Source organism: Bufo gargarizans, chromosome 4 (assembly GCF_014858855.1).
Source record: "Bufo gargarizans isolate SCDJY-AF-19 chromosome 4, ASM1485885v1, whole genome shotgun sequence".
Taxonomy (NCBI): Eukaryota; Metazoa; Chordata; class Amphibia; order Anura; family Bufonidae; genus Bufo; species Bufo gargarizans.
The window spans coordinates 498821226-498893314 of NC_058083.1; positions in this window are offsets into that span (position 1 = coordinate 498821226).

Genomic DNA, 72089 nt, shown 5'->3' on the forward strand with positions numbered 1-72089 from the left:
CCGACTGAGCAGCAGATCGTCGGGAAGGAAGCGTTTCTTCCCGACAGTCAGATGCTTGTTCAGTGAAGAAGACCGCAGCATTTACATGCAGAGATCTCCTTCACGGTATGAGGACGAGGGATCTTCATACTGAATCGTGGTTTCTGAACAGCAGATCATCTCATTTGCTCATCAGGTGATCGGCCACACATTTACAAATGGTCGTTCCCGGTAATCTGAGTGATTCTCGGGCCGCATTACTGCACCTTTAGACTCAGCTTAGGAAGGCGGGAGTACTGGCTCTCCTTAAAGGGACACTGTCACCTGGATTTTACTTACTGAGCTAATAACATCACCACATTAGTCTCTACGATTTACATTTAAATATACTAGTATTACTGCCCTGTGTCTTTTATTTGGTCTATAAAATCGGTTTTATTAATATGTAAAGTACCTCAATAAGGAGCCCAAGGGGACATCCCTCCAGCAGTTGGAGCCCAGCCGCTCCCAATACTTCGGAGCCCAGCACCGCCCTACTGCTAATTTATTTACTGCTTAGCGCCAGGAGGCATTGGCGTCACAGAACTCATTGCGCATGCGCCAGCTGCACAAACTGGCGCTCCACAAACATTATGTGGATCCAAAACTGTGGCTCCAATGTGGTGGTCCAGCCTGCCACAGCAACCGCTGCATCACCCGATTTCAGGCAGTCAAGGCTCTGAAGGGAGCTGTCTGTCCTTCCCGTCATCTACCGGACCTGATGCTTCTGCTCCTCGCCCGAAGCGATTGCCAAGAGACAACAGTATTATTGCACTCATCCAACGGTGCAGAAGCTGAATGAGCTCCTGGCCAAGTTGCTGGTGCTGCAGTCCCTCCCGTTCCAAGTGGCGGACTCTGCACCTTTCAGAGAACTGATGGCTTGTGCCGAGCCGAGGTGGAGAGTCCCAAGCCGTAATTTCTTTGCCAAAAAGGCAACACCAGCCCTGCACACGTATGTACAACAGAAGGTGGGTCAGTCCTTGAGCCTGTCGGTGTCTGCAAAAGTGCACGGCAGCACAGACGTGTGGAGCTGTAACTACAGTCAAGGAAAATATATGTCCTTTACGGCTCACTGGGTAAATGTTGTTCCTGCCCAGCCAAACCCGTAACTTGGCCAGGTTACGCCGTTTCCGCCTCCACATTCTCACGGCGTTGGTCCTGCGACAATATCCGCCTCTGCCTCCTCATCCTCCACTGTGTCCTCAGCCTCCACTGCAGGGACAATTCACAGTGCTCTTCCAGCATACCACATGTTCAGAGCACGGTGGTGTCATGCTGTTCTACACCTGGGCAAACAGAGTCACACAGGGGAGGAACTGCTCCGTGTCCTTCATCAAGAAATCGAATCCTGGCTTTCTCCGCGACAACTCAAAATCGGAACCATGGTGACTGACAAGAGGAAGAACATTGTGTCGGCGTTGTGTCAAGGAGGGCTGAGCCATGCGCCCTGCGCATGTGTTCAAGCTGGTTGTCAAGCGGTTCCTGAAGTCTTCCACCCATCTGCAAGACATCCTAAAAATGGCCAGGAAACTTTTCAAGCACTTCAGCCACTTGTACACCGCCAAGCACACCCTCTTTGAGCTGCAGAAGGCAGAATGGCGTCCCCCAACATAGGTTCATATGCAACATTTCCACCCATTGGAATTCCACCCTCCATATTTTGGACAGACTATACCAGCAGTCCCCAACTGCCGGACCATTGTTTGCCAGGGCCGCGGCAATCAGGGCCATCTTTAAAGCGGTACTAATGAAGCGCTTCCATTATGGAAGCGCTTCATTAGTACCGGAGGACCAGGAAGCGGTGAAGGGTGCTGATGGCTAACATGGGGGGCTAATGGCTGGCATGGGGGGGCTGATGGCTGGCATGGGTGGCTGATGGCTGGCTGACATGGGGGCTGATGGCTGATATGGGGGCTGATAGATGGCTAAAGGTTGGGGGTTGATCTGAGGCATTGGGGGTCTGATCTAAAGTCTGATTGACATTGGGGTCTGATTAGGGCTGTCAGCAGAGGTCTGATTAACATTGGGGGTCTGATTGCTGGTCTGACCTGAGGTGTAATGGATTTTTTGTTTCTTATTGTTATCCTCTAAAACTTGTAGGGCGAAAAATACGATACAGTGCAGCAGAGACCAGTGCAGCAGAGACCCTAGTCAGTTTATATAGTCGTTATATAGGGCTATATATTTTAATCTGCACCTTGTGTTTTGTTATGCGTGTGAATCAGTCAACGTCGAATAGCACCCCTAAGCCCCGCCCCAGACCCCCCCTTCCCCCAACCCGGTTCTGGGAAAATTGTCTTGCATCAAACTGGTCCTTGGTGCAAAAAAGGTTGGGGACCACTAGACTATACAAACAGAGAAAGGCCATAAACGATTTCTTGATGATCCAAGCAGACAGGAGTACTCCCCTGTGTAACTTCGATGTCAGCCAGTGGCAGCTCATACGTGACACCTGCCGTTTGCTCAGGTCAGTCGCCAGGACTATGGGATGAACAACATCATTCCACTGCTTCATATCCTGGAACAAATGCTGGTAAATCTGGCTGGTCAGGGGACTGGAGACTGTGGCGCCTACATCTCAAGGCCACATGAGCTCTGTGGGGGCTGAACTGGAGGAGGAGGAGGACATTGAAACACAAGCAAAAAGGGTGGTTTTTCTACACAGGTGACAGGAGAGGAGGAGCAGGAGCATCCGGAGCAGCAAGAGGGAGATGAGGAAGCCGAGGCCAATGACCCAGGCACACCACGGCAGTATGCAGTGGAGATGGAGGCAGGGAGTCCCTCCATGTCACTTGGTCAAATGGTCTGCTGCATGCTCACTTGCTTGGGTAGTGACAGCCGAATTGTCACCATTCGGCAGAGGGATGACTTCTGGCTCTCCACCTTGTTGGACCCTCGCTATCAATCCAAATTGGGGGCCTTTTTTTACACCCGCTGAGAGGGAGGACAAACTGAACTACTATAGAGACATCCTATGTAGTCAGTTGGTCGCTGCCTATCTGCGTCATCGTCCATCTGTAATGACCCAGAGTGGGCATTACCACCTCCTTTGTATCCCCACTATCTTGGTTGGTACATCTTGCGTCATTTATAATATTTAATGTCATTTCCTGTAATGTGTGTATTCTTATTTCCTTTTAACCTCTTAGGGACATATGACGTACCAGTACGGCATGATGTCCCGGTACTTTAGGACACATGACGCACCTGTATGTCCTGTGTAGTTACGATTACCTCCGCCCGGAGGGCTGTGATCGGAACAAGGTGCCTCCTCAAATCATTGAGCAGGCACCCGGGGACAATGCGCGGGGGGTTCTGTGACCCCCCCATGGCGGCGATCGCCACAAACCGCAGGTCAATTCAGACCTGCGGTTTGCAGCTTTTACAGGTTGAGGCGGGCGGCGGTGCCATCAGGTCCCCGTGGGGCTGTAGGAGGGACCTGATGGCATGAAAGGCAGCACAATGCCTTCCTGAGGCATCAGCGCTGTCTTCCTGTGACGAGCCTGTGAGATCCAGCCCCCTGGATCTCACAGGTCGGAAGCTGTATGAGTAATACACACTGTATTACTCATACAGCTAATGCATTCCAATACAGAAGTATTGGAATGCATTGTAAAGGGGATTAGACCCCCAAAATTTGAAGTCCCAAAGTGGGACAAAAAATAAAGTAAAGAGAAAAGTTGAAAAAATAAAGTTTTCCCCCCAAAAAATTAAGTTTCAAGTAAAAATAAACAAAAACGTAATTTCCCCAGATAAAGTAAAATAAATTGGTAAAACTTAGGAAAAAAATTTGATATAAAAAGATATAGACATATTAGGTATCGCCGCGTCCGTATCGACCGGGTCTATAAACTTATCACATGATTTAACCCCTCAGATGAACACGGTAAAAAATAAAAAATTTAAACTGTGCTAAACAAACCATTTTTTTTCACCTTACATCACAAAAAGTACAACAGCAAGCGATCAAAAAGGCGTATGCCCACCAAAAAAGTACTAATCTAACCGCCACCTCATCACGCAAAAATGAGCCCCCACAATAGCCCAAAAAATAAAAAAACTATGGCTCAGAATATGGAGACACTAAAACATCATTTTTTTTGTTTTAAAAAAGCTGTTATTGTGTAAAACTTAAGTAAATTAAAAAAAGGATAGATATTAGGTATCGCCGTGTCCGTAATAACCTGCTCTATAAAAATATCACATGACCTAACCCCTCAAGTGAATACCGTAAAAAAAAGTCCAAAAAAAGCAATTTTTTGTCACCTTACATTACAAAAACTGTAATAGCAAGCGATCAAGAAGTCATATGCACCCCAAAATAGTGCCAATCAAACCATCATCTCATCCTGCAAAAATCATACCCTACCCAAGATAATCGCCTAAAATCTGAAAAAACTATGGCTCTCAGACTATGGAAACACTAAAACATGTTTTTTTTGTTTCAAAAATGAAATCATTGTGTAAAACTTACATAAATAAAAAAAATGTGTACATATTAGGTATCGCCGCGTCCATAATAACCTGCTCTATAAACATATCACATGACCTTACCCCTCAAGTGAATACCATAAAAAAAGTGTAAAAAAAGCTATTTTTTGTCACCTTACATTACAAAAAGTGTAATAGCAAGCGATCAAAAAGTCATACGCACCCCAAAATAGTGCCAATCAAACAGTCATCTCATCCCGCAAAAACCATACCCTACCTAAGATAATCGCGAAAAACTATGGCTCTCAGACTATGGAGACACTAAATCATAATTTTTTTTGTTTCAAAAATCAAATCATTGTGTGAAACTTAAATAAATAAAACAATTGTATACATATTAGGTATCGCCGTGTCCGTGACAACCTGGTCTATAAAAATACCACATGATCTAACCTGTCAGATGAATGTTGTAAATAACAAAAAATAAAAATGGTGCCAAAACATCTATTTCTTGTTACCTTGCCTCACAAAAAGTGTAATATAGAGCAACCAAAAATCATATGTACCCTAAAATAGTACCAACAAAACTGCCACCCTATCCAGTTTCTAAAATAGGGTAACTTTTTTGGAGTTTCTACTCTAGGGGTGCATCAGGGGGTGTAGCTTTGTAACTGGAAAAAAATTATTAAAATGGAAAATCTGCCAAAAATGTGAAATTTTGAAATTGTATCTCTATTTTCCATTTAGGACTCATGCACACGACCGTTGTTTAGGTCCGCATCCGAGCCTCCGTAACTTCAATGGGGCCGCAAAAGATGTGGACAGCACTCCGTTGTTCGTTTTGCGGACAAGACTAGTCATTTCTACAATGGGCCGTCCGTTCCGTTCCGCAAATTGCGGAAGGCACACGGGCAGCTTTCGTTTTTTGCTGATCCGCGGTGTGCGGACTGCAAAAAACAGCACGGTCATGTGCATGAGGCCTAATTCTTGTGGAACACCTAAAGGGTTAACAAAGTTTATAAAATAATTTTTGACTACCTTGAGGGGTGTAGTTTCTAAAATGGGGCCACTTTTTTGGAGTCTCTACTCTAGGGGTGCATCAGGGGGGCTTCAAATGGGACATGGTGTCAAAAAACCAGTCCAGCAAAATCTGCCTTTCAAAAACTGTATAGCATTCCTTTCCTTCTGCGCCCTGCCGTGTGCCCGTACAGCAGTTTAACGACCACATATGGGGTGTTTCTGTAAACTACAGAATCAGAGCCATAAATGTTGAGTTTTGTTTGGCTGTTAACCCTTGCTTTGTAACTGGAAAAAAATTATTAAAATGGAAAATCTGCCAAAAGAGTGAAATTTTGAAATTGTATCTCTATTTTCCATTAATTCTTGTGGAACACCTAAAGGGTTAACACAGTTTGCAAAATCAGTTTTGAATACCTTGAGGGGTGTAGTTTCTAGAATGAGGTCATTTTTGGGTGGTTTCTATTATGTAAGCCTCACAAAGTGACTTCAGACCTGAACTGGTCCTTAAAAAGTGGGTTTTTGAAAATTTCTGTAAAAAATTTCAAGATTCTGCTTCTAAACTTCTAAGCCTTATAACATCCCCAAAAAATAAAATGTCACTCCCAAAATGATCCAAACATGAAGTAGACATATGGGGAATGTAAAGTAATAACTATTTTTGTAGGTATTACTATGTATTATAGAAGTAGAGAAATTCAAACTTGGAAATTTGATTTTTTTTTACTCCATTTCACCAGTGTCTTGAAGTACAATATGTGACGAAAAAACTATCTCAGAATGGCCTGGATAAGTCAAAGCGTTTTAAAGTTATCACCACATAAAGTGACACTGGTCAGATTTGCAAAAAATGGCCTGGTCCTTAAGGTGAAATATGGCCGTGTCCTTAAGGGGTTAAACTACTGTTTATACTGTATGTAGTGTGCCTGGTTTACCAGCAGGTGGCTGTAATCCGTGCTCTGCTGTGCCCAGAGGCCCTGCCTCTGAAGTATTCATGGTTGCTTGTCCCCTCCTGGGCTTGCATTGCCTTCATCCAAGCTGAAGGCTTGAGCTTGAGGTACTCAAAGCCAGAAAGAAGTTCCTAGGATTAAAGTAAGAGTCAGACTACAGACCACTAAACTAAGTTCCAGCAGAAGAGGATAAGTTCCTATTTACTCCAGCTAGCATAGCAGAGCTGAGATTGTTGCAGAGAAGCATTTGCCTGCCATTTAAGCCAATACCTGCTGATGACCAAGATAAAGTTTAGAAACTGTTTGGTCTACCGTTATATGCCAAGTAAAGCTGTGTTCAACGTTACTAAGTCTGGACTCAATTATTCCTTCATCATCCAAATTCAACTACCCTTTTTGCACTGCTTAGGACTACATTCTCCTCTGGGATCCAAGGATATCCAGGTAGGAGCACCATGACACGTGTATACAATATCTACAGAGACATTGTAGGCCACTCTACACCACCCTGGCAATCCTACCCTGGGTACCAACACTACCATCTACAAAGAGGTTTGTTGACTTTGCTACAAAGCGTCTGGCACAAAACGATGCGCGCCGTCTCCCAAAGAGTTATTTCGCCATTTTTGCATGCTATGGCGCAGCATCTTCTTCATGCCCTGAAGAAACATCCCCTCTGGAAGATCGAAAACTTAGCTCTGCCTACAGGGAACCACTTTACAGTATGGAAAGGATAAACTCCACCTCTGAAGTCCCACCTTCATTTCCTGTCTGTGCTCGCACCAGCGAAGACAAAAATCGCATCCTCGCCAACCGAACTGGGCAGAAATGTGCTGTGGTGACAAAACACCTGAGTCGCTACAAAGAGCTCCGGAGATCTGAATGTCCCAACTGATCCGGAAAGTAAGTCCAGGGCCCCGAGCATTCCCTTCGCCTGCTTCCACGGCAGAGGCGGCTGGAGTAACCACTCCGTTGCTCAGCAAGGGTGTTGCCTGGGACAGCCTTAACCCCATGGTGCCCCGAGGTGTTACGGCCTATGCGACCCTGTGCAGATTACAGAAAGGCCGGTGGAGGACTGGGTCGTAGGACTGCTAAATCGACCCCGACTGAACGACCCAAAACTGGAGAGAAGAGTGGGAACCATGGTCTGGTTTTCTGTGGAGCGCTCCTCTGGATTTATTCGGTATGACGAGACTGGAACGGATACTTTGTCAACCGACGGTCAGGCGAGGCATAGCCTCTACCAGGGAGACCAGGTGGAGTTTACGCCTATGGAGTCTATGAAAGGCCCCTTTGCCATCAGGGCGAACTTGCTCCAGAGGCCTATGATCCCAGCCTCTGCCTCGGATGTATGGGAGGAGGATCCCTCTGCTGTGGGGAATGTTGGAACCTTGCAAAAGATAGCGGGAGGAATGTTCCGCTACTGGGAGCGTCCACAACCGGAGCCGGAGCCCCTCATTCCTGGCTTACCGCCACCACCAACATGCCAGGTGGGTTACGTTTCCACATTAGTCAGCTCCTTCAAGCCCAAGACAGTTTACCAGCTCCCCTGGAAGAGGACTGCAGAGGATTGTTTGCCAGCGCCTCTACAACCTGAAATATTAGATCCCTTCCAAATGGCTGGAGAAGTGGGTGACAACAGCTGTGCGGAGCACTACCACCCGGTCACTTCGCAGTGAAACCACTGGACTATAGGTGGACACAACGTGTGACTACCTGACAGAAAATGACAATAAATCCACATCTTTGCACAGATTTGGCCTTTTAAAGGCATGTGGTCCTAAAATTTGGATCAGCTGAAAAACAGCCTGTTTCAGTTTAATCGTTATTTTCAATTAATTGAATGCTCAAAAAATGTTTTGTCTCACTCTCATTTCTTCTTGTTGCATGTTGAAGCTCTACTTGGAACCTTGTTAAGATCCAACAATGTAAAATAAGATTTTTTGCCATTTTTCAAGTGGTCTTAAACTTTTGATCAGGACTGTATGTCTTATAAAATTATGTAGCACTTTATCTACATTTTGGTACACTGAGAGCATATATATATATATATATATATATAAATATATATATATATACAGACGTGGACAAAATTGTTGGTACCCTTTGGTCAATGAAAGAAAAAGTCACAATGGTCACAGAAATAACTTTAATCTGACAAAAGTAATAATAAATTAAAATTCTATAAATGTTAACCAATGAAAGTCAGACATTGTTTTTCAACCATGCTTCAACAGAATTATGTAAAAAAATAAACTCATGAAACAGGCATGGACAAAAATGATGGTACCCCTAGAAAACACAGAACATAATGTGACCAAAGGGACATGTTAATTCAAGGTGTGTCCACTAATTAGCATCACAGGTGTCTACAACCTTGTAATCAGCCATTGGGCCTATATATATGGCTCCAGGTAATCACTGTGTTGTTTGGTGATATGGTGTGTACCACACTCGACATGGACCAGAGGAAGCAAAGGAAAGAGCTGTCTCAAGAGATCAGAAAGAAAATTATAGACAAGCATGTTAAAGGTAAAGGCTATAAGACCATCTCCAAGCAACTAGATGTTCCTGTGAGTACAGTTGCACATATTATTCATAAGTTTAAGATCCATGGGACTGTAGCCAACCTCCCTGGACGTGGCCGCAGGAGGAAAATTGATGACAAATCTAAGAGACGGATAATCCGAATGGTAACAAAAGAGCCTAGAAAGACTTCTAAAGAGATTCAAGGTGAACTTCATGCTCAAGGAACATCAGTGTCAGATCGCACCATCCGTCGTTGTTTGAGCCAAAGTGGACTACATGGGAGACGACCAAGGAGGACACCATTGTTGAAAACGAATCATAAAAAAGCAAGACTGGAATATGCCAAACTACATGTTGACAAGCCACAAAGCTTCTGGGAGAATGTCCTGTGGACAGATGAGACAAAAATCGAAGTTTTTGCCAAGGCACATCAGCTGTATGTTCACAGACGAAAAAATGAAGCATATCAAGAAAAGAACACTGTCCCTACTGTGAAACATGGAGGAGGCTCTGTTATGTTCTGGGGCTGCTTTGCTGCGTCTGGCACAGGGTGTCTTGAATCTGTGCAGGGTACAATGAAATCTCAAGACTATCAAGGAATTCTAGAGAGAAATGTACTAGCCAGTGTCAGAAAGCTTGGTCTCAGTCGCAGGTCATGGGTCTTGCAACAGGACAATGACCCAAAACACACCGCTAAAAACACCCAAGAATGGCTAAGAGGAAAAAATTGGACTATTCTAAAGTGGCCTTCTATGAGCCCTGACCTCAATCCTATTGAGCATCTTTGGAAGGAGCTGAAACATGCAGTCTGGAAAAGGCACCCTTCAAACCGGACACAACTGGAGCAGTTTGCTCATGAGGAGTGGGCCAAAATACCTGCTGAGAGGTGCAGATGTCTCATTGACAGTTACAGGAAGCGTTTGATTGCAGTGATTGCCTCAAAAGGTTGCGCAACAAAATATTAAGTTAGGGGTACCATCATTTTTGTCCATGCCTGTTTCATGAGTTTATTTTTTTACATAATTCTGTTGAAGCATGGTTGAAAAACAATGTCTGACTTTCATTGGTTAACATTTATAGAATTTTAATTTATTATTACTTTTGTCAGATTAAAGTTATTTCTGTGACCATTGTGACTTTTTCTTTCATTGACCAAAGGGTACCAACAATTTTGTCCACGTCTGTATATAATAATTTTTTTGGGTATTTATTTGGAAAATACCCTAAGCCCAAGCCGAAGGCGGCTTGTCTCTTAAGTGCCAGGGAATGTAATGACCCAGAATTGGCATTAACACCTCCTTTGTACCCCCACTATCTTAATTGGTGCATCTTGCATCATTTATGATATTAAATGTCATTGCCTGCAACGTGTGTATTCATATTTCCTTTTAAACTACTGTTTATATGTAGTGTGCCTGGTTTACCAGCAGGTGGCGGCAATCTGTGCAGAGCTATGTTAGATAGAATGGAACCCTTCTTCCATTCTATTCCCCTCCATCTACAAAGGGGACTCCATGTCCTCGTTGCTTAACTGCAACTGGCGTCACGATTACTTGCTCTATATAAGGGACATAGAAACCTCCTAAGGGGCAAGGAATACCGCAGACGCCTTGACAGTGGGCCCGTTGCACATTCTCTCACAGGTCTGACCGGAGGGGCCCTCTGCACTCTCATTCCACTGCTATGGCTGCTGTGGCAGAGTGTGGGGGGAGGGGGGGTAGGAGCAGTACCAGCTCCATCAGCAGCAGCTTAAGTCTAGAGCCAATGATGAGCAGCTTTCTTAACCCACATAGTGAAGAAACTATTCACCAGCAGCAGCAGCTAGACGTAGAGCAGGACCTGAACCAGCAGGTGGTGGCATACTTGGACAGCACCCTGCCATCCGACATTGAAGATCCGCTGGACTACTGGGCAGCCAAACTGGATTTGTGGCTTCAACTGGCCAAGTTTGCCCTGGAAAGGCTGTCCTGCCCGGCCAGTAGTGTGGCATCACAGTGGGTGTTTAGTGCAGCAGGGGCCATAGTTACCCCAAGGAGAACTCGCCTGTCCACCCAAAATGTGGAGAGACTGACCTTTGGAAAAAGGAATCAGGTGTGGATCAGCCAGGATTTCCACCCACCAATGCCTGATGCATCAGATTAGATCATCCATGCTGACTCACCTAAACCTTGAAAAAAGAGACCGGTTTCTTGTGGCTACCTGCCTCAGCTACTATTTTGATGCTGCCACCCGCCTGATGCCACACATCTGATGCCAAGTGCTCCTGCTTACACCCTCCATCGTCAGTGGGTACTGTTATTGACACCCACCTCCCCTCCATTGTCACCGGGTCATTCTGTGGTCTCCTGATGCTGTTGCTACCTCACCACTCAAGTCTCCTCATGCTGCTGCCACCTCCACACTCTGTCATTGTGCCACTCTGTGGTCTCCTCATGCTTCTGCTGCTGCCACCTCCACACTATGTCATCTTGCCACTCTGTGGCCTCCTCATGCTACTGCTGCCACCTCCACACTATGTCACCTTGCCAGTCTGTGGCCTCTTTATGCTGCTGCTAACTCAACACTATGTCACCTTGCCAGTCTGTGGCCTCCTCATGCTTTTGCTGCTGTCACCTCCATACTAGGTCACCTTGCCAGTCTGTGGCCTCCTCATGCTGCTGCTACCACCTCCACACTATGTCATTATTCCACTCTGTGGTCTCCTCATGCTGCTGCCACCTCCACACTATGTCACCTTGCCACTCTGTGCCCTTCTCATGCTGCTGCTGCCACCTCCACACTATGTCACCTTGCCAGTCTGTGGCCTCCTTATGCTGCTGCTAACTCAACACTATGTCACCTTGCCAGTCTGTGGCCTCCTCATGCTGCTGCTGCTACCACCTCTGCACTATGTCACCTTGCCAGTCTGTGGCCTCCTCATGCTGTTGCTACCACCTCCGCGCTTTGTCACCTTGCCACTCTGTGGCCTCCTCATGCTGCTGCTAACTTAAAGAGGACCTTTCACCTAAAAAAAAAAATTAAACTAAGACCATAGCTTAACTTACATGCCCCCATGAAGTCTTGATCGTTTTTTCTTTTTTCAAACTGTGCACCCGTTTGTCCGCTATGCCCTCCGGAATAATTCCCGCCGTCTATGCTAATGAGCCAGCCTCAAATGGGCTGGCTTTAAAAGTTCTCCCGGTCGTGCCTTCCATCTTCTCCCTGGCACGGAGCGCATCCAATCAGCTCGCTCCGCTCTTAGCCAGGGAGAAGACGCTCCAGTTCTCGCGAGACTTCAGAGAACTGGAGCGATTTCGTCTATCCGGCTAAGAGCGGAGCGCGCTGATTGGATGCGCTCCGTGCCAGGGAGAAGATGGAAGGCACGACCGGGAGAACTTTTAAAGCCAGCCCATTTGAGGCTGGCTCATTAGCATAGACGGCGGGAATTATTCCGGAGGGCATAGCGGACAAACGGGGGCACAGTTTGAAAAAAGAAAAAACGATCAAGACTTCATGGGGGCATGTAAGTTAAGCTATGGTCTTAGTTAAATTTTTTTTTTTAGGTGAAAGGTCCTCTTTAACTATGTCACTGGGCTACTCTGTGGCCTCCTCATGCTGCTGCCACCTCAACACCATGTTAATGGGCTACTCTGTGGTCTGCTCATGCTGTTGCTGCTACCACCTCCACACTATGTCACTGGGCCACTAAATGGTTTTCTCATGCTGCTAATACCTCAACACTATGTCATTGGGACACTCTGTGGACTTCTCAAGCTGTTCTCCCACCCTCCCCACTCCATAGCTGGGCCACTATTCTGCCTTTTTGGCCAGGTTGATATCATCATTTATTTGACCCTTCTTCTGATCTGTCAGGAGGAAGGAAAAATTTGACGCACAACAGATCCTGTCTGTGTAGAAGCTGTAAGGCCTGTATGGTCCCATCAGAATTGGCTTATGATTTGGTTGCCAAAAGCAGGAGTTGTACAAAACACAAAAGACATGCAAATATTCCATTCACGTGTCATCTCTGTTTTGAATCCACTCCTGTTTTTTTTTTTCTGCTTTAGCAATACTGATAGATTACTGACCAAATGCTGACCGAGTGAAGGCGGATGCTCAATAGACAGGATTCGTTTTTTGGGGGGTTATTGTTCTGATGGATCAGAGGAAGCAGTCAACACTAACTTACTGCTGACACCCTCTCTTCTCTGTCATGGGGGGCTCGACTTGTATAAGCATTTAATAGAACAGGTTCTGTAGACATCTATTTGGAATCAACTGACGATGGTGTAAAAGCAGTGCGCTCTTTCACGCTATAGTAGGATCTTGGGCCTCTGCACGGTTCTTTATACCTGGCGCTAACATCGACCTGTGAGTTATTTGGTCAGTTTTGGCCCTGTAACTGCCCAAATAAGTGAAGTGTGCAGTGATTCTAAGAGCGACGCCTGTTATGTGCGTGTCATACTGAGTCACAGTATTGTTTCACTATTACAGCAGACTCCCTATGCATGTTACTGCAAGGCTCAGTGTTCTACACCACTATACAGGCTCTCTGCAGCCAGGAAATAGCTGTTTTTTTAACGCGATTTGCCACAAACAAATTTGGATCGAATTGAATCTTTTCTGAAAATTCGGTGAACCGTCCGAATCAAATTTTTTAGAAATTCGCTTATCTCTAGTCTCCATGTCAGAAGAACACCTTAACTGTAGGGCTGTGTGAAAATAAAAAAGTGGTTTATGGTGCTGGTCTTTTTTTGGGCTTGTAAAATATATATATCTGTTTTTTGCAAGTTTTTTTTTGGGTGGCCTTTTTTAGTTATCCAATTTTTTTTCAGACTTTTTTTTCCTATAGAGAAATCCATGGGAAAACACCTGTAAAAAAAATTACATACCCAAAGCATGCTGTGATTCGAAAAAAAAATGCCAAGGGAAAAAAATGCTTTTTAAGTATATTTTTTCCAGGGCCATTTTAAGTTCCCAGTCTGCCCCTGCCGGTCATCATACAGCAAAGTGCGTGCAAATGCAGCTTTCACTTCCTCCAATGAGCAGGCAGTTACCGGGAATTAACCGCAATAGCCTGTTTGGTCGGCCTGTGCAATGGGTCCTTTATTCCTGACACATAGACAATCATATGACATTAGACTTTTTTCTTTCTCGAGGAGAGAAATACTATCAGTGTATCACAGGTGATGAGCTGTAGCTTCCTGTTCCTCAACGCTACAAGGTCACTGCGGGATGTGCTTAGCTATAAAAGCAAGAACATCTGTAAAAACAGGATGTTCACATCTCATACCAAAAACATAGGTATCTCCAGGTGAAATGCCCTCAGATGGTTAGCTGAAAACAAAATACAGGCATTCTACCACCACATCCATGGAGTGTCAAAAAAGTGCTTCATAGGCAGGATTGCTTGTGCCGTACAGAAAATGCAGTAAAATCTGAAGCACTCACCTGGTGTTTTGCAAGAAGGCGCAACACTTGTCAGTGCTTGTCAGAGATAATTATACTGGACTTTAGTTGCAAATCTTGCCCGGAAGACATTGCAGGAACCGGTGCCGAATGATTATTCAGAGAGGAAAGTCACAAAGGAGTCATCAGATACTTTTTTCTTGCATTTGATGACTCCTTTGGGACAATGCTGATAAAGATACCCTTTCCAAAATCATAGCATTTTCTACTATATATGTATTTAAAATTCTGCATACTTAGTTTTCTTACATCCGGCGGTTGATCCCTATATACAGTAGAATGGAATAGCTCATGTGTCAGTCCTGTGTAATGTATCTATGGCCTAACTGAAACATGGCATCAGTAACGTGACACCCTACACATTATATAACCCCTGACATTCAATAAGCAACAGTGTTACATGACATTCATGTGCTGAGTCAGAGCAAAGGACACATCCATGTAATAACTACCGTATTTTTCCCCCCCAAAATAGGGGGGAAATGGGGGTATGTCTTATAGTCCGAATGCTAATGACCGCTTCCATTTTTTTGTCTTTGAGGACAGGCTCTTGAAGAGCTGCAAGCAGTATCAGCCAACATAATCCGACCTGCCCAAAGATGCATAGACGTGAACGGGGACCACTTTCAGCATCTTTTGTGGGTAAAAAACAATCCAATTGCTCATTCATCTTGTCATACTATCGTTGGAGGCAGACTACTTTTTCGTGGGCCACCTTTTATAATGACCAAATGATCATGCCCTTGGGAGAAAACATAGTGGGTTACTTGGACCACCAGAGGATGGTCTACCCTCCATCTATAAAGAATGTCTACACGTCCACTTTTAATTGCATTTGGAATGTTTGTTGTTATCATTAAACACACAGGACATATTATAAGGTCTGATAAATTATTTGAGAATCACCCACAAGAAACAGACCCTACAGGCAAGTGATTGGCTTTAAAGGGAACCTGTCATCAACCTTTAACAGACCTCACTGAGGGCAGCATAAATTAGTGACAGAAATGCTGATTTCAGCGGTGTGTCACTCATGAGTTAAAAGTAAGTGGTTGCTGAGAACCAGCATCATAATTATTGCAGCCCGGGCCTTGAAAAGAGTCAGATCTACCTGAGAAGAGTCCTGGTTATTCATAATCTCCTTCTCTCCTGACCACCTGCTGATGGATGGCAGTTCTCTCCTAGAGAGAAAGGGAGAAAACTAGGTAGAAGACTGTCAGTCATCAGCAGGTGGGCAGGGAGAGCAGGAATTCCTGAATAACCATGACTCTTCTCAGGTGGCCGTGACTCTTCTCCAGGCCTAGTCTGCAATGATTGTGATGTTGGTTCTCGGCAACCACTTACTTTCAACTTATAAATGACAGACCGCTGAAATCATCTCACCTGTCTCTACTTTATTCTGCCGTTAGTATGGGCAGCATAAAGTTGATGACAGGTTCCCTTTAAAGTTACCTCCATATTTGGTTGTCTTCTGCAGGACCTTTGGTGCCCATTATTATGTTGGGGCTTGGACCCTTTAGAGGATCTTCTAGTAGACCAGTCTCACCTTGAACAGCCATTTTGCCTGAGCTACTGATCTGAAAGATTTGCTTTAAAACATGTTCTTCCACTCACATGATTAGTTGTTGACTTTTTTTTATTTTAAGTGAATGCTAATTTTTTAATGATGAAAGTTGAGATGTCACCCTCAATAGATAAATTGTGTCTTATACAATTTTGAATTTGGAACCCGTCAACAGTAATGGCTCAAGCTAGTCTTTCCATCTCTTGGGACAAATACTCAGTGTGGTGTCCTAGGCCTGTTTCTGCAACAAGCACCGGCCGGGGCACATTCTCCACCAGCATCTCTCTAGCTTCCTCTCTGTGTTGAAGATTGATCATATCAATATACCTTTTTGGGACCCCAAAACACTGTCCAATATCTTTATATTGATGCCTCACCATCAAGGAGGTTTGCAGTGTAGTAATGAGTGCTTCATATAATTCACATTCATATATTTGCAAGAGCTAAGTTTTTCTGTTCTAATCCTCTGTAAAGGGGTTATTCAGACATATTTTTAAACAACTTTAAATATTGGAAAATGATAAAAGAAGTTATACTCATCTAACCGTTCACCTCTTCCTTTCCTATGCTTTCTGGTCCCCCACCAATCTCTGTACTTTCTGCTCCAGTAATGATGTCCTGACACCAACATGTTGCTGCAGTAGTCAGTTACTGACCACAGTTAAAGGTTACCGCTGCGACTAGTGATTGGCTGTGGTACCATGTTGGAAAGTCAGTGCAGGAGTTGGAAGTACACAGATCAGCTGAAGACCAGGAAGCATCGGAAACAGGAGTGGTGGCAGATCGGTAAACAATGTTTACAAGGCTGAACAACCCATTAAAGTTCCTTGAAGGAGTTGCTTCACTTCAGCAAATGGCATTTATAATGTAGACAAAGTTAATACAAGGCACTTACTAATGTATTGTGATTGTCCATATTGTCTCCTTTCCATCATATTATACACTGCTTGTATCCAGGGGTTATGACTACCCTGCAATCCTGTAGTGGTGGTCGTGCTTGCACATTATAGGAAAAGGCACTGGCCCCTCTAGTGGCTGAGACCATGGGAGTGCACATAGGCAGATATGCGCCGTAGCCCATCGTATCTGCCATAACCCCTGGAAACGAGAAGTGTATATTGTTATGGAAAAATGAATATTGTGAGTATTAGTAAGTGCCTTGTATTAACTTTCTGTACATGATAAATGGCATTAGCTGAAGTGAGACAACCCCTTTAAGACCTTTTTTTTTCTAAAGCTGTTTATATTTCTTTCAAAAGTCATTTCATAAGAATCATTCATGGGGGGGGTGGTCGCATGGATTTTCAAGTGTTACACACTCAGGTATTCGGTAAACATGTCTCCTCTCATCCCTAGATTTAACAATTGCTCATCTATCCACAAATCAAAGTTCAGACGGTGCCAGCGTATGTCACATCATGTGTTGGAATCTCTATGCTCATAATTACATGTGATAAAGGCAAACATAACCAATGACATATTGAGTCTATAATTATTTTTTAAAAAAATCCCATTCCCATCTTGGATTTGCCTTACAGCAGTTCCTTGTGAAAGATGAAAACTGTTCAGTTGCCATATTGCTGACATAACTCATTCCAGACACAGTAAACATAAGGCCTAGTACTTTATTAAAAGCCTTTACAACATATCAGTAATTACGGCCCAGTCAGAACTTGGAAGCCATGTCATTATTAAGACACTAATTTAGGCATGTGCTGTCTTACCAAACATATTCTCTAAAAAACAGGCCTTGTCAGTAATAAGTAGAGCATACATGACTAATAATGATGCAGATCAGTATTATAATGATTCATAATATACTATCATATGCTGGAACATCACGTATTCTATGCGTCTGTTCTTCTACAGTCTACTGGAACTAATGTAGACCTGACTCCGGTGGAGCGACCAAAGCTTCAGCAAGGCTGACCATCTACTGGCAACAGTGGTCAGTCATAGATCACTATTACCTGACAAACAATAACTAGTCCAGTCAGGGGCAGCCTGGCCATAGACCCGACAGGGAAATTTCCCGGTGGGCTGATGCCCAGGGGGGCGCCCAAGCCTTAATCACAGCCACCTGCTTGGTACATAACGATCTGATGCCCTCAGGAATAATTAAGGCTAGGACCATTAGGTACTTATGCACTTGGCCAGCAGCCACAGGTGCCCTCTTGTGGTGTTTGGTTCTTGAGGGGCAGAATCCTGTGCTGAACCATAGTATTTCTGACTCTTATACTCCTGTTATCCCTGCCTACTTGTGTTAGTCCACCTTCAGTCAATTTGAACCTGCCTACAACATGGAGCCACGTTTTGTTTTTCTTCCAGGGCCACTTAATGCTCCCAGTCCACCCCTGAGTCCAGTAAAAATGTAATGGAGGCACTGTAACTGTGACAAAAAGACTGCAGCTTTAATGAAGACTGTATAGGGCATGCAGAGGTTGTAGTTTCACTTTAGTCTTCAAGCTCTCTGGAGCCCAAAAGTAGATCATGACCCTTTAAAAGAACTTGCAATACGACTAAAGATATTTGCCAAACCAAGAGCATAGTCCAAAATAAAAAGGGGACTCATCTTGGGTTGGTTAATGTCCTTAGTGATGTTGCAAAGTCTAGACACATGAACATGTTCTTTACAGATGGAGGGCTCAAGGAACTTAAAATGGGAAATAAAAATTACTTTAGGCCCTAAAAAGAGGTTTCTTTTGTCCCCACTCAACATAGAATATATTGGTGAAGACTACTTAACCATACATTCCAATGGAAAATAAATCTCTTAGATATCAATGTTGATGCACTGTTTCTATGGAAGAATATAGCCTCATGGAGGCACCACATGGTCTGGCACTCATTATTTTTCATTAAAAGTGATAATATCATAAGTCTGATGTTGTTCATGTCCATGTTTGGGATCTGTTGTGTATTAGGCATTCCTTAACTGAAGGCATCTCTTATTAAACACTCTTCTGGAGGCCTTTGACCTGCAGTAGACTCACCAGGAGATGGTTGCCTGGCTCATAATCCACTAGATTTGCCCTTCTAATTTATTAACTGTGTAATTAAGGGACCCCCACAGCTTTTCTTCTTTTTGTTTTAAGTGGGATCTGTTTTTTGTTAAATCTAATTTGATCGTCTACTTAGAGACTGAGATGTCTCTACTGCCTTCTACATGGCTGACTGACCAGAGGAGTGAGAAATGTATAATTCATTTAAATGGCTCCTTCTGCAATGTTTGTAGTCATATTGCTCATAGCCTGAACTTGTTACCTTGTCGATTGTGAAATTTTAATGAATCAAGACATCATTATTATTCAATATGGATTCACACTTTTCTTTTGAGTGTTAACTTAACAATGGTGACATTGTGATGTGTTACATATGTAGACATTATCATTGTAATCCATGCAAAACCGATGCTGCACAGCTGAGCAATGTAGTAAAAATACTACTACCTTGTGCAATACTTGCAATCTCAACATTTTTCCATACTTTAGTGCTGAGACTGTCAAACATTATGTGTCATGAAGGCAGACTGATCACTACATGCATATCGAGAGATAAACCATTTTCCGGATTCAGGAGAAAAAGTTATAAGATGCCCGTACATGTTGTTACCTGGCATCTAGTCCAGCACCACATATTTATAATGCCTACCGGTGCCTCCCATGCTCATTAAAGAGCAATTATTAACAGATTACACAATGAGTAAGTTAGATCACCTTATGGTGTCCCCATACAAAATGGTAAAGTCGGCTGAGTCCACAAATTTAGGCAGGACCCCATGTGTATGGAGGTATGCCATCTCCCCCCAACGGAAGATCCCAGGAGAAAGGGACCTGTTGAATTTCAATGCCTAATCCATTTGTTCTTAAGGAGCATCTTTTAGCAGGATCAACTCTATTGAACCCGGCATACTGCCTGGAAGGGGTTATTCTGCTGATTAAAATGATAGTTGTCTTGTGAAAATCAGTTGTGGCTTTCCAGAGGTAAAAATACTTTTATTCTTTATGCAGCTGAGGGCTTTGGTGCATCGAGAGGTGTGGCCAATACTAGGAAGGTGAGGTGCACTGAGTGGCTTGGCCACACCCCTCGGTGCACTGAAGCCCTCATTTGCATTAAGAATTAAAGTCTGTTTTTTCTGGAATGCCACAACTGATTTTCACAAGAGAGGTATCATTTTCATCTGCAGGATTAACCCTACCAGTCAGTATCTCTAATTTAGTAGGGTTTATTTTGCTGACACGTGCTCTTTAAGGTTGATAAGCTGCTGCCAAAGGTGTCCCCATTGAGAACACAAGCATAAATGAAAGGGTTGGGATTGGCCAACATCTATCCAAAGTTTTTGGCCAACTTTAGGAAGATCTCCCCTGTCTCAACTGGATTGAGGACCCATCCAGGCAAAGATTTGAATTCCAGACTTTGTAGATTGCAGTCATTAAAATTCACTGATCAAAAATGAAAACTAGGGTTGGAGGCTCTACTTTTCTAATTACACTATGCAATGGTTCAGGATAAAGTGCAAGGTGACCACTTTGATTTGTATTAGTGCAGCTATCCCCCACTAGTACTTATTCAACCTTAAGATCTGTCCGGTTTGGACCATCCATCCCTGTCCAAATCAGAAAACAATAATTTCACTTGGTTTTTGGGACAGCTTTACACAAAGAACCTAAATAATGGTCTGGACAATGGACTTTGGAGACCATTTGCATCTTCATAACTCCAGCAGTTAAAGAGCCACAGATTCTGAAGCTCGGCTCCGGGTTCACATTAAATTTGCAATGTCTATGTGCTGAATGTCACTGTGGGTCTGGCACAGCAATAAACATCCACGATTATAATTCTCTCGTCAGCTATTTAATAGCCATATAAAAGATCTGTTTCAAAAGGCTTTTAACAAGCGAGGAAAGGGGAGGGGAGAAACATTATCTGTGAAAAACCCCGAGATCCAATGAGCGGAATGTGGAGCTCACTGACATCCTCTGACATGCCCTCGCAGGCACAGTGGATAGAAAGGTCTCTTTTATATTTATTAGGCTGTGTTTTGTTGGCTTGAGCTGCCACCATTGATTTATTATAAACCGGTTTTAATGGCTTAAATGTCTACTACATGCATAAAAAATGTATGTTAAGGCCAATTCCAATATAACACAAATTACTCCCCCAACCCCCCAAAAAAAGAAGGCTTCATTTTATGGTCATGTTCTGGATTTTATGCTTCTTTAACCAAAAAGAAATATATATATATATATATATATATATATATATATATATGTAAAAAATTCCCTCTAGTTGAACTTTCCAAAGTAAGCAACCATTTTTTGACATCGTTGGATACGATGGTTGCCCTTTTTTGTAAGTGCAAAAATGGAGACATGCCAAGAAAAACTGGCGAAGGAGTAATTCCAAGACTACACCAAGGAGGAGGTTGCTGCAACAAGGCGTGTAAATGGATGAGAGCAAGTATTTCTGTCTCCAGCCCTGTAGGTTATGGAGGCTGAAAACTATTTATAATGATTGCATCCAGCTGTCTCTTCCTTAAATTACAACCAATGAAAGATTTGCTGCATGTTTCAAGTGGTAATGATTCATCACAGATAGGTTATGAGCGCACAGTCATCTTCATATCCATCTCCCCTCCATTCTGTGCTTGACAGTGCAATGGACGGGGAGACAGATTCCTGCATTCAGATCATTGATATGAAGTAGAGGATGACATGAGAGATTAATTAAGACGATGAACATGCCCCAGTTTTACCTCCCTTGCATGTGGTGTCATCTGTCTCCATCTGGATGTGTCAGATTCCCTTTCCACTTTAAAAATGTATAGATTGGATATAACAGTGTAGGTTTTTGCAACCCCTTTTTTTCATTGGTTTAATGCATTTGATATAAAACAGGAAGCAAATTTGCATATATTCGAGATTAAAGAGGATGTGCAAAAATAGTGGGGGGGGGGGGGGGCTTGTAAATGGAAAATTACTTACCTTCTTCCCGATGCTGGCTCTCCGCTCCTTCCCCTCCTGGCCTGCTTTGCTGTAAAAATCCGGTTTGATGTGTTGACTAGCTACCCTTACGTCATGACTAGAGTTGACCGAATAGAATCCAACAAAGTGATAAATCGATTTAACTTGAAATAGTTTAAAAAAACAAAAATAAATCATACTTACCTCCTCAATTTGCTCCTGATGGGCCGGCCGCCAGCATTTTGATTGAAGATCTTGGCCGAAATCCCGTGCTCAGTGACGTCATCTTGGCCCATGCCAGATCTTCAAGCAAGATGGCGGCGGCCAGCCCGTTGTGAGCAAATGGAGGCGGTAAGTATGATTTAATTCTTTTTTTTTCTGGTACTTTTACACAGTTTTTACTCTCAGAGGCTGCAATGATGTACGAAAGCTAAATATGAGGGGTACATAGATGGGGAGCGGCGTAATCGCAGCTCCCTGTCATTGCACCCACTACCAATTACTACAAGTAATTGGTCACTAAACAAATTTTTTAGTAAAATGCGTTAAAGCGGCCAAATCGAATGTTGAATAAATTCGCTCATCTCTAGTCATGACAAATGGAGCCGGTAACTGCCATGGTCAGTGATTGGCTGCAGTCGACATCAAGCCAGATGTTTACAGCGAGGAAGGACAGCGGAGCATCACAGGCCGAGAGAAGAAGGAGCGGGGAGCCAGCGCTGTGAAGTAGGTAAGTCATCTTTCCTTTACAGACCTGGCCAAATGTATGGGGGGGGGGGGGGGGGGGCCCTTCCCTATTCTTGCACCACTCTTTTAAGGCCTCCTTCACACGTCAATAATTCAGTTACGTGTGCTGTCGGGGAGTAAGAAGCCCTCCATGCTCATCCCGGGAGATTTGCCAGTCCAGGAGGTCTGTGTACAAGTATGTGTACAGCATACTAATATTCCTGTGCATATGGGTGGTGGCATCATATGGCACTGTTATTTGGTCAGACAAATGAAAAAATGTAAAGGCAGACATCCTTACAGACATGGTCTGATCCCGAGTAATGGGATCTGCATACAAATATGCCTGCAATGCGTTACTAGAGTTAATTAGGCTGCTGCTTGGGTCTTGGGTTGTGACATATGTAGAAGAACAACTGTGAGTTTAGAACATCTTAATTCTGTCATATAAAATGAATTTCATACGTGTACAGTGAGCATGAAATGGTTTGGGATTATTTGCCTTGAATATTAAAAGCGTAACTCCATACATTCCCTGAAGCAGTTCCAGGCTGGCATCAATAGAGCGCCCTTCTGTCTCCCGGAGGGCTCTCCTCACTGCTCAGGAAGTCTATTGATAAGGAGACAAAGTCCAGTTTAGTATATAAAATGTTATATTAATGTCATAAATGAATGAGGACGTCTACAGTTCCCCTCACAAGTGGCGTCTTCAGCAGTGTCCTTAGAGCAGTCTTCACATGCTATCAATGATGAACATTATTGTATGAAGCTTCTCATATACGGAACAAAAGACCCTTTAAGTCTATGCCAGAAATAGAGGATAGAGACCTGAATGTTCCATCTATCTCTCTATCTGTCCGTCTGTCTGTCCATCTGTATGTCATTCCTATATACTATCTATCTATCTATCTATCTATCTATCTATCTATCTATCCATCTATCTATCTCATATCTATCTATCTATCTATTTATTTATCGAAGCCACCTTGTCTCTGTTAGATGGGCCTGACATATTCTTGATCAAAAATACAAGCAAAGAGCTTCTACTTTTTATATAGTAATTACAGTTGGCAATAATGCAGTGTACACTTTCATGTATTCACCGCTCACCTGTGTCTTTGTGCATTAGGCAGTTTGCTGCTACTTGTAGTTCTACACATTCTGCTGCGGCCAAGGTAGCATGCACCTGTGTCCCTTTTTATATATACAGTTGCAAGAAAAAGTATGTGAACCCTTTGGAATGATATGGATTTCTGCACAAATTGGTCATAAAATGTGATCTGATCTTCATCTAAGTCACAACAATAGACAATCACAGTCTGCTTAAACTAATAACACACAAAGAATTAAATGTTACCATGTTTTTATTGAACACACCATGTAAACATTCACAGTGCAGGTGGAAAAAGTATGTGAACCCTAGACTAATGACATCTCCAAGAGCTAATTGGAGTGAGGTGTCTGCCCACTGGAGTCCAATCAATGAGATGAGATTGGAGGAGTTGGTTACAGCTGCCCTGCCCTATAAAAAACACACACCAGTTCTGGGTTTGCTTTTCACAAGAAGCATTGCCTTATGAGAATGATGCCTCGCACAAAAGAGCTCTCAGAAGACCTACGATTAAGAATTGTTGACTTGCATGAAGCTGGAAAGGATTATAAAAGCATCTCCAAAAGCCTTGCTGTTCATCAGTCCACGGTAGGACAAATTGTCTATAAATGGAGAAAGTTCAGCACTGCTGCTACTCTCCCTAGGAGTGGCCATCCTGTAAAGATGACTGCAAGAGCACAGCGCAGACTGCTCAATAAGGTGAAGAAGAATCCTAGAGTGTCAGCTAAAGACTTACAAAAGTCTCTGGCATATGCTAACATCCCTGTTAGCGAATCTACGATATGTAAAACACTAAACAAGAATGGATTTCATGGGAGGATACCACAGAGGAAGCCACTGCTGTCCAAAAAAACCATTGCTGCACGTTTACAGTTTGCACAAGAGCACCTGGATGTTCCACAGCAGTACTGGCAAAATATTCTGTGGACAGATGAAACCAAAGTTGAGTTGTTTGGAAGAAACACACAACACTATGTGTGGAGAAAAAGAGGCACAGCACACCAACATCAAAACCTCATCCCAACTGTGAAGTATGGTGGTGGGGGCATCATGGTTTGGGGCTGCTTTACTGCGTCAGGGCCTGGACGGATTGCTATCATCGAAGGAAAAATGAATTCCCAAGTTTATCAAGACATTTTGCAGGAGAACTTAAGGCCATCTGTCCACCAGCTGAAGCTCAACAGAAGATGGGTGTTGCAACAGGACAACGACCCAAAGCATAGAAGTAAATCAACAACAGAATGGCTTAAACAGAAGAAAATACGCCTTCTGGAGTGGCCCAGTCAGAGTCTTGACCTCAACCCGATTGAGATGCTGTGGCATGACCTCAAGAAAGCGATTCACACCAGACATCCCAAGAATATTGCTGAACTGAAACAGTTCTGTAAAGAGGAATGGTCAAGAATTACTCCTGACCGTTGTGCACGTCTGATCTGCAACTACAGGAAACGTTTGGTTGAAGTTATTGCTGCCAAAGGAGGTTCAACCAGTTATTAAATCCAAGGGTTCACATACTTTTTCCACCTGCACTGTGAATGTTTACATGGTGTGTTCAATAAAAACATGGTAACATTTAATTCTTTGTGTGTTATTAGTTTAAGCAGACTGTGATTGTCTATTGTTGTGACTTAGATGAAGATCAGATCACATTTTATGACCAATTTGTGAAGAAATCCATATCATTCCAAAGGGTTCACATACTTTTTCTTGCAACTGTATTTTGGAGGAGCTCGTTTATTCTCTTTTGTTCTATCTATCTATTTCTCTGTCTATCTCATATCTATCTCCTGTCTATCTGTCTATCCATCTCTATAAGATAAATGTTTTATACAGATCCTTCTAAAAAAATTAGCATATTGTGATAAAGTTCATTATTTTCTGGAATGTACTGATAAACATTAGACTTTCATATATTTTAGATTCATTACACACAACTGAAGTAGTTCAAGCCTTTTATTGTTTTAATATTGATGATTTTGGCATACAGCTCATAAAAACCCAAAATTCCTATCTCAAAAAATTAGCATCTTTCATCCGACCAATAAAAGAAAAGTGTTTTTAATACAAAAAAGTCAACCTTCAAATAATTATGTTCAGTTATGCACTCAATACTTGGTCGGGAATCCTTTTGCAGAAATGACTGCTTCAATGCGGCGTGGCATGGAGGCAATCAGCCTGTGGCACTGCTGAGGTGTTATGGAGGCCCAGGATGCTTCGATAGCGGCCTTAAGCTCATCCAGAGTGTTGGGTCTTGCGTCTCTCAACTTTCTCTTCCCAATATCCCACAGATTCTCTATGGGGTTCAGGTCAGGAGAGTTGGCAGGCCAATTGAGCACAGTAATACCATGGTCAGTAAACCATTTACCAGTGGTTTTGGCACTGTGAGCAGGTGCCAGGTCGTGCTGAAAAATGAAATCTTCATCTCCATAAAGCTTTTCAGCAGATGGAAGCATGAAGTGCTCCAAAATCTCCTGATAGCTAGCTGCATTGACCCTGCCCTTGATAAAACACAGTGGACCAACACCAGCAGCTGACATGGCACCCCAGACCATCACTGACTGTGGGTACTTGACACTGGACTTCAGGCATTTTGGCATTTCCCTCTCCCCAGTCTTCCTCCAGACTCTGGCACCTTGATTTCCGAATGACATGCAAAATTTGCTTTCATCCGAAAAAAGTACTTTGGACCACTGAGCAACAGTCCAGTGCTGCTTCTCTGTAGCCCAGGTCAGGCGCTTCTGCCGCTGTTTCTGGTTCAAAAGTGGCTTGACCTGGGGAATGCGGCACCTGTAGCCCATTTCCTGCACACGCCTGTACACGGTGGCTCTGGATGTTTCTACTCCAGACTCAGTCCACTGCTTCCGCAGGTCCCCCAAGGTCTGGAATCGGTCCTTCTCCACAATCTTCCTCAGGGTCCGGTCACCTCTTCTCGTTGTGCAGCGTTTTCTGCCACACTTTTTCCTTCCCACAGACTTCCCACTGAGGTGCCTTGATACAGCACTCTGGGAACAGCCTATTCGTTCAGAAATTTCTTTCTGTGTCTTACCCTCTTGCTTGAGGGTGTCAATGATGGCCTTCTGGACAGCAGTCAGGTCGGCAGTCTTACCCATGATTGCGGTTTTGAGTAATGAACCAGGCTGGGAGTTTTTAAAAGCCTCAGGAATCTTTTGCAGGTGTTTAGAGTTAATTAGTTGATTCAGATGATTAGGTTAATAGCTCGTTTAGAGAACCTTTTCATGATATGCTAATTTTTTTAGATAGGAATTTTGGGTTTTCATGAGCTGTATGCCAAAATCATCAATATTAAAACAATAAAAGGCTTGAACTACTTCAGTTTGTGTGTAATGAATCTAAAATATATGAAAGTCTAATGTTTATCAGTACATTCCAGAAAATAATGAACTTTATCACAATATGCTAATTTTTTTTAGAAGGACCTGTATATTCTATATACCATATTCTATAAGCAATACTACATACTGTACATATATTCCTGTGTAACACAAACATTGCTGACTGTTAGCATGTTGTATGACTGTTAGCATGTTGTATGACTGTTAGCATTGTACATCTATGATTACTATGTGCACCTCTGTGTTTGTAGACATCTTCTGTGGGACTGTTAATTAAAGATAAAAGACGACATCTAGCATAGCCCTTAAGTAAAAAATTACTTACAGTATAATACAACTTAACAGGTAATCTATGGACGTGACAATAGGGATTGTATAGGTTGCAACTCCACCTAAAACCCTAGGATTTTTGATAGTTGTATGGTGGGAGTAGTAGTCTTGGAACAGTTACAGAGCCGCAGGTTGGAGGCCACTGCTCCAAAACATCAGTGTCACTAGAGACAACAGGCTTTATGGTTACAGTCATATGTAACAAGGGTATGGTTACAGTCACTTAAAGAGGGCACAGGCTTAGTTATGTGATAACATGCTCATTATCTTGGTTCTTGTTGCACCCAACTCCCACAGCATGGTGCCGACAATGCCAAGAGCCCTTTCGGGTTGGCAGCAATAAAGATGTCAGCTATTACATCGCGGCTTTGACTCCACATGGTGTGGTTCCACACAATATGTACAGAACAAGACAGGCTTTATCTCTTCTCTCTTGCCACAAAGTTTTTTTTTTAATCAGGGCAGTATAAGATACAGGGGCCACTGCATGGTGTAACCAGCAATGGATGGTTTTTCATGGTGATAGGCCCCCACTTGTATGCAGGCCCAGGCTGCTATCAGGATGCAGGTTATAGATGGCTTCAGACTACCTCTAGCTCTAGCTTCAACCTCTTTGCAGTGTTCAGCTGCATTTTTGCCCTGGTGAGGTGGTGCATGTTTATGACTAGTGCCACTAACCTCTACTGCCAGCTAGCTACACGCAGGAATCTGCAAGGCTTTCCAGCTCGCTCTTACCATAAGGTCTACCTGCACTGCTATATATTGTCTCTGGGAAAAGTGACTCTAAACCTTTTACTGTGTTCCAGGTAGTTAGCCACCAATGTGGCTTCCATATACATGGCATGACACAGACCACACAGTGCAGTTCACCACCTAAATTATACATTTCAATTGCAATGTCCATTATCATCCTGCCTAAGGTATAAGACCTCCAAAGTGCTGATAAGCTAGCTGTGGTGTCACAAATACACCCTCTAACATGTCCATTACTCACAGGTCTTTCATTAACATTGGTGCCCATAATATCTGGTTATCTTGCCGGCATCTCACGGCAGCTTAAAGGCACAGTACTTGACATATTGCATGGCACATCAAACATTCCACTGATTACATGGCACACTCAAGTGCTGACGTGTTCTGAGCAGCAGTCACATGACAGTTCAACTTAGGTGGCATTGCCATTGCAACAGTATCAATGGTAGCTCATAGCAAGAGAACTGTTGTACGTGGGTCCAAATTGACAAAAGGTGGGGCAGCACAAGTGGATGGGGCCAATACAAGTCGGCAGGGCCATAGACTGTACAGGGAAATTTCCTGGTGGGCCGATGCCCAGGGGACTGCCCAAGCCTTCTTCTCTGCCACTGGCCAGGTACACAAATAGCTCTCCGCGGTAATTAATGAGGTAAGAATGTATAAGTGTAAGAATCAGGTACTGATGTATGTGGCCAGTGGCCGCACATGTCCTCCTGAATTCAACTGCTGTGACCCACATCTCATCTCCTAAGCCCCCTGCTCCATATCTTAATCAGAGACAACTGGAGGAGGAAGAAAACAGAAAATGTCAGCTATCGATGGCCACCACAAAGGGTCATCTTTTACGTCAATATATTGTGCTGCACTGTGGTATATGATTCTGCTGGGAGTATTTTGTGCTATAGTACTTCTGGCCCTGCCTACTTGTGTTGCCACGGCTTCTGTCAATTTGGACCTTCCACAACATGGAGCCACTTTAAGGTTTTTCCCAGGGCCGCTTTAAGTACCCAGTCTGCCCCTGGTGATACCATAGTGCAGCCCAGATTACCATCCCACAGAACAAAATACCACATTGCAGCACAAAATACCTCCTCAGAAGCTGTCCCTCTGTGGTGGCCATCAATAGCTGGCATGTTCTGTCCTCCTCATCCAATTGTCTCTAATATGGATAAGGGAGCTTAGGAGGTGAGATGTGGGCCACAATACTAAGCCAGCCCTACCTTCAGCATGCTGCCTGGACTTCCTCTAATAATGACCTCTAAAGTTCGGCCAGTGGCAGTGGCTCGGTGGCCCTAAGGACTTTGGCCCACCGTGAAAATTCCCTGTCGGGTCTATTGCCAGTCCACCACGATTTTGGACAATTGAACTGCATTGATGAAGAGTGACTGAACTGGTGGGTAAGAAATGACTATAATTTACCCATGGGGAATACATTTGCTTTACAATTCTCCTAATCAGTTATATCACTTAAGACTAAAGAACAATCAGTCATAATCCTCCAAATAATCCTGATCTGTCGAATGTGAACCAGAAGTGGTGCAATATCCAGGAATACTGAATTATATTATTTATATACGGTGCCCTGGTGCTTTATGGGGGCCCAGAGGCCATAAAGGACCCCAGTACTATAAGTGGCACCACTAATTGGGTCTTGGCTTGAACAGCTGGATCAGTCTAATTTGGCCTCACAAGTGTCTGACCAAATTGGTCAAGGATCCGGCCACTCGGTTCCTGGGTCAAAAGGCCAGATTTCCTCTTGCAGAGGCACTTTAATTATGTCCTTAATTGTCCTATTGCTCGGCCAAGCTAGGTGTGAGGTACCTAAGGCAAATTGTTTCTTCCGGGGACAGAATTGCAGTTATGTTGGGAATGGGCTGCTGGGCCTTGTGACTCCTTACATTAAATTTAACGGGCTAGAAAATAATGGGTGTTACTCTTCTCTACTCTACCCTTCTCTAATTCTGTGCAGTCCCGAGCTGATCTGTGATTAACAACAACTCATTTTCCGATTATTTCTGCTTATTGTCATCCTAACTCAGATTTAAGGATCATTTTATTTTACATTCTTCAAACCATAACTTTGAGGATATGTTTTTTGTGGGATGATTTATATTTTTAAGTGGCACCATTTTGGGGTGCATATAACTTTTTGACTATATTTTATTAAATGGCTTTTCTGGGCTCCTGATATTAATAACCTGTCCTCAGAATAGATCATAACTAGGGGTGAGCGAACCTGAACCCGGTGAAGGAATTCCATTATGGATTCCATTATAACGGAATTCGTAGACGGAATGCAAAACGGAAGCCTTTAAGAGGCTTTTAGAAGTCTATGGGAAAGCATAATGGATCTGTCTGGACTGTTTTCTGTCCTGCATAACGGAAACCAAAACTTGGCCATAGACTTCTATTATAACGGATCAAAACGGAATTCCTCTTAAAGGCTTCCGTTTTGCATTCCGTCTACGAATTCCTTTATGTTCTGTTTAATCGAAATCCATAATGGAATCCCTTCACTACTCCAACCTAAACCCGGGGAGGTTTGGGTTCGCTCAACCATAGTCATAACGATCTGATCTTTTGGGTTTCGACACCCAACACTCCTGCCAATCAACTGTTTGGAGCAACCACTGACTCCGAAATGAATGCCTCATTCACACAGTCAGTGTTCGGTCAGTGATTTCCATCAGTGATTGTGATCCAAAAGCAGGTGCGGCTCTAAACACAGAACAGGTGCAGATCTTTCCCTTATACCTGATCTCTGTGTTGCTCCAATCCTGGTTCTGCCTCCCAATCACTGATGACGTGTGAATAAGGCATAAGGGCTCATGCACACGGCTGTTGCTGGTTTTGTGGTCCACAAATTGCAGATGCGCACCTCACGGATACTGGCTGTGATCGTTCTGCATTTTTACGGAACGTCCTGCCAGCTAGAGAACAGTCCTATCCATGTCTGTAAACCGAATCAGTATAGGACATGTTCTTTTTTTTTGTGGATGCCGCATAATGGACATACGCGTGCTGTCCGTATCTTTTGCCGCCCTATTGAAGTTAATCGGTCTGCATGCGGATCGGATGCGTACAAAAAACATGGTCGTGTGCATGAGCTCTAACTCAGAGACTGAAGCTGAAGCACTGTTCTGTTCTCTTTGTAGTGGTCCTGCTGGGTTACAGCAGCTTCTCTTGAAAAGTGCTAGCTCTGGTGCTAGCTCCTGCAGGAAATAGCTGACCCGGAGTCGGACCCTCACCAATCAGCCATTGATGGTCTTTCCTGAGGATAGGTCATCAATATTAGGAGCCCAGAAAACCCCTTTAACTCTGTCTGGGGGGATGATAAAAACGACACCAGTTCTGGCATTGTTTTTTTTTATGTTTTACGTATCGTATTGTGACATTTATCTGACATACCCTTAGGCTACATGCACACGAACATTGTTTGTTTCCGTGTCTGTTCCGTTTTTGGAGGGGATAGGATGTAAACCCATTAATTTCAATGGCCCCGCAAAAAAAAAATAGAACATGTCCTATTTTTGTCAGTTTTAGGCATTGTTACAATGGATCTGCAATGGGTGGCATACAATGTCATTGTTTTTTTTGCGGACCGTAAAATACATATGGTCGTGTGCATGTAGCCTTATTCTGTGGGTCAGTACGATTACAGCGATACCACATTTTTATAAGGTTTTTATGTTTTTCCGCTTTTGCACAATGAAAACCTCTTTTTCTTTTATACTAAATAATTCGTTTTTGTGCCTGCATACATTTTTAATTTGTCCATTGACCGAGTTGTGTGATGGCTTATTGTTTGTGGGACCAGCTATTGTTTTCATTAGAACTATTCTGGGGGTACATATGACCTTTTATTCAATTTTTTTATTCTCCAGCATCTCTTTTTGACTCTATGTTATGCCGTTCCTTTATTATTCCTGGTAGAAGATAAGAATTAATTACAAGCAATTGTTCATGAAGGTCCAGATGGATGTTACCAGTTGTGGGTGTGTCCCTGTACAGTGGGACACTATCCAATCAGTGCTGCCAGTGTCAGATTGTGCAGGGACAGCTCCCTCATTGACAATTGCTAGTAATTAATTCATAACTTCTAGCAGGAAAAGATGCATCATAAAGTCATAAGAGCAGATGCTCAAGAATTGTTATTACACGAAGAATGTAAGTAATTACTAAAACAGACTTGTCAGGAGAGGTTAGAGGTTCTCTTTAAAAGGCCATGATTGATGTAAAAAATTAAAATGAGACACCATATAGTAAATAACAAAGCTAGAACCAGCCCTGTACCGCACATGGGTCCAGAGAGCTCACATTCACTGCTCCAATCGCTCTGCTAAATTAGCTTCAACCTGGGGGTGTGTCCTTCCTGCTACAGCTCTCTCCCTGTAACCGTCACAGCTTCTAACAGTGGATACAGCTGGTGGCAGTTGAAGATTTAAACTGAGCACGTTCGACCAGCTCAGAGAGACTGACAAGAAATAAGGAAAAGAACAAACAGCAGGTGGCGCTATACAAATACATTTTATTGAATAGCTCTCTGGCCGTACTACATTTTTTATTACATGCAATTATAAAAGTATTCAGATCCAGGTGCTGGTTTGTAAAATGTAGAATATGTTTTGTGACACAAAACCTTTATAATACACTACCTCTTCAGTATTCCAGTAGGTGGCTGTACTAGCGTATATCTCTCTGGCCCTGCAGCCCACTATTAAGATATTTAAACCTGTGTGGACAATTAGCCAGTAAGGAGATTTAAAGAGGACCTGTCCCCTCTCCTGACATGTCTGTTTTAATAGCTTCATGCATTCCCGATGTAATAACAATTCTGGAGCATCCATTCTTATGGCTCTATGTTGTGCCATTCCTTTATTATTTCTACTAGAAGTTATGAATGAATTGCTAGCAGTCTGCAGTAAGGCCTCTTGCACACAAACGTGTGCACCCCGTTGCCGTGCTGCGAACAGTGTCCGTGTATTGTGGATCCGCACATGCGATCCGCAATACTGCCACGGAGTGCACACGTTCGTGTTCAATAACCCTAATGGTACAGAGGGGTGCTAACAAGCTGGGGGTGTGTACCTGCACAGGCTGAAAATGGCAGCACTGATTGGATAGAGTCAGACTGTGCAGGTACACGCCCCCAACTGGTTACCTCCCCTCTGTACCCTCACTGCAGACTGCTAGCAATTCATTCATAACTTCTAGTAGAAATAATAAAGGAACGGCACAACATACAGCCATAAGAATAGATGCTCCAGAATAGTTATTACATGGGGAATGCATGGAGCTATTAAAACAGGCATGTCAGGAGAGGGGACAGGTCCTCTTTAAGCGCTGAAGCCTGCAGAATTGTAAATGCAGCTCATGACGATAACACAGGCTGCAACTCAGGATCTGTATAGGACGAGTAATTGAGTGAAAATGTAAAGTTATTTATTTTTTATGAAGATTCATACTACAGTGGTATGCAAAAGTTTGGGCAACCTTGTTAATCGTATAGATGCACCACTGCATATGGGGTTGAGCACTTCCTGCTTTTTAATACCACGCCAATCTGTAGTTTGTATTTAGAATTTTTTGGAGGTGTAGAAACTCCTAGTCTGAATGTGCCTTTATTTCCACCCACAGGCGGCATTCTGGTGCACATGTGAGGCCCGGGCTATATCAGCCAGTCTAGGGTGGGGCTCAGAGCTCTCTGCCTCCTCCCATTGTATGCATGGTCACATGCTGGAGGTTACTGGGAGATTGCTGTGAGTCGGACCTTGCGCTCCTGTAATTCGCCCACTGGCTCCTGGTATTGCCCATATGGCCCAAGTAGGTTAACGCTGGGTTCACACCTGAGCGTACTCTGTATGTGCTCTGTATGCGTCATTTTATTGGGCGTTTACATACGCGGCTCCGAAAAACAAGCAAACGCCCATTGTCGCGCGTTCCCGGAAGTCTATGTGCGGGAACGCGCGACATTACGCCCCAAAGAAGCTCCTGTACTTCTTGGGGCGTAGGGCATTCGTACGCACTGTAAAAAGCTCAGGTGAGAACCATGCCCATAGGGAATCATTGGTTCTTGCCTCTTGAGCGTTTTACAGTGCATAGGAACGCGCTGTAAAACACTCAGGTGTGAACCCAGCCTTAGCGTTAGGTCCCGAGCTACTTGAGAAACCTTGGCGCGGTGCTCGGGCTCAGACATGTCCTCACGTAGGACATGTTGGCTAATCTCTCAATTTTAACACCAGTTTGAGGGCTTAGTAAGACCACAGAGTGCACCTGTCTTTGTTGAATTATATATACTGTTTATCACATCCACACAATTGCTATCCTGTGTAGGATGTCCATTGTGGTACTTGTGGTCCGCTGCAGGCATCCTTCATTGTGTGCATTTTTGCTGGGGACTGACATTAGCAGCGGACCACAAGTGCAGGATCTGCCCCCCCGGTATAGATGCACCACTGCATATGGGGTTGAGCACTTCCTGCTTTTTAATACCACTCCAATCTGTAGTTTGTATTTTCATCCTTGTTAATCGTCATGATTTTCCTGTATAAATCGTTGGTTGTTACAATAAAAAATGTCAGTTAAATATATCATATAGGAGACACACACAGTGATATTTGAGAAGTGAAATGAAGTTTATTGGATTTACAGAAAGTGCTACAATTGTTTAAACAAAATTAGGCAGGTGCATAAATGTGGTCACTGTTGTTGTCATTTTATTGATTCCAAAACCTTTAGAACTAATTATTGGAACTCAAATTGGCTTGGTAAGCTCAGTGACCCCTGACCTACATACACAGGTGAATCCAATTATGAGAAAGAGTATTTAAGGGAGGCAATTGTAAGTTTCCCTCCTCTTTTAATTTTCTCTGAAGAGTAGCAACATGGGGGTCTCAAAACAACTCTCAAATGACCTGAAGACAAAGATTGTTCACCATCATGGTTTAGGGGAAGGATACAGAAAGCTGTCTCAGAGATTTCCGCCGTCTGTTTCCACAGTTAGGAACATATTGAGGAAATGGAAGACCACAGGCTCAGTTCAAGTTAAGGCTCGAAGTGGCAGACCAAGAAAAATCTCGGATAGACAGAAGCGACGAATGGTGAGAACAGTCAGAGTCAACCCACAGACCAGCACCAAAGACCTACAACATCATCTTGCTGCAGATGGAGTCACTGTGCATCGTTCAACCATTCGACGCACTTTACACAAGGAGATGCTGTATGCGAGAGTGATGCAGAGGAAGCCTTTTCTTGAGGTGAGCTAAAGCACATTTGGACAAGCCAGCTTCATTTTGGAATAAGGTGCTGTGGACTGATGAAATTTAGTTTTTTGGCCATAACAAGGGGCGTTATGCATGGAGGAAAAAGAACACAGCATTTCAAGATTAACACCTGCTACCCACAGTAAATTATGGTGGTGGTTCCATCATGCTGTGGGGCTGTGTGGCCAGTGCAGGGACTGGGAATCTTGTCAAAGTTGAGGGACGCATGGATTCCACTCAGTATCAGCAGATTCTGGAGACCAATGTCCAGGAATCAGTGACAAAGCTGAAGCTGGGCCGGGGCTGGATCTTTCAACAAGACAACGACCCTAAACACTGCTCCAAATCCACTAAGACATTTATGCAGAGGAACAAGTACAATGTTCTGGAATGGCCATCTCAGTCCCCAGACCTGAATATAATTGAAAATCTGTGATGTGACTTAAAGAGAGCTGTCCATGCTTGGAAGCCATCAAACCTGAATGAACTTAAGATGTTTTGTAAAGAGGAATGGTCCAAAATACCTTCAACCAGAATCCAGTCTCTCATTGGAACCTACAGGAAGCGTTTAGAGGCTGTAATTTCTGCAAAAGGAGGATCTACTAAATATTGGTTTCATTTCGTTTTTGTGGTGCCCAAATTTATGCACCTGCCTAATTTTGTTTAAACAATTATAGCACACTTTCTGTAAATCCAATAAACTTCATTTCATTTCTCAAATATCACTGTGTGTGTCTCCTATATGATATATTTAACTGACATTTTTTATCGTAACAACCAACGATTTATACAGGAAAATCATGACGATTAACAAGGTTGCCCAAACTTTCGCATCCCACTGTATATATAAACTGTAAAATGGTGTTGAAAGATGGACATGACGTTCCTTATACTTGACGTCTCCATTGTAGTAGCATATGGTTGTTCTGTCGTTCCTCTGCAGAAGGGGATAAAGAACATGATCCAAACCATTAACCTGACCTCCTATCCTCCCAAGGCAACTGTCTCCTCTGCCTGTCCTCAGTCACATCCTGTATTTTCCTATCACTGGTTGCTGCCAATGCGGATTAATATACACACATGATGCATAGCTCAGCCAGACAGATAAGTCTGCTGTCATTTCTCCAGTGCATTCTGGGAGTGTCAGGATGATCGTGAGGTTACGTTGTTGGGTGGCTGCTCAACATGAATCATTTAATTAAGAGGACGTGTAATACTGTGGTGATTTCTCCATTACAAATCCTGCTGGGTCGCCTGCTCCTGTGGGTTTTATTACGATAATTTATTCACAGATTTGTCATTGTCAGTTTTATTGTTTCCAATTGAGCGTTTCGACGTTTGATCACCAAATGGAAATACAAGAGAGAAACATTTCCCGGCGTTGGATGTTCAATAAATGTATCCAGTGTTTACATTCCAGTTACAGAATGTATCTGTTTCTATGTCAACATGTACGATGATGTAATTCAATGATGTCATGATGTCATGCCTGGAGAGTTTGCTGTATAACTCTCTGAGGGGGTTTAGGTAATGCTGGGCTTTTAAACAAAGATTGTATATGTAAGTACCATGACCGGAGAGTTCATTAATCCATGGTATTTATAGTAGATGGTACTATATATCCATATACAGATGGCGTCAGTGTAACAGAGCAGGTGATGGGCACAAGTTTGCGAAGCATAGCTAAAGCTAATTTCAATGCAGACTTGGTAGTGAATTCCCTTTGTTTGTGGTTACCAAAGTCAATCTCCTGTGTCTAGTCTTAAAGAGCTTTCCCAGCAAAGTTGGACAGGTGGGTGTCCAAATTCTTGAAAACCCAACTGAGACCTGAGATATCAGATGAATTGGCTTATTTAACATTGGTAGTATCCCATAGGTCGGGTGGACTCACTTGGAATTGATGGGGTACCCAAGGCTGAATGGACTCGCTTGGGATTGGTGGGGTCCCACAGGCTGAGTGGACTTACTTAGGATTAATAGAGTCCTAGAGGCTCAATGGACTCAGTTGTAATCAGTGTGATCCTAGACTCTGAGGGAAGTCACTTGGCATTTGTGGGGTCCCGGAGGCTGAGTGGACTCACTCAAGATTGGTTGATTTTTAGATACATAGAGGTTCTTTTGTGGAAAACTGCTTCAAGCTCCACAACTGGTAGCCAATTTCCTATTTTTACTACAGAGGTGTCACACACATAAGAGTAAAGTTGGGCAAACCGGTCGATTTCGCAAGATTGGACATATTATCTTATGTGTATCTCCCCTGCAAAGGAGGCTGAGCAGAAGTACTATGTAGGACAGCAGAGAGGAAGTCAATTGCTATGGTGATAGTATGTGGAGTTTGGTTTGATTATTGAGGATAATTGAACCTTATTGAGGGATGGTTGGAATTGTGGAGCATGGTTGTTGTGATACTCCAAAACTTTCTTTTTTTTCACCTCCATTAGAGAGCGAAACCTCTCTAAAATTCCACCTCTTTCTGTTCCACGTTATATTACGCGTACTGGCCATTTCCTTTGAGAAGACCACCTCTTAGAAGATCACTTTTCAATGCAGGCTAGTCTCAAAGGGGTTTTACTGTATGGCCAATGAGGCCTCCATACACCTATGGGGGAGTTTTGTTCAGTCAAGGGCCTAAAATCTTATGTTGCTGCCATGATGCATAAAGAAACAAGGCCTCAAAGAGCCAAACTTGCTTCTACCCAGGATAGTTAGACATTTCTAGTTGGTCGGAACAAACATGACGAGGCTTTAAGTGCCCAGATGAGATAATAGCTAGGACATTCTGATGTGTTCACTAGATTTTATGGCCTTTAAGTCTTGATTACTGTAATTATGTCTGGTTATCGTATAGTTATGTATTTACAATCTGGCTCTCTGCCTATAGACTATAATATATTTATGTGTTTCTACTATTTAGTAATCTGTGTTACTATAAGGCAAAATTACTTATATTCGTCCGATTTGTTTCTATCCCTTTTTACTTTTGCCTATTTTCATCCTTTTGCTTTCTGAGCAATGGACATAACGGGGGAGAGGCAGTATATTTAGTGTTAGGGACCTATCTGCGGAAGCCACCTTGACGCCTGGTAGATAGGCCCGACACATCTTTGAGCAAATATGTGCGCTAAGAGCTTCCATTAACTCATTTATAGTCAGTATTATACCATTTTTATTTAGAATGACCCCCATTTCTTAGCTCCATTTAGTTTTTTTAGTAGCACACCATTGCCCTAAAAGTCGCAATTTACAGTGCAAATATGGAGTGCTACGCTAAGGTGTTTTCTAGGATTCATATATTGATTACCTATGGCCGTGTGATGTTGCGTTCATTGCTCACGTGGCCTAGAGAATCAACCTGGGCTGCAATACCAAGCACAGCGACTATACAATGTACGGCGCTGTGATTGGTTTGCTGTGAGGAGGCCGCAGCGCTCGCCAGAGTTCCGCAGCCTCTTCAAACAGCTCATTGCAGGGGTGTCGGGTGTCGGACCCCCACTGATGAGATATTGATGACCTATTTTGAACATAGGCCTTCAATGTAGGAGTCTTGGAAAACCCCTTTGAGGTATTGATAGATCTCCATCTTGTGCATACTGTGCATTATATCAACATTTTCTCCCACACGCAGGTTGGTTTGGAATTTAGATTGTGAGCCCCAATGGGGACTGATGTCAGCAAGAACGATGTCTGTACAGCGCTGCAAAATACGCCGGTGACATATAAATGATAAATGAAACGTCCCTTATAACGTACAATATTACATTTGCAATTTACTTGCAGCTCCAGTGTTGGACACAGTGTTCCCTTTCTCCTTTGTGAATTAATTTCTTGTATGAATTAATTTGGCAGACATGTTAATTGGGCAGGGCCGACCTGGAAAATAGAGCAGCACTCCCTGTCTAATTAAAAGAAAGACAATGCTTCTCACGGAGCCTGCTACAATTTCCCAAACAGATGACCCATAATGTAAATGACATGAATAAAAGGGAGTCTCATGATGTGGCTTGCTACGCCCTGCGTCACGTGCCGTCTCTGCTCGCTGTACCATGCAGTGCTGTACTCAAGAACCTGGCTGAAGTCACTGTGTTACATATGCTCTATTTGCTTCACGACACCGTGGATTTAGACCATTGGCATGAAATGTAAAAAAAATTCCTTCACCTTCACTCAAACAGACCACGACTCAAGTGCGTGTACTGTACATACAAGTTGCATGTATTTTCATGGGATGGTTCTTTGGCGCGTATCCGGTTTTCTCATTGATAGCTTTCGGTACTTTGGATTGGTGACATGCAACCAATAAGAGCAATTGTCTGCCCCATTTCTGGTTTAGGCTACACTCACACGACCGTACAGTATGTGTTTTCAGGTCCACAAAACGCAGGATAACGTCCATTTGGCATCCGTATTGCATCCATTGTAACAATGCCTATTGTCCGCAAAAAGGACAAGAATAGAACATGCTTTTGCGGAGCTACGGAACGGACAAACGGATGCGGGCAGCACATGGTATACTGTCCGCATTTTTTGCGCTCCTATTGAAATTAATGGGTCCGCATCCTATCCGCAAAAAAAAAGGAACGGACACGGAAACAAAATACGTTCATGTGCAAGGGGCCTTAAAGAAAGGGATAAGAGAGCGGGGAATCTCAAAGTGGTGCTACCTCCATCAGCTGGCACGTTGTGGCGGTGATGCGATCCTTTATTAATATTTCTGCAACGCATTTCGGGCCTGTACCAGTCCCTTCTTTGAAATGATTGTAAATGTGGCCATGGGAGGCGTTGAAGCATATCCCTTGGCAGCTGGATGCCATTGGGGAGGCACCAACAAGCTGCTGTGCCTTGCCAATGGCATTTTGTTTTAGGGGGGGAGGGCAGTAAATGAAATCCTTGTCCCTAGGTACGTATCGGATCAACAGGGCACAAAACTTGCTGAAAAGGTTTCTTATTTTTTGGGGTGGTCATTTGATTAAGGGGCACTATCAAGTTGTATGAAGATGTTGTTCTTTATACTATTTGGTCGATACAGATACACATAATGATACCACATCACTTTTTTCACTTCAAAAAGAGGATTAAATATTCTAGAAGAAATAAATACATTATATATATAAAAAAACAAAAAACATTTCAGTAGCTTAGAGCTATAAGTTGTCGGCACTTGAAGTCCAGCTGGCCATACAAACATTGATGGTCAACCATGCCGATTTTGGTGAAACCGGCCAAAGGTCTGTCCCGACTGTCCCCTGGTGGCAGGGCGCATCCCGGAGAAAATAAGGATCAAGTTGTTGGATATCAACTACCCTGATTCTTTTGTCCTCGTCCAATCCAATGTGTTGTCTTTCTTTTCACTTATCTTCTTGTTATATAACATTGCAAACAAAGACCGGGTGTCAAAGAAATTGTAAGAATGCAAAAGAGGTTAAATATAAGACGTTGACATCTGTACAAAAAGTTGGAGAAGGTTTGTAAATTATGAAAACAATGAAGCAATGTCATCTGCTTGGTCATAGATAACACAATGATATGTTTGGGCAAGCTGTGATGAAATGCCGCCAGGTAAAGGTGAGAACATGTGGAAGCATGCATGTGTTCTCAATAGGCTAGGTTCACATGTGTGGCGCAGGTCCCGACAGGATCCTCCGTTGCAGATTCCATCAAAAGAAAAGATGAAATGCTACTGCATGCAGTGGTATTTAGTCTGGCAGAATGTCAGTATTAATGCTGGAAACCTGATGGACCCCATTAGAGTGACTAGGATCTGCCAGCGGTGTCCGGTATATGTCGAATCTGATGATTGTGGTACTATGGGCGCATATGTGAACATAAGCCTCTGCCAGATTGCAGAACTGAGAAGGCTGAGAGGAATAGCTTGGGGTCAGGTGGGGGGCGGGAGGTTGGGAGTAATAGTTGTTGGTTGTATGATGAACATTCAGCCAACAGCTAACATGAATGCTTGAGGCTGCACTACTGTCAGGTGCGCTTGGCAATAGCTTCTTGCATACGTTCTGTCCATGTTTATGTGGCTCTAAATCACAATGATATATGATAGGTGTATACAAAATGCATACAGATATGTGTACATCTGCAGGCATTCCGATGTGGACATGAGCAGATACCAGAACCTGGAGAAGAAGAGAGATGAAATAAATTAAAACTTGAGAATGAAAAGTAAATGTTATAGTAGACCACAGAGTAGGTTTGGCCTGATAAAAGAAGTAGGAGGATAAGGAAGTACAGTGGCGCTGCTTGTATCAGCCTCTCAAAAGGAGCATATCAAGCAGGTTTATCAAAGTAAGAACAACGCATTTCGATACCGAATAGGCCAATTCGTCAGTTTTAATTCAATACGTAAGGCAAACAGTAAATTTTCCGCCTAAACCACAGGAGGGGCGTGTAGTACACACCCCTACAGGGCTTGATGGGCATCAAAATAAAACACTCATGTTTCTGAGTCCATTGCAAAAAAATATTACACAGCATAATTCATATCAATAATAATCTCATAGCACATATAAATTAAAAATAATACCAAGAATAACAATCAATTAAAAAGGAGAAACAATCACAATAATTGAGTCAGGTGTAATAGTTAGGCCTCTTTCACACGGGCGAGATTTCCACGCGGGTGCAATGCGTGAGGTGAACGCATTGCACCCGCACTGAATCCGGACCCATTCATTTCTATGGGGCTGTGCACATGAGCGGTGATTTTCACGCATCACTTGTGCGTTGCGTAAAAATCGCAGCAAGCTCTGATTTGTGCGTTTTTCACGCAACGCAGGCCCCATAGAAGTGAATAGGGGTGAGTGAAAATCGCAAGCATCCGCAAGCAAGTGCGGATGCGGTGCGATTTTCACGTATTGGTTGCTAGGAGACGATCGGGATGGGGACTCAATCATTATTATTTTCCCTTATAACATGGTTTTAAGGGAAAATAATAGCATTCTTAATACAGAATGATTAGTAAAATAGCGCTGGAGGGGTTAAAAAAAATTATAATAATAATTTAACTCACCTAATCCACTTGTTCGCAGAGCCCGGCTTGTCTTCTGTCTTCTTCTCTGCTGTCCAGGAGGAAATGGACTGGTGGTGACGTCACTGCGCTCATTACATGATCCATCTCCATGATGACAGATCATGTGACGGACCATGTGATGAGCGCAGTGACGTCACCACAGGTCCTTTTCCTCAAAGAAGAAGAAAGAAGAGAAGCCGGGCTGCGCGAACAAGTGGATTAAGGTGAGTTTAATAATAAAAACATTTTTTTAACCCCTTCAGCCCTATTTTCCTAAGCATTCTGTATTAACCTCTTAAGGACATAGGGCGTACAGGTACGCCCTTGTGCCCTGGTACTTAAGGACACAGGGCGTACATGTACGCCCTGTGCATTTTCGATCACCGCCGCACGGCGGGCGGTGATCGGAACCCCGTGCCTGCTCAAATCATTGAGCAGGCACTTGGAGCAAATGCGCCGGGGGGTCCGGTGACCCCCCCATGTATGCGATCGCAGAAAACCGCAGGTCAATTCAGACCTGCGGTTTTCTGCGTTTCCGGGTTATTCGGGTCTCTGAAGTCTCGATAACCCGGAACAGGATGGTGATGGTGGTGTGATTTCACCCCACCAATCACCATCCAGCGATCCTGAGTGGTGATGGTGACATCACCACTCAGGATCGCTTTCTGATTGGTCTGTGGGCGGTCCGGCGGCAGATTCAAAAGAGGCAGGCGCTCCTCTCCTCCTCCTTTTGTGTTCCGGAGCCGGAGGAGAGAGGAGCTGTCTGCACGTGTTGCTGCACCGATCTGTGCCCCAGGACCCGATCTGTGCCCCCCAGGACCCGATCTGTGCCCCCAGACCCCATCAGGTACATAGGGACAGCTAGGGAAAGTTTGGTTTAGGCAGGGAAAAAAAAGGGAAAGTTAGTTTTTGAACTTTGATTGCATCACCCTAGTTAGGGTGTCTGGGGTCCACAGCACAGCTGTGTGACCCTAGACCCCCCAGGGGTGCTGCCACTTGCCCCCCCCCCCCTTGCCCCCCCCCCCACCTTTTTTGGGGTGCTTTTTTTTTTTTTCGTGTACGCTGACTGTGGCCGGCACTTAGTGTCCGGCCACTGTTAGCGCATCGCACACCCCACCGCTGATCAACTTCGGACGGTTGATCAGCGGTTTTGAATTTTTTTCCCACATTTTTTGCCCTTTTTTTAGTTAGTTTATTTATTTTTTTCTGTTAGTTTTAGGGTGAGTTCGTGAACACCCGTGCCCCCACACACGCACACAAATAAAGAGTTACACACACGCACATATACACGCAGACACACACTCCCCTATGGCCCGCCGGACGTTCTCGGCCGAGGAGGCATACGCCCAGATTGCCTCTGACTCCGAGAGTCCCAGTGAGGATGAGGATGACCCCACATTCCTGTTGTCATCCGCATCCTCCTCATCATCTAGCGATGATGATGAGCCCCCAAGGCGGCGGAGACGCCGCCAGGCGGAGCAAGGGGACCGCCATGTTAGGGACCCTGTGGCCCACACTAGTACGAGCAGCTCTGGGGCTCGTACTGGTTTCCCGGCCCACCAGTTAAATCCACCGGAGCCCCCTGCCGGTGAACTTGTCTGGTGTAGCCCAGAGCGATACGAGCCTGTGATTCCTGATTTTGTAGGCCAATCAGGAATCCAGATTTCCACAGTGGGCTACACTGAATATGACTTTTTTTGTCATTTTTTCAGTGACCCACTGGTAAATCTGATGGTGGAGCAGACGAATCTGTACGCCCAACAGTTCGTCGCTCAACACCCGGGCTCCTTTTTGGCCAGGCCCGGTGGCTGGACGCCGGTCAGTGCAGCCGAAATTAGGACATTTTGGGGCCTCGTGCTGCATATGGGCCTGGTCAAAAAACCCAGTGTCAGGCTGTACTGGAGTGGGGACGTCCTATACCAGGCCCCACTTTACAGTACAGCCATGACACGCTCCCGGTTTGAGGCCATCCGGAAATGTCTGCATTATTCCGATAATGCAGCATGTCCCCCCCGAGGTGATCCTGCCCATGACCGTCTGTACAAGATACGGCCGGTCATCGATCACTTTGGGGCCAAATTCATGGAGGCCTATGTACCTGGAAGAGAGGTCCGGTTGATGAGTCTCTCATTGCGTTCAAGGGGAGACTCATTTTCCGCCAGTATGTGCCCTCCAAGCGGGCGAGGTATGGCGTGAAGCTATACAAAATTTGTGAGAGTACCTCAGGGTACACTTACAAATTTCGTGTATACGAGGGGCGAGATTCCCGGATTCAACCCCCAGAATGTCCCCCCACTCTGGGTGTTACCGGGAAACTTGTGTGGGACCTTATGTACCCACTGCTGGATAAGGGTTACCACCTTTACGTGGATAACTTTTATACCAGTATCCCCTTGTTCCAGTCCCTTGCCGCCAGATCCACGTCCGCTTGTGGGACCGTGCGGAAAAATCAACGCGGCCTCCCTGCCCACCCCCTCCAGGTACCTATCCCCAGGGGTGAGACCCGTGCCCTTACCACTGGAAACCTGTTGCTGGTCAGGTATAAGGACAAGAGGGATGTCCTTATGCTGTCCACAATTCATGGTAACGGCATCACCCCTGTCCCTGTGCGAGGTACCGCGGCAACGGTCCTCAAGCCCGATTGTATCGTCGCTTACAATCGGTATATGGGAGGAGTTGATCTCTCTGATCAAGTCCTCAAGCCATATAACGCCATGCGCAAAACCCGGGCATGGTACAAAAAAGTTGCGGTCTACTTGGTGCAGGTTGCCATGTACAACTCTTTTGTACTATCCCGAAGCGCTGGCAGCACAGGGACATTCCTCCAGTTCTATGAGGCAGTCCTCAAGGCCCTGATCTTTTCGGACCGGGAAAGAGCAGGCCGGAGTACCTCGGGAACTGTAGGTGCCCGGATCGTCCCTGGCCAACACTTTCCAGGTGTGGTCCCCCATACTGGAAAGAAGGGACGAACCCCAAAAAAGTGCAGAGTGTGTCGCAGGAGGGGGATACGGAAGGACACGACTACTCAGTGCGACACTTGCCCCGATCATCCGGGCCTCTGCTTTGACGGTTGCTTCAGGGAGTATCACACTTCCATGGAGTACTAAATTTATATCCCAATTTAGCACTGACATCGGATAAAAAAAAATGGTTCTCAGACTTGAGACACCCAAAAAAACTAAAATAATTTATTAAAAGTAGACATAGGTATTGCCGCGTCGGTAATAATCTCCTCTATAAAAATGCCCCATTACCTAACCCCCCAGATTAACACGGTCCAGAAAAAAAAAAAAAAGGTGCAAAAAAAGTTTTTTTTTGTCACCTTACATAATAAAAAGTTTAATAGCAAGCGATCAAAAAGTCATATAGCCCCCAAATTAGTGCCAATAAAACCGTCATCTCATCCCGCAAAAAATTAGCCCCCACATAAGATAATCAGATAAAAAAAAAAATAGAAAATGACTCTTAGACTTTAGAGATACAAAATTTTTTTTAGGGTATCAAAAAGGATAATATAGTCTAAAACCTAAATAATTGTAAAAAAAAGTTGACTTATTAGGTATCGCCGCGTCGGTAAGAATCTCCTCTATAAAAATACCCCATGACCCAACCCCCCAGATTAACACAGTAAAAAAAAAAAAAAAAATAGGTGCAAAAAAATATTTTTTTTGTCACCTTACATAACAAAAAGTTTAATAGCAAGCGATCAAAAAGTCATATAGCCCCCAAAATAGTGCCAATAAAACCGTCCGCTCATCCCGCAAAAAATGAGCCCCCACATAAGATAATTGGCTAAAAGAAAATAAAAAAAATGACACTTAGACTTTAGAGATACCCAAAAAAAAATGTTGTATCAAAAAAGATAATATAGTCAAAAACCTAAATAATTGTAAAAAAAAAGTAGACTTATTAGATATTGCCGCGTCCGTAAGAATCTCCTCTAACAATATCCCATGACCTAACTACCCAGATTAACACGGTTAAAAAAAAAAAAAAAAAAACGGTGCCAAAACCGCTATTTTTGGCACTTTTCCATTTCAGTCCGTTTTTTCCGGTAACAAAACAAGGGTTAACAACCAAACAAAAGTTAAAATTTATTACCCTGATACTGCAGTTTACAGAAACGCCACATTTGTGGTCGTAAACTGCTGTATCCGTAAAAGGGAGGCCGCAAAAGGAAAGGACCGACATGGTTTCTGGAAGGCCGATTTTGATGGCCTTTTTTATTGACACCATATCCCTTTTGAAGCCCCCCTGATGCCCCCCTAGAGTAAAAACTCCCTAAAATTGACCCCATCTAAGAAACTACACCCCTCAAGGTATTCAAAAATGATTATACAAACTTATTAACCCTTTAGGTGTTCCTCAACAGTTAATGGCAAATGGAGATGAAATATCAGAATTTCTATTTTTGGTAACCTTGCCTCACAAAAATGTAATATAGAGCAACCAAAAATTATATTTGCCCTAAAAATACTCCCCCAAAAAATGCCACCTTATCCCGTAGTTTCCAAAATGGGGTCACTTTTAGGGAGTTTCGACTCCAGGGGTGCATCAGGGGGGTTGAAACAGGACATGGTGTAAAAAAACCGGTCCATAAAAATCAGCCCTCCAAAAACCAAACGGCGCACCTTTCACTCTACGCCCCGCTGTGTGGCCGTACAGTAGTGTACGGCCACATATTGGGTGTTTCTGTAAACGGCAGAGTCAGGGCAATAAAGATACAGTCTTGTTTGGCTGTTAACCCTTGCTTTGTTAGTGGAAAAAATGGGTTAAAATGGAAAATTAGACAAAAAAATGAAATTTGCTAATTTCATCCCCATTTGCCAATAACTCTTGTGCAACACCTAAAGGGTTAACGACGTATGTAAAATCAGTTTTGAATACCTTGAGGGGTGTAGTTTCTTAGATGGGGTCACTTTTAGGTAGTTTCTACTCTAGGGGTGCATCAGGGGTCTTCAAATGGGACATGGTGTAAATAAACCAGTCCATAAAAATCAGCCCTCCAAAAACCAAACGGCGCACCTTTCACTCTATGCCCCGCTGTGTGGCCGTACAGTAGTTTACGGCCACATATTGGGTGTTTCTGTAAACGGCAGAGTCAGGGCAATAAAGATACAGTCTTGTTTGGCTGTTAACCCTTGCTTTGTTAGTGGAAAAAATGGGTTAAAATAAAAAATTTGACAAAAAAAAGAAATTCTCAAATTTCATCCCCATTTGCCAATAACTCTTGTGCAACACCTAAAGGGTTAACAACGTATGTAAAATCAGTTTTGAATACCTTGAGGGGTGTAGTTTCTTAGATGGGGTCATTTTTGGGTGGTTTCTATTATGTAAGCCTCGCAAAGTGACTTCAGACCTGAACTGGTCCCTAAAAATGTAGTTTTTGTAAATTGCTGAAAAATTTCAAGATTTGCTTCTAAACTTCTAAGCCTTATAACATCCCCAAAAAATAAAATATCATTCCCAAAACAATTCAAACATAAAGTAGACATATGGGGAATGTAAAGTCATCACAATTTTTGGGGGTATTACTATGTATTACAGAAGTAGAGAAACTGAAACTTTGAAATTTGCTAATTTTTCCAAAAATTTGTTAAATTAGGTATTTTTTGGTGCAAAAAAAATTATTTTTTTGACTTCATTTCACCAGTGTCATGAAGTACAATATGTGACGAAAAAACAATCTCAGAACGGCCTGGATAAGTCAAAGCGTTTTAAAGTTATCAGCACTTAAAGTGACACTGGTCAGATTTGCAAAAAATGGCCTGGTCCTAAGGTGTAAAAAGGCTGTGTCCTTAAGGGGTTAAGAATGCTATTATTTTCCCTTATAACCATGTTATGGGTACAAAACATGCCGATTTCTCTCACGCGCGTGCAAAACGCATTAAAACGCTTTGCACTCGCAGGGAAAAATCGTGCATGTTCCTGCAACGCACCCGCATCTTTTCCCGCAATGCACCCGCAACGCACACGCAAAGCACCCGCAACGCCCGTGTAAACCCAGCCTTAGTGTTGAGCGCGAATATTCGAATAGCGAATGTTAATCTCGAATATCGGCACTTCGAGAATTCGCTAATATTTAGAATATAGTGCTATATATTCGTAATGACGAAGATTCGTCATTTTTTTTCCATCTGAACACATGTTTCCTCCCTGCTTCTTGCTTGTGGGCCAATGACATCATTGGCCCACAAGCAAGAAGCAGGGAGGAATCATGTGTTCACTTCAGATGAAAAAAAATACTGAATATTCTAAAAGACTAATATATAGCACTATATTGAACATAGTGCTATATATTTGTTTTTTAGAATATTCGTCATTTTTTTCCATCTGAAGTCATGATTCCTCCCTGCTTACGTTGCTTGTGGGCCAATGACTCATTGGCCCACAAGCAAGAAGCAGGGAGGAATCATGTGTTCAGAAGAAAAAAAAGACGAATATTCTAAAAACTAATATATAGCACTATATTCTATAGTGCTATATATTCGTTTTTGACCCACACCTATAGGTCACCCACAAAACAAATAGCCAGATTCCTAAAACTCTCCTTCGCTTCAGCTGCCTGCTTCCTGTCCCTGCACTACTCAGAGCTTATGGGCGGTGCTACACGTGATCCAGCTTGTATAGAGGCTGGGTCACATAATGCACCAGCCAATCACAGCCATGCCATTACTAGGCATGGCTGTGATGGCTTCTAAGTGCCCACAGCTTAAAAGCTTGTTGATTGGCTGCCCTGCAGCCTTTCAAAAGCTTTATTAAATGCCCGAACACTGAACTCGAACCCAAACCTTTCCAGCAAAGTTAGGGTTCCGGTCCGGGTACCCGAACTCGCAAACTTTACAGTTCGGGTTTGCTCAACACTAGCCAATAATACACGCAAAAAAGTGCTTTAGAACATATAACTGCACCGCTGAACTGCAAATATAGATTTTTTTGCCTCTAATACACACCAAAAAGGGCTGTAATTTTCTCACTTCACCACACAACGGCAAACACTTTTTTTGTGCCACTAATACACACCAAAAAGGGCTTAGAACAGATAACTGCACCGCACAAGGGCAAATAAAATGTAGAAATATTCCCTTGTAATAAACCCTGTTAATGGCTGTATCAAACAGCACTTGCACCCCAATAACAAGAACGGTTTGCTGGATTTACAGAGCTGTATAATGGCATATTGGATCCGCAGTCAGTTCAGCAAGGTGTAATAGGATTGTTCCTATTACCCAGGCTGTAAACTCCCCTACTGAACCCTGTTCTGCTTCAATACTGTGGAATGATTCCTCCCTATCCTTTCCCTGAACTTCTATACAGCAACATAAAAGTTTTAAAGTCTTTCCTAGCACTGTCCCTAGCGCCTGCTGACGTCTCTCCCTGCACTAAGTACACTGGAAAATGGCTGAATCCAAGATGGCTGAGGCTGTTTATAGGGCTGTGACATCACAGGGCTGGCTGGCTGCTGATTGGCTGCATGCATGGCATTGTGGGTGATCCCTCGCTCCCAGAGTTCCTTGCTCCATGTCCTAACACGTGCAGCAGCCATTTTGGGAGAAAATGCGTTTCGTTATCGCGAATCGGTGCAAATAAATTTTTTCCTGAAATTCGGATCGAATTAGTCAACTTCGATTCGCTTATCTCTAGCTGTCGGCTACCAAGTAAAATGATATGTGGAAATAAATCGTACGTAGACATGGCTACTGCTGCAATCATGTCTACCTGTTTTCTGTTCTTCCCTGATAATATTTGGGAAGTGACTGTTGCTTTAAGATAAAAAAATATATTTATTTAAAGGGACACCCAACCAAAAATGATCTGCTGCCATGACAAAGAAATGGGTCAGAAGATCGTATTGATTGGCTTTATGAGCTGAGGTCAATAGTAGTTTCCAGACTGAAGAGGCTCTAGGACTGCAACCAATCTAAACTGGAACAGAGCCCCCATCGACCAGGTCCCTGATGAGACTTCTACTTTTCCATCTTCTGTAGCTACAGAGTGCATCAGTTTCCAGAATTTTATAAGTCCTTTCGACCATATGAAAAGTGATCATGACAGAACAGATGAAATTTTAGTTCCCTGGAATTGAATAGGAGGATCTGTCACCCATGATTTGAATGGCAATGTGTTAAGATAACCATTCACGCAAGGTAGAAGCCATTGGAGCTGACCAATTATGGTTAGATCAACCCAGTGGCATTGGAAATAAACCTAAAAGTGGCCCCATGTTGTAGGAGGGTCCAAATTGACAAAAGGTGGGTCAACACAAGCAGGTAGAGCCAGCATAATAGGAATTAGCAGAACCAAATGTAACAGCGGATGCTGTGCATGGCTGTTAGCCTGCTTACTGCCGCGGTCCCAGGCGCTGTTTTCAGCGGTGATCTGCTGCTAGTGCTTCCCTATTCACCGCTACAGTCCTAAGCTATGTCTGTGTAGGTACTGTTGTTATGGGAACCACTCCACAGTTTCCTTTCAGCCCTGGCCACAGCATGCTTGCCGCTTGTTCCCTGCAGCACTTCCTTAATGGCCGGCTCGCGTCACTTCCTGTGCTTTATGGGTTAGATCATGTGACCTTGCTGACCAATCCTAGCCCTCCTGCACATATATAAGTGGATCAGTCCCCTTCCCAGATGCCTCAGCGTCAAGGTCCTTGTGTCCTGCTAGGTTGCTGTTATCTCTGCTTGTGTTACTGTTTACCTGACCCGTGCTTGTGTTTCTGGACTCTGCTACCTGTTTGATCCCTGTCTGCTTGCCTTGACTCTCCTGTTGCCGATCCGCATTGCCTGACCTGTACCTGTGCCGCATGCCCTGACCTATTGCTTTTTTGACTTCGCCTCTGCCTCATCCTTTGGTCCTGCACTGTTTACCACTCGGCCTTCTGACTACATCTGTACCTCTGGCACCTTGCTCTGGTACCTCCTGGTCCACCTGGACCAGCTGCCTCGTGTGCCTATCCTCTTCATGAGGTAACGACCTGGTGTTCCCCTTGGGAAAGTCTATCCCCACCATCAGGGGTACTATGAAGATCGAGGGGTTAACTTAGACAATTCCCTTAGAGGAGGTAGAACGCGTGGCATGGTGGGTTGACACCCGCTGGTTCGTGACACCATATACCACAGTGCAGCACAAAATACTGTCGCCCACGCCGACAGAAGAGAAGAGAAAAGGGTTGAGCATATTGTATGTCAACATTGCCGATCCTTTGTTTCCCACAAGAGATAAAATGCCTGGCCTTGGGTTTTCCCCTCCCCCTAATGAAATAAACATGCCCACTTGTCCGAGCCAAGCATGCTTGTTTATTATGGCGGTATCAGAAGTAAATGTGAATGAGCAACTTTAACATTTTGTGTCAGGAATTTTTCAGTGATGAAAATCTCTGAGCAGCACCAAATAGGTTGGACACGGTATATTTTTAGCAATTGGTGGAGGTTGCAAATTCCACAGATTTGATCTTCTGCCAATTATTTATTCTAGCAGATAACATTTTAGTATATTTCCCTGTTAAAAATAAGAACCTTTCTGCTGTGTCCTTTTTCTATTACTTTATATAGCTTGTATGGTGACATTTGTGCTGACTGTAGAAAGTTAGAATATTGTGCAATCTCTTTGCAAGTGGTTTTATTTATAATGAAAAGAGGAGCAATGACTTATCTGTGTTATTCATGTTGCTTGCAAAATAATATGCATCACGTAAGCTCCATGAATGATTGCTTTCGGGTTAGAGATTTCAATCTAATTTTGATGTACCAGGTTAGCTGCACTACATGAGTACACATGGAGTTTGGAGTTGAGCTGACCACATATTCATCTCATGCTGTTCTCCTAGCAAGAACCATTACTGTGAGCAATTTATTGACCTCTGGGTAAAATACTGCGTGGAGACCTCGTTTTAAAACATTCTTTTTATGTGTTCAATGTCCTTAGATGGTTCGGCCATGAGGCTGGTTAAGGGATATTTTAATATTGAATAAATATTAGATTTTGTGGCATGAAATTATTATGTCTATGCTAAAAAAAAAGATGACTTCAAGGAGTTGTCAGGAAAAGTAGTCTACATTTTTCAAACCAGCATCTGGATCTGACTGCTTTTGTAGTTGCTAGTCATTTAAAATATAGTATAGCGACTAAGTTATTCAATAAAATGTATCTGTACAGCGCCACCTACTGTTTATTCTTTTCTTTATTTCTTTGTCAACCTGGCTAAGGTGGTCACACATGCTCAGTTCCATCCAATGACCTCTGCACAGCCATTTTGGATAATTCCTCCTGGCTGACAAACAATACAGGTGTCTGTGTAGTCTGAAAGATGATACCAGGCAAATTATGGTCTATTCTGTTTCTCATTTATGATCTCCATTAAAGCGGTTGTCCCACAAAAATATTCTACATTTTTCAAACCAGCACCTGAAACTGAATGTTTTTGCAATTTCTTGTAATTAAAAATTTGGTATAGCCACTGGGTTATTAAAAAAAATCTGTATATGCAGAGACCCAGAAGGGAGGTAAGGATGGGAAGAGTGGTAGTGTATATGATGGTAATAGCAGTACTCACAGTTCATGTTTGCAATCTTCACCCTGGTTCTCCCTGGCCCATGCCCAGTGAATGGAAGGGGCACCTTTTCTTCCTTCGGGGCATACAATTACTTTCTGGGTCTCCTGCCTGGTGGTAGTTGGGGTGCCTTTGCTGGCGAGCAGTTGGCAGAGTGCAAGGCAGGAGGGCAGATGGTGGCAAAGGGTGAAGGCAATCTTCGTCCTGTTGTTTACGATAAATAAAATGTATATTTTCTGAATTGATGATGAGAGTAGCAGTGCAAGCAGCAGCAATTGGTACAGTCCTGAGGTACGGTATATCATAGAGCTCAGTGGCAATTGTGGGCAGTGGCAATGATGGCAGTAGTAGTCCATGAATCCCACTGTATATACACTTTGCAACTTTCCTGGATAACCACAGTGCTATTCTGAACCTGTTAACCCCTTAGTGACCCCGTAAATTGTTTCATCATCACTTTCCAAGAGCTATAACTTTTTTGTTTTTCCATCTATGTACCTCTATGAGGGCTTAATTTTTGCAGGACAAGCTGTAGTTTTTAATGCACCATTTTAGGTACATATAATCATGAATTAAATCCGGCAGTCTAGCCTAAGGCCCCTTTGTTTACGTCAGTAAAAAGGCATATGGGTGGTCACTAAGTAGTTAACCCTTTCTGCAGTTCCCGGGCTGTGGGTTACAAGATTTAGATCCGAATGGCTAGTCCATCTCACAGTATGGTAGGTACTAGAGGCAATGAACCTTTTCCACAGCAGTAAAGTATTTTGCCATAAATGAGCAAATACCTTTTTGTCTTTATCTTGCATGACCTTATTGGTTATGGGCCTTCTAAGATGGCTGTTCTATTTCTTTCAGGGGTACTCTGATGACAAAATTGCTTGTTTGGCAACTATGGTCACGGAGAGAAAGGTTCCCTGGACTTGGGCCTAGTCTGCAGGAGCTTGCACATGGGCCTACATGCATCTGTAGCTCTTCTCGGCTAAGTCCACCACCCTGGTTACCAAACCAGTCTGCCATATAACCATATATTACCCACACATTGCTAATAAATTGCTAGTAAACACAGTGGATGAAGAAATAAGTGCTTTAACAACAAATCCCAATATTTAACTCAGAAAAACGAACTTAACCCTTTTAACTAATTAACCCTTTTGACTAATTAACAATTTGAAGTCATCCTCTGGGGCACTACGTATATTGCCACCCAATGTTTGTTCTTTTCTTTATATCTTTGTCCACCTCAGTGAGTTGGCCGTACATGCTCAGTTCCATCCTTCAACTGCCACCAGCCAGATCTACTGTTAAAAGCTGTGACAGTTACAGGGAAAGAGCTGCAACAGAAAGGACATGCCCTCTGAAGAAGACCACACCCCCTGAGCTGCCAGCCTGAAATAAATATAGAAGACCAATTAGAGCAATAAATGGGGAGATCTCTGGATCAGTTGAAGGTACAGGGCTGGTTCAAAACCGATTGTCAAGTAGTTTAGTGTGTCGGATTTTCATTTTTTACATTAATCTTAGCATTATATGGACAAACCATTGGATTCAATGAGCATCATGTAGTGCTTTATTTCTCCCGTCATGGTGCTGCACCCTCGCTGCCAGGTTCTCCTGCAGATTATAGATGATCTCTGGGGGTTCCAGCAAAAGGTTAACCATGATCAGCTTATTTTAAGGGGAGCATTGCTTAGGGTTTATTCTATAACAGACCAACCCTTCAAGACCAAACAAATAATACATCCTGTACCTAGTCAGCCTTCTTTGTGCACAGTCTTCTTACTGATTTTGAACAATAAATGAAATCACTACATTTACTTTTAGACAGCGTGTAGTTGTCTTATGATCTTTTTGCAGACAGTTAGGTTCTTGTTTACTAAAAGTTGCAGTGAAAGTTCACATTAAAATATACTAGATTACAGTGTTTTACTTGGCACCAACAAAGCAACGATTGTGCAGATATCTGATTTTTATGAGCAAAAGAAAAATAGAAATACTAAATCACAAGACATGTGTTTTATCTTCTGAAAGTTATAAGTATCGTAACATTTATTTCATACATTCTGGATGTAGATAGTGAGAGAAGTTATGTAAAATTAGCTTATCCCTATTCATTCATCCTAAATAGGATGTGAAAGGATTCTCACATCAATGCTCATTTCTGATGGAATATTCCAATATCTGAATGGTCCACTATTTGTATCCATCCCTCTTCTTTTCATATATCAATATTGTCCTTGTTACATGCAATCATGTTCTCATGTGATCTGCTCATAGACAACCAGATATTTCTGGCCGAAACCAATAATTGGGCCACACAGTAAAGCAAAGGGCAGTGCTGTAATGATCCTTCCCTTTGCCAGAAGAAAGAGGATGCATGTTTGGTGAGGCTCATTGTGTTGTGGGTGAAGGATCTGACCATCTTCATCAGGGAACATGACTTCAATGGAAAAGTTCTCCTCTAGATCCCTTCTCGTTCTTCCCTTGGTTGTTACCCTTTCCTATTGCTAAGCAAGTACTGATGCCAATCGACAAATATTCAAAATACAAAGCTTAAGCGTGAACTTGATCTAAGCAATAAGACCCTGTGGAACTTCCACCAGTGTGGAAGCCTTTTCGATGTTTCTTGATCTAACAGTCTTGATGAATTGTCTTGCCAGATAAGGATCCAGTTTTGACACTCATGAGCTCAACTTTTTTTTTTAATCACTTTCCATTAGTTTAGAGCCCTTAAAGCAGGCTATATACAACCCCAATTTTAAATAAGTTGGGACGCTTTGTAAAAGGTAAATAATGGTGAATAAAAACAAAATGCCATGATTTGCTAATTTCATTGACCCATATTTTATTTACAATAGATCATAGAACACATATCATTTGTTGAAAGTGAGACATTTTACCATTTCATCAAAACAATTTACTCATTTAGAACTTGACGGGAGCAACGCATCGTAAAAAAGGGGCAACAAAAGGCTGAAAAAGTAAGTGGTACTAATAAAAAAACAACTGGGGGAGAAATTTCCAAGTCAAATGATAGAGGCAGAGTCAAAGATGGGCAGAGGTTCACCAATCTGCACAAAAAACTTCATCTGAAAATTGTGGAACAATGTGAAATTGCTGAAACGTTGAATGCTGAAACATCTACAGTGCATAATATCATCAAACAAATCAGAGAATCTGGAGAAATCCACGTGTGCCAGGGACAAGACCGATGCTGAATATTGGATGCTTGTGATCTACAGCCCTCAGCCAGGACTTCATTAAGAAAATGTATGATTCTGTACTGGAAAATACAGCATGGGTTTAGGAACACTGTGAACACAGTTTGAAGCGCAATCCACAAATGCAAGGTAATGCTGCATCATGCAAAGAAGAAACCATATGTCAGCACAGTCCAGAAATGATTTTTTGGAAACCACAGACATTGTGTTCTGCAGACTCAAGAGGAGAGGGACCATCCAGCTTATCAGAACACAGTTCACAAGGTTACTCTAATGATATGAGGTTATTGCAAAGTGCCAACATGGCAATTTAACCTGAATACCAATATAGTATATCTTCCACGTCAGGGCTGTCTTTAATATTGATTGGACCCTGGGCAAGAATTTACTTGGGCCCCCTGGATCCTGCCTTTCTACACCCTAGCATGCAATCACGGCCTCCACCACAACACACACACACACAAAAAAAATCCACACACCTCGTAGAGTAGTAAACTTTAATAATAATGAGTGGCCACTAGAGGTGTTCCTTGGCAGTAATGTAAATACGGCTTTTTTTCTGAATTGGCAGTGTTTACATTAAAAAGCTTGCAGAGACATGCTATAGCCACCAGAACTACTACGTTTAGCTGTTGTGGTTCTGGTGACTATAGTGTCCCTTAATATAGAGAAGAAAAAAAGAATCAGCACAAAAGTACCGTATCAAATAAAATGGCTGTATCATTATTCTAAAAATTAAAAAAGCACAACTTCTGACACAAATATATAGTATTTTGCAGATTACTTTATTTTTTATTTAATTTTTTTTTGCAATGTGCAGAGTACTGTACTACTAACCCCTCCATCCACCCCTACATACAGGGTAATACAGAGCCCCATACCTCTTACATCCAGTGACGTCTCTTTGATGTAGATGTTCTCTTTCCTCATCTTCTTCTTTCAGACCTTCAGACCAGACCACCATTTTTCAGCCATTAATCGTCTCTGCAGTTTGACAAACAAAATCTACTTTTCCATCATTCTCCCATCTTCTGGACAAATCATCCTACCACCCCCAATACTGTGCCGCTGTGCTCCCCAATACTATACTGCAGAAACAAATACACCCCTTGATAATACTAGTACCATGCAGCTAGTTCCCTTCAATAATTATTGGCACACAGTGCCCTAAAACAACTGCGTCCAGCAAATAGTGCCCCTGACACTAATAGTGCAAACATAACGTCCCCCAAAAATAATTGTGGTAAGCTGATATATACTGTGCCAAGGTGCCCCCACAGTAATAGTGCTCCCAAAAGTCTCACCAATAGGAATAATTCTCTGCTAGAGCAAACATGGTAGTAATAGTGCTCCTACAGTGCACCCAAGATGTCCTCACTGTACCCCAGAAGTAATAATGCTCCCATAGTGCCCATACTAGTAATCACATTCCCCATAGACCCCCAGTAGTAAGCCAATCATAATGCCCCCTAGTAGTATTAATTCTCCTTATATTGTGTCAGTGCTAAAAAAATACCCCCATTTAATGCCCCTATAATGTGCCAGTATAAAATACCCCTATATAGTGCCCCCAGTAAATGCCCCATAGTGCTCCTCTCCCCCTTCTTCCTAGTGCCCCCCCATAATGTACCAGTATAAAATGTCCCATATATAGTGCCCCAGTAGATGCCCTCAGTGTCCCCCATAATTTGCAAGTATAAAATACCCCTTCTTAGTGCCCCCCATAGATGAGCCCATAGTACTCCTCTCTCCCCTTCCCCATAGTACCCACCATAATGTGCCCCAGTATAAAATACCCCTATACAGAGCCCCCCATATAAAATACCCCTGCTTTGTGGCCTCAGTAGAAGCCTGCATAGTGTTCCTCTCCCCCTTTCCCCCATATAAAATACCCCTTCTTTGTGGCCTCAGTAGATGCCCCATAGTGCCTCCAATAATGTGCCAGTAAGAAGTGGCTCCATAGATGCCCCCACAGTGCCCCCCAATTTGTCAGTAAGATGTGCCCCATAGATGCCCCCCAATCATGTGTCAGTAACAAGTGCCCCCATAGATGCCCCCAATCATGTGCCAGTAACAAGTGCCCCCATAGATGCCCCCAATCATGTGCCAGTAACAAGTACCTCCATAGATGCCCATCAATTATGTGCCAGTAACAAGTACCCCATAGATGCCCCCCAATCATGTGCCAATAACAAGTGCCCCCATAGATGCCCCCAATCATGTGCCAGTAACAAGTGGTTAATATTAAGGGAGTGATCAATTGTAGTTAATAAAATGTAATAAAATGTAACTTTTAATATATTATCTAAAATAAATTACCCTTAGATAGACCAAGATATAAATAAATTCAAAAAGAATCACAGTGAAATAGGAACACACAGTGCACGGCGGCACTGATATAAATAAACCGTGGTCCTACCACTCTGGTGACAGGTCCCTTGATATGGCATCCCGGGTCCAATTAAAGACGGATCATTTCTTTCCGTGGGCTAAAATAACCATTCGTTGTCGGGGTAGTTAGACAACACCTATTTGCCCCTATATGAGCCCCTGTGGTGGCCCTAGCCTAGATAATCAGAGCAGCCTCACCACAGGGCACTCGTCCTTATAAGGGCGACCCCATCTGGAACCTATCCCTAGCTAAAAGCCCTATATTTCCCTACTCTATTCCCGACATGCAGGTTTCATATTTGCATCAATAATCATCAGGGGACAGAGAATCAGGATCTATGTAGATGATCTCAGGGTAGGTCATGTAAAGAGTAGGTGGAACAGCCGATATTCCTCCACCCACAAATACTCCAGGGCATGACGGCAGTACCGGGCTATAGAGGTCAGCCTAGATGGCTTTTTTGCCCTGTGTTAAAGATGGCCCTGTTCCACGTACTTTATCATTTAGGTATAATAGCCTGCCTACATTCAGTGCACTGCCTGTGCTGTTCATAGTGCGCCCTGCGCTGATGAATGGCAGGAAAGGTCTAAGGCATATTGGTAGACTTTTTTCAGGGCTCAGTTGCTCACAGAGAGGGCTCTGATTGCCGCCTCTGGCACCTGTGCCATAGGTTTGCCACCACTGATATAGAGGTTTTAGAACAACATATGCACCCATTCAGACATCTCCTTCAGGGAAGCCCTTGCATATTTTAGCTAGACAATGCTAAACATACTGCTTCCATTACAACAGCATGGCTTCACAGGTGAAGAGTCTGGGTGCTGAATTGGCCGTCTATAGTCCAGATGGTTCACCAAAAGAAAACATTTCTCACATCATGAAGCAAAAAATACGGCAAAGAAGACCCAGGTGTCACAAGCGTGTCACCACCTATCGCTGACCCTGTTGTGCCTGGGGTCAGAAGGTTGCAGCGGGTGAGTACTCGCTCGGTTTCAAGGGATCACTCCATGACCTAGTTGTGGGAATGGATTCCAGTCCAGGTTTTCCTGCTTAGGTTTGCAATCCTTTTTGTCCCATTTAGGAATCGGTAGCTTTTCCTTTCAGCTGTTCTCTGTCAGCCACTCCCAGCTACTATATACAGACGTGGACAAAATTGTTGGTACCCTTTGGTCAATGAAAGAAAAAGTCACAATGGTCACAGAAATAACTTTAATCTGACAAAAGTAATAATAAATTAAAATTCTATAAATGTTAACCAATGAAAGTCAGACATTGTTTTTCAACCATGCTTCAACAGAATTATGTAAAAAAATAAACTCATGAAACAGGCATGGACAAAAATGATGGTACCCCTAACTTAATATTTTGTTGCGCAACCTTTTGAGGCAATCACTGCAATCAAACGCTTCCTGTAACTGTCAATGAGACATCTGCACCTCTCAGCAGGTATTTTGGCCCACTCCTCATGAGCAAACTGCTCCAGTTGTGTCCGGTTTGAAGGGTGCCTTTTCCAGACTGCATGTTTCAGCTCCTTCCAAAGATGCTCAATAGGATTGAGGTCAGGGCTCATAGAAGGCCACTTTAGAATAGTCCAATTTTTTCCTCTTAGCCATTCTTGGGTGTTTTTAGCGGTGTGTTTTGGGTCATTGTCCTGTTGCAAGACCCATGACCTGCGACTGAGACCAAGCTTTCTGACACTGGCTAGTACATTTCTCTCTAGAATTCCTTGATAGTCTTGAGATTTCATTGTACCCTGCACAGATTCAAGACACCCTGTGCCAGACGCAGCAAAGCAGCCCCAGAACATAACAGAGCCTCCTCCATGTTTCACAGTAGGGACAGTGTTCTTTTCTTGATATGCTTCATTTTTTCGTCTGTGAACATACAGCTGATGTGCCTTGGCAAAAACTTCGATTTTTGTCTCATCTGTCCACAGGACATTCTCCCAGAAGCTTTGTGGCTTGTCAACATGTAGTTTGGCATATTCCAGTCTTGCTTTTTTATGATTCGTTTTCAACAATGGTGTCCTCCTTGGTCGTCTCCCATGTAGTCCACTTTGGCTCAAACAACGACGGATGGTGCGATCTGACACTGATGTTCCTTGAGCATGAAGTTCACCTTGAATCTCTTTAGAAGTCTTTCTAGGCTCTTTTGTTACCATTCGGATTATCCGTCTCTTAGATTTGTCATCAATTTTCCTCCTGCGGCCACGTCCAGGGAGGTTGGCTACAGTCCCATGGATCTTAAACTTATGAATAATATGTGCAACTGTACTCACAGGAACATCTAGTTGCTTGGAGATGGTCTTATAGCCTTTACCTTTAACATGCTTGTCTATAATTTTCTTTCTGATCTCTTGAGACAGCTCTTTCCTTTGCTTCCTCTGGTCCATGTCGAGTGTGGTACACACCATATCACCAAACAACACAGTGATTACCTGGAGCCATATATATAGGCCCAATGGCTGATTACAAGGTTGTAGACACCTGTGATGCTAATTAGTGGACACACCTTGAATTAACATGTCCCTTTGGTCACATTATGTTCTGTGTTTTCTAGGGGTACCATCATTTTTGTCCATGCCTGTTTCATGAGTTTATTTTTTTACATAATTCTGTTGAAGCATGGTTGAAAAACAATGTCTGACTTTCATTGGTTAACATTTATAGAATTTTAATTTATTATTACTTTTGTCAGATTAAAGTTATTTCTGTGACCATTGTGACTTTTTCTTTCATTGACCAAAGGGTACCAACAATTTTGTCCACGTCTGTATTCTCCCTTTCTACTTCCCTTGTTGCCAGATATAGACTTTTTTTTCAGATTTTCTATGCTGACCTCTGGTGGAGTTGGAGTTGCTGTGGAGCTGCTGGAGCAGTTGGAACTGGTGCTGTCGGATCTCTGTTATCTCATGTTTGTTGTCTCCCTTCTGGGATTGTATGTGGTGTTAGTGTTGTTGGTCCTTTCCCTGTTATCCTAGGTGTCAGTGGTGAGGACTAGTGTTCCCTACACCCTACTCACTACCTAGGGCTTCTTTGAGGGTAAGCCAGGGACAAGGCACGTGATCGGTGTACGGGTGAGCAGCCCATCTTTGAATCTCATAAATGGTGGAAAACTACCAAAATTCTCTCTATAGAAGGTGAAGATAACCAGCTCCTAAAGCTTGCTATATACGTTATATTAGCTATTTAGGGGATTATGAGGGGAGTAGGCCACAGAGTGTTGTTTATCTTCCCTAAGAACAAAAGGATCAGGCAAGTTGAAAGTCCAAACCTCTTTTCCCTTCACCTCTCTAGGTGAGTTTGGTTAGCATTCACCTACTGTCTATGGCCACCTCATGTACTAGACTTCCAAATGGTTTCCATAACAGATGAAGACCTGGAAAAGCATATCAGACTCCTCTTTGAATGTCATAAATGGTGGAAATCTACCTAAACTCCCCCTATAGAATATGAAGTAAGCTTTCTACACATTCTGGTCCATAATTACCACAAATATTGTTCATTTATAACATACCTGGATCGGGTTACTGTACTTTTTTATTGATTATATTTGGGAATCAGAGGGCCTCCTTCTTATCCCAATAAAGGAGCATATCATCAATGCCAGACATTGTCTTGTAAGACTTTACGTAGAATGTACGTCATCCCAACTTACCGTATCTAACTTCCAAAATGACTTCTTAATTTAAAACTTTCACTTCTTGTCTTCAAGACAGTTCAGGGTCTGTGATTTTGAAGTCTAAATTATACTCTGGCTGCTGAGGTGTTGATAATTTGGATTTTTACGCATTGTAAGATTTTTCTATTGCAGCCATTGTTAGATACGCCTGTTGTGAGCGCACACAAGTAGTCTTATTTGTGATGAGGTTACCCAACAGAGTGGCTCTTGTACTATTTTGACAAAGGTCATGTCTCTGTTTCCTGTCACCCCCACCCTCCTTCTGCTCGGTCCGCTAATACATGCGGGGGTGAGATTTCTTGATTGAGAGCATGTCCTCAGTTAAATATAGAGGTCAATGAGTTGTGTTGAGAATCATAGAGGTCATTGCATGACCCAGTGACCTCTCTGTATTCACAATGGGACCACATTAAGGAAATGAGCATAGAAATGTGAATTAGGTTATGAAAAATGTGAATGTTTTTTATAGCAGTTTTGAAGTTTTGCAAGCACAGCTATAAATTTACAAGGGGAAGCAAGTCAACAAGTGTGCTATCCAACATGTACATAGAGAAAAGCCACGAGGTGATAAAAATCTAAATGGGCCACCTCATGGTGTTGGTGCTGCCCGTCTGTCCCATGAATAGCAAGACCCTTGACTGGTTTCCTATCCTTCTTTATTGTTAATATTGTAAAGTTTGGAAGAGGGTAGCCCAATGCAGGATGATGCCAGTTTGTTCTGAGCACACTATAAATTATTACTTACTTTGGCTATTATATCTGTGCATTATGTGTATAGAATGACGAATACACATAGGAGGGATTTACTAAGATTGACACTTCATAATCAGGTCTTAATGTGAAGCCACTGGAGTAAGATGTGCCTAATTTATGTGCATGCCTCTTAAAAATTGGATGCATCTTTGGGCTGTCCATGAGCAATATTTCTGCTATGGTTTACAGCAATTGCTGCTGTAAATAATAATAAGTGTATGGGCTGCAGATTGTCCCTTCTTCTCCCATTAAGCCCCATCTATTTTTTTAGGAAAGTGTCAAGAGCACTGAAAGTGCAAAAAGCCTCAGATTTTTGTGCAAATAGGCCTTAAAGGGATTTTGCAGGAGTACTATGGTTTTTAACAGATATTTTGGAACCTGTAAAGAGCTATAATCCATTTTTCTGTCTAGGTACCGACCTCTGCCTGGTATCCCTATTATCTGCTGCCTGTCCTGACCTGTGCCTGTTAACCATACTGAATTCACAAGAAGACTACATACGCACTATTAGCACCTGTGTCACTGCAGAAGTTAAAACTTCACTTTATTTATTGCCTTAAAATAATATAGAGGTGGTGAACATAAATTTTAAAAGTCTCAGTAGTGGTGCAGGTAATTGATGACTATCTGAAGATATCGCTATTTTTATCTACCCTCTAACAATAAAATGTGGTGACACTCCACTTGCTGCAGTATCGGTGGCTGCGCGCCGCCATTGGCGCTGCTACTACAACTCAGCTGATATTATCTTTGATCTATTGTTTCCTTGTACATAATCTGTAATACACAGTTCATCTCTGCACTAGTATCTGTATAAAAATGCAATGTGCTCAAACTCTGTCCCCCGACATGTTTCCCGTGCTGCCTGCCCCGGCCTTTGGACTGTTCCATGGATTCACAATAAATACTACTAGTCCTGAACTCTGCCTATTTCCTGAATAAAAATGTGCCTGTTTCTTCGGTTCTAATCGTCGGTTTCTCTCATCCCTGTGGGTCAGCAGACAACCACACCGGGACTATTCCAAGAAGTAGCTGCCTGGTGGCTCCCCTGTATTGAAGACCAAAGCCCTATATAGGAGTTAAAGGGTGAATACCAGGGAATCACTAGGATAATGCGATCAGATCTAGACCAAAGTCACAGCTCTACAGTGGATCCCCTGGCCAAAAACAAGATTTCTGATGCTTTAAAGGTCTAAAAGTATATAAAAGCTAAACAAATACCTAATAGTTTGTCATATACAGTGTCTAATTGCATTGCAAATTCAGTTTTTAGTATCCGAACTGCAGTCATTTCTGTTTCAAGTACATTGTGTGAATAAACTTTGCTTCTTATCCCAGTGTTTGCATAGTCTGTTGCCTTGTCATACTCTTGCAATACGTTCATCCTTCCAAAATCAGCATTTGACTTGTCATTCCGGCCAAAGGACACCTTTTATCGTAGACACTTGACTGCTGAGGCTTGTGCTTATTATGATTCATCCTCATCTAGCCTCCCTGCATTGAAAATCAATATGAATGTCCCTCGCTGGGTTCATTTCCAGTACAGCATTGTTTGGTTCTCTTACAAACCCAAAATTGTTCCTATGATCTCTGACAGATGGACTGCATAGCCACTGGCCATATTCTTTGTCAGCACAAGCTACTCATAGACAATGGCATGCATTGTGGTCTTGGCCAACAAAGAATAACATAACTTTTGTTATGCAGAGTCTCATTCAAGCGGGAAAGCGCCAAAAATGTTTTCTATAATAGTGATATTTACAACAATTAAGCAAAGTGTGACATATATTGAACACAAGCAAGTGACTTGACTGTATAAGGCCTGTTTCACACTGGCGTTTATTCGTTCCGGCAGGGGAACAGCCTGCGGTTTTTCTCTGGTCGCCTCTTGGCATATTTGCTGTGCTGTGGCCAGATCGACGCCGCTCCGCATTATAGTGAATGGGGCCAGACGGGCGTCAGGCAGCTCACGGATGTACACTGTATTTACAGATCTGGCCGGCACAGCCTGCCGGAACGAGTAACGCCAGTGTGAAAGTAGCCTAATTTGTCCAGTATATTATTAGTAGTAATATGTTACATGTCTTATATACGCTTACTAGTGTTATATATATAGGGAACAGATCAGGGACGTAGCTATAGGGGAAGCAGGGGAAGCAGGGGAAGCGGCCACTTTGGGGCCCAAACTCAGAAGGGGCCCACCCAGGGGCAAGACTAAAAGATTGTATTGTCAGGGCCCGCTCAACAGTATTATAGAATGACATTATATATAAAGGCACTGTAGGAAATGGACATACAGCGGCTGTTGGGCCTCGTCTGAGAGAGCGATTTTGACTAGCCATAGGACTGGGGTTTGCACAGTAGGAGGGGGGTTGCAGAGAAGTTTCTGGTCCCGTTCAAAAATTTGCTGTGTGGCCCAGTCATTTCTAGTTAGTCCACTGGAACAGATGACATTGTCGTAAAAATTAAAAAGGCTTTTGTCACTTTCATTGCTCATATGGTTAGAGGTGTTGTTTTACTGCAGTGCCCCACTGCACGTCAGGTCTTTACTGCAAAGGGTTAAAATGTGCTTTTATATGTGACGTGCACTTTATGTATGTAACCTCTGTAAGGGGCTTATAGGCCTTAGATACTGTCACTAGGTGGGCTGTTTCCACATTCCCCATTTGGAGTAGTTAGAACTCGTGTAGCAGAGTCAGTGTCCAGACAATGATGAGGAGAAAGACAACTGAGAACAGCCCTAGATTACAGGAACAGCCCAAGAAAAAGCTTGAAAAAAAACTTCTGAGAGGAAAAAGGAAAAATATACATTTGAGGAGCATTCCAGTGTTACCAGGAGGTGCTTGCAGAAGCTCTGTGGAGATAACTTGTCCAAAAAGAGACTTAGAGGCTCCCCAGTGAACTTTAAGTTTTATGGTACCTAGACATACTTTAATGGCTGATTGTAAAAGCTTTCTAATGCCCCACTTCCAGTTTAGGACATTGTGGAACCATTTACTGTGAGGACAGCAACCTGCAATAGCAGAACTTAGTTTGTCATATAGAGGGTGGTACCCCAAGGTTGTATTGTATGTAGGGAGTGAGGGAAATATTGTGTCCCTATTTCTGGATGCTTACGTGTGGGAAGAAAAAGTGCAGTGTGAGGAAAATTCTTTTGAGAAAGAACCAGGCCTATTAACTACCTCAGCAGCCTTGAAACCCATAAGTGCTGTGACATTTCAAAGTTGTGGAAGATTTGCCTGTCCATGTAACATCTGAGAGCTGGACTGCTGTATCAGAGCTGGACTGCTGTATTATTTATCAATAAAGAAGTATTCAACTGTTAACCTAGTGTCATCCTTATTTGTACTGACACCATCAGCATCCATCTGTTACCAGCGACCCTGCCTTGCACCTCACAACTCATCACCACCAGGCAGGAGAAACTCCAGAACCAGGGTGTGGCCAAAAGGGAAGAAAGGTCTACCCTTCTCATCACTGCTAGGCCCAGGGGAGTGTCAGAGTGAGTAACAACTACAACCACCATTGTTGCTAAAGGGTAAACAAGAACAGTGGGGGATTTTTGAGGTAAGTATTGGTTCTTTTGTTATTTTCTGGCTTTCTGGCATGTCCCCTCTTTAGCTTTAAGATGCTGGAAGACCACTTTAAGCAAGCAGTTGGCTAATCACCATGAATCCAACTTATGAAACTTCCAGCAATCAGCTGTTATGACTGGGCAATGTTACACCCACCATTCATTTGCCCTGGGGAAATATACATGGAGGGTCATTCTATTAAATGGCTGCCAATGTAATACATGAATGATCTGTGTCCATCTTAGCTCACAGATGGAATCCCAAGCAGTGGACCTTCCAATATGATGTCCATATGCCCTAATAGGCAATGTGAAAAAGATTGTTTTTCTTTTGAGGGAAGGTGCAGCTATACTCTACTGATAAGGCCACCCATAATAGCCACATCTGCAGTATTATAAACCATTTCTGTGCCATAGCTGTGCCATACAGCATGCTGCAGTATTTTGTTTGGTAAAATACCATACAAGGGACTGAACGGAAGACATCCTGATGCATACTGAACAGATTGCTTTCTATTCAGAATGCACTGGGACAAAACTAATGTGTTTTTTTTTCCTATATTGAGACCCTTTACTGGATTTCAATACCGGAAAAGAATAACGGTAGTGTGAAAGTACCCATAGTGATCCGTTTAACCCAAATGCAAATGAGCAGTTGAGGGCACAAAGAGTGAGCCCAGGGGCGGATTGGGAACTTAAAGTGGCCCCATGTTTTAGGGGGGTCCAAATTGACATAAGGCCGGGCAACAAAAGTAGGCTGGGTCAGAAATATCATAGTGCCAGCAGAACGATATACCACCGGGCAGCACATTGCCCTAAAAGGTGTCCTTCTGTGGTGGCCATTGCTGGATTCCATTTTCTGTCCTCCTCCCCCATTTGTCTCTGATTAGGGGGCTTAGGAGGTGAGATGCAGCCACAGCAGTTGACATCAGGAGGGCATTTGCAGTCGCTGGCCGAGTACTTGAGTTAATTACCGCTGAGAGCTCATTATGTACCTGGCCAGCAGCAGAGAGGAGGACTTGGGCGGCCCCCTAGGGCATTGGCCCACCGGGAAATTTCCCGGTAAGGACTATGGCCAATCCACCCCTGGGTGGGCCTAAGCCACTCTGTGCAAACTTGCTCCTCCTGCTTCCTCTACCAGCCCTTCCCGCTCCTTCTTGATTTACATAGCTAGAAAGAAGGAGAAGAAAGGGCTGGCAAAGAAAGGAGGAGGAGCAAGAGTGCACAGAGGGGCTTGGGCCCGCCTTCAGTGCCCTTAACTGCTCATTTGCATACAGATTAAAAGTACTTTCCCTCCAGAATAAATCAATGGATCACTAAGTTAAAGGTATCATCACATTCAGCTGACCTAGCCCTACCAGACATTGTGCCTGGTATAACAGGGAATTTCCTAGTGACGGACTCCTTATAATTATTAGTCAATGTGAATGTAGTCTTGTAATATGTACTTTTCAGTCTGGATCATACTTCCCTTTATGTGACTTAGGCCACATGCACATGAACGTATTTTCTTTCCGTGTGCGTTCAGTTTTTTTTTTGCGGACCGTATGCGGAACCATTCACTTCAATGGGTCCGCCAAATAAACGGAAGTTACCCCGTGTGCATTCCGTTTCTGTATGTCCGTATATCAGTTCCGCAAAAAAAAAAATAGAACATGTCCTATTATTGTCCGCATTACGGACAAGGATAGTACTCTTCTCTGAAGGGCCAGCTGTTCCGTTCTGCAAAATACGGAATGCACACGGATGTCATCCGTATTTTTTGCGGATCCGTTTTTTGCAGACAGCAAAATACATACGGTCGTGTGCATGAGCCCTTATACTGAGATCTTTTGAGATGGTGTCTATCTGGGTGAGTAGGGTTCTCTTGAGGAGACTGGAAAGCGATGGCACTGGATGGCGTGACACAGCATTAAATGACAATTAAGCCTCACATCAAAAGGACTTGCAGTCATAGAGGTCAAATGACTGACATGCTGACCCAAAGCTAGAAAAAAAAATCTCTGTACTGTGTTCGTGTTACAATGGCCTTTGGCAAGTTCAGCCTTCAGTCTTGAAAATACCAAGCAGCATTCATTCCTTCTGTAGTCAGAATGCATTTATTTTATGGCGATTTCCAGGAACACTACAGACAGTTGTCTCCATATTGTTTTTTTTAGCATGCCAATGGAGCTGGTGTACTCACAATTAGGGCTCATGCCCACAAGCGTAAGCGCTCAGTGCCCGTGCTGCAGACCGTGGGGCAGCCGCATGCGGATCGGGGACCCATTCACTTGTATGGGGTCCGCGATCCGCATCCGACGGTCCGCGCAGCAAACAAGTAGTGCATGCACTACTTTTTTTTGGAACGGAACCACGGAATGGAACCCCACGGAAGCACTCCGTAGTGCTTCCTTTCTGCACCGCATCTCCGGATTTGCGGAAACATTTAAGTGAATGGGTCCGCATCCGTGATGCGGAATGCACGCGGCCAGTGCCCCATATAATGCGGACCTGCCGTATGCGGGGCAACGGTCGTGGGCATGAGCCCTTAGTGATGAATGAAGGGAGCTTTGTTCATAACTACGGATAATACTGTACGGAGATCCGTCTCCGTACAGTATTAGAATGTGTGGGCCAAAGTTAGTTAATCGCGAAGTCGCACGTGACTTCATTGAATAACTTCGGTAATTGATTTTTTTAAGTGGAAAGCCGCTTTAAAAATTGAAACTGAACTCGGCTTCGGTTCTGACTGGTACCTTGGAACTGAAGTTGAGTTCGGTTCCAAGTTTTAAAGCGGTTTGCACTTTAAAAATCAATTACTGAAGTTATTTACCGAAGTCATGCGTGACTTCACTAATAACTAACTTCGGCTCATTGGAGCCATACATTATAATACTGTACGAAGACCGATCCCCACACAGTATTATTCCAAAGTTATGAACGAAGCGACTTCAGATATAACATCTGAAGCTTGCTCCGCTCATCTCTACTCACAATTGTAGAAATATTTCAACTTGAAGGGTTTCTCTGGGTTACAGATATTGATGATCTATCCTCAGAATAGTCCGGTGATCAGTCTGGTGATGTTACGACACCAGGCACCAGATCAGCTGTGTATGGAGCAAAAGCAGAAGGCTTGGTACCCCACGTAGTTTCCAGCATTGTCATTCTGCAGTGCAACTACCATTCACTTGAATTGGAGCTGAGCTGCAGTACCCCGGCACGGCCACTACATCGTATATGGAGCTATGCTATTTACACAATATAGTTTTTAGTGCCACAGTTGCCCAATACAACTGATCCTATGATGGATCTCAATAGCGGAAAAGGGAAAGCTCAAGTGTGAAAGTAGCCTTACTTACAATCTTTGTAATTACACAGTATATAATTTGATTTATTTATTTGCTTCTTGGGCCTGAAGATATTTAGATTTTTGTGAACATTGCTCTTTAAAGGAACACTGCAATCAAAACTTGCACACTGTGTTATGCTTAATTCAGGGCACTGGCGGTGGAGCATGACTCCAGGATCTTTTCTCTGTATACTTGTGTTCCGCTCAACCCCTACTGCCCTACCCTAGGTATAACAGTGTTCAATTTTACCAAGAAAGTCCCTTTAAGCGAGATGCCCAGACCTTTGGAAAAATCTAGTGTTGGACTGGGATTCCTTGGGCCCATCAGAGGAAATTATTCTTGAAGACCAACCCTTGTATCATCAGTAAAGTCTCCTAGGTTTCGAGTTGAAGAAATAGACCCAAGTAGAAAGTGATTGGCTCTAAAGGCAGCCATATTTTTTTTCTGCTGGACCTTTGGTATCTGAGCCTGGTTCCAACAGCGAATCCTCCTACTTTTAAGGTCCAGTCCAACCCGGGAGAAATCAATACTCACTTGGTCTACAAATGGGAATATCTCAGTATAACAGAGAAGGTCATTTATTAGCTCATCCTGCATTTTTGGAAAGGTTATGCTTAAAATATGTATGTCATAGTTCACAACCGAGTGATTTGGAAGAACCGATCCATAATAACCCTATATCCTAAGGTAATTACTTCATGTTTTAACAGGAAATGTTTATCGATAACCGTTCCCATCACGCCCTTTTCATTTGTGCAGACGCTCAACAAGTTCATTGGGAAATAAATGACATTTCCAAGAACACTGCCTTGTGTCCTGCCAATGGGAAACTTCTGGACCCAATCATGTTTTGTCCTCTGGGACAGCTTAGGATTTATTTATTGTGATGCTTTGGCTTATTGACTTATCAAATAGTTGTGAAAATTGGCAAAAGATTTTTAATTTGTTGCAGAAAAATGCATATTATTACTCCGATGAGAAAATCTTTGCAATTCATTTTTGGAGTGTTTTTTTTAGCTCAAGTGTTAGCAAAGAATATAGAGCAGGGGTGCACAACGTTTTCTGGTTGGGGGCCACATTGCATACAAATATAAAAGGGGGTATATGAAGGTATACGTCCAACTTAATTAGTACCTCAAACAAATATCATAGAGGACGTTAAAAGCTCAAAAACAAAAAAAAGGTTTATTTGTTTATTGTCATTAAAAAGAGGGGTATGAAACCCAAATCGTTATATGTTATAGGCCAAATAAATCGTTATGTGTTATAGGCCAAGTGGACACAGGTGTGTCTCTGTTAAACACTGCACACCATAGGACATGTGTGTGAGCCACGTGAACTGCCGGGTGTCTATTTGCAAGCCCTGTCTGAGCCGTAATGCAAACAGACACACAGATCACTGCTGGAAATATTGACTGATACTGTCCATGCACACAGTGGACTATGTAGATGTCGCATAGACTAGCACTGCTCATCAGTTGGTAGCTATCAGTCAATAAGATCAATGTGCCAGCAGCGAAAATATCCACAACAGGCTCGGTCAGAGCCACAGTGTTGCAAATGGATACAAGAGAGTCACTTAGGTGCTGGCCGTGCACCTAGTCAGCGACCGAGGACTCCTAGTGATTAGTGCTTCACTCAAAACCAGTATGGTGACACACTGATATGGCTCATATACAGCCAAACATCAGTGATAAAATGCTCGACGCGTCCCATTTGCGCACTTCCTCAGGAGCAAACTTCTTAAGCACACATTAAATCGCCTGCCTAAAGCCGCGCTCCTCTAGTTTGAGAGCCGGCATTACTAACAAAGGGCTCTGGTGTGAGCTTCGGCACTATGACGGCTGCGAAGCGGCCTCCTATGTGCCGAGATTTAAAGGGCTGACACCCCCGCTCCTCCGCTCACCCAGCCAACCCAGCAGGAGACACAGCTCTGACATCAGCTGGTGAACAGGGGAACCAATGTACCACCCGGGGAAAGCGCAGCAGCGCTATAAGTAATGAAGGGAACATATCATGGTGGCTAATAGAAAAAAAACGATAGTTGTATACAAGGGATCGGGTGATCGAAAACCAGTACAGATGTCTACTTACAGATGCGATTGCATGAAGAGTGGCAC